Source organism: Aedes albopictus, chromosome 3 (genome assembly GCF_035046485.1).
Source record: "Aedes albopictus strain Foshan chromosome 3, AalbF5, whole genome shotgun sequence".
Taxonomy (NCBI): Eukaryota; Metazoa; Arthropoda; class Insecta; order Diptera; family Culicidae; genus Aedes; species Aedes albopictus.
In genome coordinates this window covers 5,044,965-5,106,347 of record NC_085138.1, presented here as the reverse complement: position 1 = coordinate 5,106,347, position 61,383 = coordinate 5,044,965, and the positions used below count along the sequence as shown (strand labels likewise).

The 61,383-nt window shown below is 37.9% G+C and overlaps 4 protein-coding genes across 6 annotated transcripts; 2 read left to right on the top strand and 2 right to left on the bottom strand.

Annotated features, from left to right (window-relative positions):
• The first annotated feature begins 24,915 nt into the window (after nucleotides 1-24,915).
• On the top strand, nucleotides 24,916-36,786 carry LOC109414164 (succinate--CoA ligase [ADP/GDP-forming] subunit alpha, mitochondrial). 2 transcript variants are annotated; one of them, XM_062860759.1, is made up of 5 exons: nucleotides 24,916-24,940; nucleotides 25,004-25,128; nucleotides 25,416-25,861; nucleotides 35,608-35,892; nucleotides 35,956-36,786. In XM_062860759.1, the coding sequence occupies exons 2-5, from the start codon at nucleotides 25,092-25,094 to the stop codon at nucleotides 36,169-36,171; spliced, it is 984 nt and encodes a 327-aa protein (XP_062716743.1). In that variant the 5' UTR covers nucleotides 24,916-24,940; nucleotides 25,004-25,091; the 3' UTR covers nucleotides 36,172-36,786. The 2 variants fall into 2 exon arrangements, with proteins under 2 accessions (XP_062716743.1, XP_062716744.1); XM_062860760.1 differs by having other exon boundaries at nucleotides 24,922-24,940; nucleotides 25,007-25,128.
• Nucleotides 36,787-37,731: 945 nt separating this feature from the next.
• Nucleotides 37,732-39,087, top strand: LOC115269882 (putative nuclease HARBI1). The gene is made up of 2 exons (XM_029878678.2): nucleotides 37,732-38,219; nucleotides 38,293-39,087. The coding sequence occupies exons 1-2, from the start codon at nucleotides 37,812-37,814 to the stop codon at nucleotides 39,085-39,087; spliced, it is 1,203 nt and encodes a 400-aa protein (XP_029734538.2). The 5' UTR covers nucleotides 37,732-37,811.
• LOC109428673 (uncharacterized) lies at nucleotides 39,076-40,445 on the bottom strand. The gene is made up of 3 exons (XM_019704489.3): nucleotides 39,638-40,445; nucleotides 39,367-39,581; nucleotides 39,076-39,307 (listed from the first exon to the last, which is right to left on the bottom strand). Exons 1-3 carry the CDS (start codon nucleotides 40,209-40,211, stop codon nucleotides 39,140-39,142), a joined length of 957 nt encoding a protein of 318 aa, XP_019560034.3. The 5' UTR covers nucleotides 40,212-40,445; the 3' UTR covers nucleotides 39,076-39,139.
• Nucleotides 40,446-59,122: 18,677 nt separating this feature from the next.
• LOC109414165 (dihydropteridine reductase) lies at nucleotides 59,123-60,512 on the bottom strand. 2 transcript variants are annotated; one of them, XM_019687949.3, is made up of 4 exons: nucleotides 60,289-60,512; nucleotides 59,621-60,141; nucleotides 59,431-59,518; nucleotides 59,123-59,317 (listed from the first exon to the last, which is right to left on the bottom strand). In XM_019687949.3, exons 1-4 carry the CDS (start codon nucleotides 60,370-60,372, stop codon nucleotides 59,306-59,308), a joined length of 705 nt encoding a protein of 234 aa, XP_019543494.2. In that variant the 5' UTR covers nucleotides 60,373-60,512; the 3' UTR covers nucleotides 59,123-59,305. The 2 variants fall into 2 exon arrangements, with proteins under 2 accessions (XP_019543494.2, XP_019543493.2); XM_019687948.3 differs by having other exon boundaries at nucleotides 59,123-59,518.
• Nucleotides 60,513-61,383: the final 871 nt, after the last annotated feature.

The window sequence follows — 61,383 nt, the reverse complement described above, 5'->3', positions numbered from 1 at the left end:
GAGTGGGTATTTGACATTTCCATGCTGCGGGTACCAGGTTCGGTTCACAGTCGATTCAGGAAATTTTCGCAATGAAAATTTCCTTGACTGCTTCGGGTATAGAGAATCTTCATGCATGCCACACGATATGCACATGCAAAATGGTTATTGGTACTATTATTTAATAACTGTGGAAGTGCTCATAGAACACTTAATTGTCCCAGTCGGGAAGTTATGCCAAGAAGAGTTAGAAGAACAAAAAGAATAATGTGTGAATGAATTATACAAATGTAGACAATAAAGATGGATGTGTGGGCGTAATAAAAAAAGCACGCGTAAAGTTGAGAAATCACGCAAAAAAATCCAAAGGATTTTTTTAAGCGGTTTGTAAAAAAAATAGCTTTCATGTTTACGACAATATAATTTTAAAATCAAAAGATATTTCTAGAGCCTGGAAAGAAAGGATCAAACGTTTTGATATATAATGGAAGATCATGTGAACTTAATGTGAAGAAAATTAAAGCGGAAAAACACCTACAGCGTAGCAAGCTTTACGTGTGAACAAATTGTTGATATCAGTTTCTTTATTTTTATGAACAAAAATATCCATAATAAAGAATAGCTTTCGTATATTGATGCATGAATGAAAGTTGTTGAGTTTGGCATCCCAAAAAGATATTGTAATAGTGATTAGTTTCATAAAATGATGGAAATCAAAGTGCTAGTTCTGACGTGTAAAAATTAAACAAAAAAAAAAAATGTGAATACTTAAGAAATAAATGAAATTATATTTAGGCTACAAAGATAGGAATTTCAAACAATACTTTATTTATATTTGATAGTTTTTTTTTCGAATTTATGAAATTCAAAATAATCATATACTTTCGTTTAGCATCTTTATGGGTGCAGTGGTTAATAATTTCTTTTAACTATATTCAAAACTGATAACAATCTCTATTTTGACTAGTTTCCAAGCACAGAATTGATTGGTATAGTAATGAAATTATTTAGTTCAGATTTACATTTAAAGAGGTCCTATGATTGATTTAAAAAGTGCACAAAAAAAGTTCAATTTGATAGTGTACTGATAACTTAGGGTTTATTATTGTGACTTTACTGTGCATACATTCACGTATTGTATTGTTCAAAATTTTGTTGTAGTACATACTTTAGATTGGACTAATTTAATTTAAACAAAAGGTTTCGTAACTGAAGTATTGGTTGGTTAATATTGAAAAGCTAACATAATTAGGGACACAACTTCTGAGGCAAACTGTACACTCCATTGCATTTCTTGGTTTCAAAATTGTACATATTTATTTTCTAATATTTGTTTATTACAAAAAAAGCAATCTTATTCTGTAAATGTACCTTGATTACTGAATTAGAGTAGAGAAGAAGGCGATTGTAGTGATATAGGGTGACAGAAGAAAATCTTAAATTATTAAAGTCAAATGGATTATACTATTTTATTTTTCTGAGTGTACTTCGAAAAAAAGTACAACGCACAGCTCTACCCGTTTCACCTGAGCTTTAGGTTTCGAGCTTGGTTTCGAGTACACGATATCGAGGCGCGTTCGGAAAGCTCTCGCGCTGCTTTAACGGACGACTAGATGTGAAGAAAAGGAAGGCGAGAATGAATGACATGCGACAAACGAATGGATGAGCGGGAAGGCGTGAATGGGTATGCGCAGCACGACGGACGGCTGAACGGGTGAAGCCAGTTTGTGAACGATATTTGAGACCAACGGATGGGAATGAAGATGGCGATTAGTTTAATTGTTAAGTTATCAGTGTTTTTGTGAATAAATGCTTTAAAAATGAAAGTGAAAAGTGGTTTTAATTGTGTGAAGGTTTGAAAATGGTTGGGTTCGGGGTGCGCGACTGTAACCAGGGTAAGTTCAATGAAATTGCCTAATTTGTTAGTGTATTCAGTATTGTTTGGGGTAAGGTGATATTTTTGGTGAAAAGATAGATCCCCGTTCATTCATGTGGGGCTACGCTTGCATCGAATCTCCGTGACTGTTCCGAACGGCGCACGAACACGACAGGGGGGTAACCCTAAAAAAACCCCCGTGGCTACGCCAGTGGTTTACGTCCATGATCTACAATTAACTGCCTTTATTTGTTGTTCTTATAATCAGATCTCATGAGCTATGAACTCAGTTAAATCTTTGAGTACCCTCTCTGAGGGTTTGGCCAAATTACCGAATGCGGTCACTACAAGTTCTTCCCTCTTAATCCTTTGGAGTCGGAGGGGTCATACATATATGACCCCAACATAAAAACGGCTGAATTAATTCCCTCATTCAGTCAGTGGCGTAGCTAGGAATTTGGGGGCCCGGTGCGGAACCTAATTTGTGGGCCCCCATGAAAATTACAGATGTACATATTTTACAATGACAAATCTATCTTTCTAGCTCTCAAATGATCACGCCGTATTTTGTATTTTGTATAGAACGTTGAAAAAAATCTCGGCTTTCGAACTCAGCATTAGCGTGATGCTGGCGGTGGTGACCAACGGACTGACGGAAGGATTTTCTATATTCTTTTATGAATTTCTTCAGGGATTTCTGCAAGGATACATCCCGGAGTTCCATCCATGAGCATAAGATTATTTTCTAAGAATAATGTCGAATTTATTAAGAAATTTCATCAAGTAATCCCTTTGGAAGTCCTTCAAAGATTGCTTTACCATTTTCTTTAAAAAAAACCTTCCTGAATAATAATTTGTCTTCAAGAATCTTTGAAGTGGTTAGCGCAAGTGTGTCATTCAGTATTTCGCTAAATACCCCATCAGGTATTCTTACAGTGTTGTCTCCGAGCATGTTTTCAAAAGTACTTAAGAGTACTTTGAAAGATTCATGCAAAGGCTTTCTCAAGTATTTCTCGAAACATTTGTTCAGGAAGTCCATCAGGGATTCAATAATATCTCTGAGGATTCATCTATAAGAAATCTTAAGAAATTCTAGAAAAACCACTACAAAAGTATTCCAATGATTTTTTTGGAACCAGATATTTTTCCAACAAATTCCATCGGAATTCCGTCAGAGGAAGAGAAGTCCTTCTAGAATTTCTTCAAACATTCCTCCATGGTTTCTTTCAGGAGATCCTCCAAATATCCCTTAAATGATTTTTCCACAGAAGTCAAGCATTTCTCTATAGATATATCCAAGAATTTATCTTGGTATTTCCTCAAGCATGCATTACTCATCTTGGCGTTCCTTTGAAGATTTCAAAAGAAGTTCTTCCAAGGATTCCTTTAGAAATCCCTCCAAGGATTCCTCCAATAATTACTGCAATCCTCTTTTTTCTTAAAAATAAAATCTGCAAGGATTCCTCAAGGAGTTTCTCTGAAGTTTTATTAACAGATTCATCCTAGATATCCTCCAAGAAATTCCCAAAGAACCAATTGGATAATATTTAAAAAAGAAATCCTCCAAGGATCCCTACAGAAGTTCCTCTAAGAAAATTCTTAGAGGAAGTTTGGTAGAAATTCCTTCCAAAAATCCTTCTGGATTTCTTCCAACGAATTCTTTAATATCCATCTACTCTAGGAGTTTCCCCATGGATTTCTTCAGGATTTTTTTTAAACATCTTTTGCGATTTTTGATAAGACTCCTTAAAAATTATTTCGCAAAATCTTTTGAAAAATCATTCTAAGTTTCCATCAAGCATCTCAGTCAGGATTTTTTTCAAGATTTATGATTGATTCCTCCAGAAATTCCTCCGAAAATTCGTTTAAAACAATCTCTAAGGATTCCTAGTAGGGTCAACGTGCCTTAGGGCCGATTTCTTCACCTCGGCTTAACCGGTAAGCCAGGCTTACCCATATAGTTAAACCTGGTTTAACGCTTAAGCCAGAGTGAAGAAATCGCCCCTTAGTAATCATACAATCCCAAATTCATAATATTCGAAAACAAAGCGATTACCGCACCGATTGATTACGTAATTTTTGTACTTCTAACAAAAATAAAAAAGCGCTTCATTCCTTTGTTTTCAGTAGAATGAAAATAGTAAAGGAACAGGTACCTGATTTGATAAGATAAAATCGAATAATTTCTTCAGAAGTTTCTCCAAGGATAACTGTTTTGCCCCTTTTTTCAAGATTTTTTTAAGAATACCTTGAAGCATCTTTTAAGTGATTAATGGAAGTTTAAGGTTTTATTTAGGATTTCCATCGAGAATTCTTCAGGAATCGCTTCGAGAATTCCCACGGGATTTTTCCAAGGATTTCTTAAATATTTCTTCAAAAAAAAAACTTTCGGAATTTAACCTTCCTTTTGCATCACGTTGGCAGCAGCTCGCTGACGTAGTGTACGGTTTTGGTCAAAAATGACCCTAATGCCAAAGGAGGGTTAATCAAAGATATTGTTAGGAGGCGCAGTATCATAACGTCCGAGGGGGCCGGATCACAACGTCCGAGGCCATACAGTCCCGGTCGCTTAGTCGCGTTTTTTTGCGAAATAATGTCCAAAAGTTTGGATGCGTCATAATATCCTATGTGCCTTCTTTCCTTGGACTTCGTGGCGTATCATCACGTTCGGACGTTATGCCCCGGAAAAATGCGCCATAAAGCCCTGGGACATTATGGCCTCGGACGTGGCGCAGTATCATAACGTCCGAGGCCATAATGTCCCAGGGCTTTATGGCGCATTTTTCCGGGGCATAACGTCCGAACGTGATGATACGCCACGAAGTCCAAGGAAAGAAGGCACATAGGATATTATGACGCATCCAAACTTTTGGACATTATTTCGCAAAAAAACGCGACTATCATAACGTCCGCAGTATCATAACGTCCGAGGCCATAATGTCCCAGGGCTTTATGGCGCATTTTTCCGGGGCATAACGTCCGAACGTGATGATACGCCACGAAGTCCAAGGAAAGAAGGCACATAGGATATTATGACGCATCCAAACTTTTGGACATTATTTCGCAAAAAAACGCGACTAAGCGACCGGGACTGTATGGCCTCGGACGTTGTGATCCGGCCCCTTGTTAGGAACCTCAGAGAAGATTTTATCAATTCAATAATTTCTCCAAGTGCTCTACTGAGGATTACTGTTGGGCTTTTTCCAGGGATCGCTTTAGGAATTCTACCAAGGTTTAATTACAAATCCTAAAGGAATTCTTTCAAATTCTTCCCAAACTTCCTCCAGGAGTTTTTGCAAAGGTTTCTTTAATAGTTCATCCAATAAATTCTCTTGCCATTTCTCCAAGGATTCAACAGATTTAAATTTAAAAAATGTAAGAAATCTTTCAATTCTCACAGAAATCCCCCAAAGAAATTCTGCTGGTATTCCTCCATACATTTCTTTTAGATAATTATTTTGAGATTTTCTTCGGCTTTCGGCTCTCGATAATAAAGTTATATGAAACAAAATCTTCAGCCGTTCCATTGTAAATTCTTGTTTTTTTTTAATTCGCAAGAGTGTATCTCATAAAACCTAAAATTTTCTGAGAATTACCGGAGACATATTCTAAAATTACCGCTTCAATTTACAAACGAATTGATTGAAGAATTTTCAGAATACCTGCCGAATGAATTCTGAAAGCAACTATTGAAAGAATTTCAAAAATAATTGTCAGGTATATTAGCAAAGGGACTGCCGGTGAAACTTCCAAAAAAATTGCTGAAGGGAATCCCGCAGCAGGGGTTGCCTGATAAATTTCTGAAGCTATTGCCCAAAGTATTTCGAAAAGTAATGCCGTAGATATTTTATAAAATAAAAACCTACATCAATTTCGAATATTATTGCCCAGAAATTTCCGAATGAGTTACCGAACCAAATTTCGAAGAAATTGCCGAAATAGTTTTCAAAAAACAAATGTGCAAGAAAATCCCAAAAATAATCTTATAGGAATTAAAAAAAAAAGCTAAAAAGATTTCCAAAGGTTTTTCCAAAAAAAACTAAAGGAATTTTCAATGAAACATATAACCGATTTCGTAAAAAAAAAATCTTGAATATTTTTACCAAAGGAATTGCGAACACAATAGCTGAGACATTTTTCAAAAGAATTGCCAAAAAATTTATTTAAAAATAATGAAGAAAGAATTGTGAAAAAAAAATACTTAAGGAATTCCCAAACCAATTTCCGAAGGAAATTTTCAGAATAACTGCCGAAGGAATTTCCAAATAAATTTTCTAAACTATTCTTTAACGAATTGCTGCACGGAGTTCCAAAAGAAATTTCCAAAGGAAAATTCAAATAAAAATTGTAAGAATTATTTCAAGAATTCTCACAGAAATTCCTCCAAGAAATTTTATTGGAAATTTTTCAATGAATTCTTTAGGTTTCCATCTATTGATACCATTAAAAATTTACTTAGCGATAACACCAATTTCGTCCGGATGTCCTTAACGAAGCTTTTAAGAAATTTTCTTAACGCTTGCATTTGTTCCAAACGAGGAACTCCAAGAGATAACTTTTACGATTTACCATTAATATCTTTGAAAAAGAATCTAGGCATTTCATAATTGATTCTTCCAGAACTCCCTTCGCTTTTCTTCAGGAATTCTTTACGTAATTCCTCATAAAACATCTAGTACTTCTTCTACTACTTCATAGTACTGTAGTAATCCGTCAAGAATGTTATCAAAGATATTTCCAAAATAAACTCAATGATTATTTCCGAATACATCTTAGAATTCATCTAGAAGATTCTTCGAGGATTCCTTTAAAATTTTCTCCAAAAATTCCTGCAAGCATTTTTACAAGAATTCTTTCAGGAATTCCTCCGAAATTCCTTTAAAAATCTCACAAGGATCCATTGAAGAGCCATGACTGATCAAGCATGATCTCAGAAATTCATCAAAGATATTTTCCATGAGGAACTCCTGCAACATTCTTTCTTTGAGAAGTCTCTGAAAGGATCCTTGGAGAAATTCCTTAAGGTTCATCTGAAGAATTCGTTAAAGGACTTCATGACATATTCCTTGAAGGACTTTATGAAGGGATCCGAAAAGGTATTCCTGAAGGATACTTGAAAGAATTTGCAAGGTAAAATAATCCTTGAAGGAATTTTTGAAAGATTCCTTGATACATTTTGGAAAAAAATCCTGAAGAAATTCTTGGTGATGTTCCTGAAGGAATCAATTCAAGTATTCCAAAATCAATGCTTGGAAGAATTTCTAAAGCAATCCATGAAAAAAGTTCTGCAGTAAATCTTAGAGGAATTTTCGTAAAAGTCTTTGAAGTAACTGCTAGATAAATCATCGTAATATATATTCCCGAAGGCAAGGTATGTAAGGAATTCTCGTAGAAACCCTTCAAGGAATAATTGGAGCCTCGTAGCCGTGCGGTTAGGGTCACCAAGCTTCTAATCGCACCATGCTGTGGGGTGAGGGTTCGATTCCCGCTCCGGGCGATGAAACTTTTCGTGAGAATAGTTTCTCCTCCGTATCCACTGGTGCATGCTCCATGTGTCCCTTGTCTAGTGTTAAGTTTCATTCAGTCTGTGCAGCCTTTGGCTGAAGACGGTGTCCGCGTCTTTTTTTTTTTTTGAAAGAAATTCTTGATGAAATTGTTTGAGTACGTTGATTGCACTTTTTTTATACGAAAGCAAGAAAAAAGACAAAATACTGTTATTAGGGAACGTTCAAAAATTACGTCCACCATTTGGGGGAGGGGGGGGAGACTATAAAAGTGTGACAGTACGTGTATTAGGTATAGGGGAATAGCGTGACAGAGGGGGGAGGGGGGGTCTAAAAATCCCGAAAAACGATGGACGTAATAAATGAACCTTCCTTTACGGTTTTGACTTGGCATGTGTTTAGATCATAATTTTCATAAATGCGTCCCCTGAATTTTAGCTGCATATCAGGGACGTTTTCACAATGCTCATAAATTTTAGTTCCAAATCGGTAATTAATTTCGTAAAATCCAATTTTAATTTCTTCGGCAAAGTTGTTGCAAATTGAGTCCATTATTGTGGAAAAAATGGAAATATTTGTATTCATGACTTTACTGACAACCTAGAACATCCTGAACACCATGAAGTTTGGAGAAACGAAATAATTTATATACCGGTTGTTCTAAAAGCTGAATTTGGATATGGTTTACGCTCATATGTATTCATATTTAACCTTCGTCAAGAATATCAAAAGGTGTTTTATATTCTGGGATATTCTAGGGGTTCCAAACTGTCCTATAGTAAAGTCCATCAAATCTACAAGAATAATGTTGTGTTCTCGCCATAAATAGTTGCATTGCATAATCTATTTGGATTCGTGAATCTTTTTAAATCTACAATTTTATTTATATACACTATTAGGGATTATTTCAAGTCAGTTTGACTTGGAGTTCAGAAAATCAGGTCTACACTCGTAACAGTAACCATATCTGTTGTAATGGCTAACGGTGCATAATCGATCGGTTACACGACCAATCTAAAGTCTATTCGATATTATTATAAGCCTTTGGGACATTTAAGGTCGTCCAAACTGTCCTGTAATGAAGCTCTACAAATCTATAAGAAAAGGTTTATGTTTTTTTGCCATAAATAAATAGCATTGCATAATCTGCTGAGGTCCGTCAAGCTCTTGAAATGGTATTTAGTGACACTATAGGTATATTCCAGCTTAGTCAAGCAACCTTGGAGTTTCGGACTTCAGATCTACACTCGTAACAGCAGCCATTGCTGTTTTACTGAGTAACGTTGCATAATCAATCGCGGTTACTGTATCAACCTAAAGCCTACTACCTATATATTATTATGAACCTTTGGGACATTTTGGGCCGTCCAAATATCCTGAAGTTAAACTCTTGACAGAAACAGTAGTTATTCTCATAATTAATTGTAACATTACACATCCAACTGTAATCTGTAATCCCCCTAGCATTTCATGATTGATTCCAAGACAGCTATGAGATTTTCCAGATCAACCAAACTACTTCGGAGACTATAGCTTCAGATCTACACTTGTTATAATGGCTTTGCCGCTAAGTTAAGTAATGTTACATAATCCACTGTATTTAGCAAAGTAGTTCGAGGAACAATAAGCATTGTTATATATTTTTTGGATGTTATGGGCTATCCCTACTGTTATAGAGCTTAGTTGATAAAAACAACCACTGTAATATGAGGTGATTTCGTTTCAAATAGTAAGGTTACACAACCGAATAGGATACATGAACCTTTTAACTTTCAAGGGTCTCTTCATGATAGTTTTGTGATAATCAGATGATTGTAATAGTTATTTATGTAACGAGTTGCAAAAAGTTGATTTTTTCAACGAGATCCATACAAAATTTTATGCAATGATTTTTTCATAATGCAACCCATTTGAGTTGCATAATGTTCATAATGCAACTCAAATGAGTTACATTATGAACATTATACAACTATTTTTCATTATGCAACTCATTTCAGTTGCATAATGAGCCAGTTCGGAGAAAATGGCCATTATGATACCAAAATGAGTAATATAAAATGTAAATTATGTTACTGAATTGCATAAAAGAATTTTTCGATGACTTCTTGTAGAATTTTCTTGCTTCAGTATTCCTCTAAAATTATCTTAAAGAATTCCAATACAAATCGATGGAGGAATTTCTCTAGAAATCCTTCTAGTAATTCAGAAAAAAATCAGGTTATCCAATGGGTTATCCTATAAAAAATCTTGGCTGAATCCCTGGAAAAGATAATGGACGAATTTCAGAAATTTCAGACCGAACCCCTAAATAAATTTTTGAAAAAATCCCGAGAGAAGAATCACTAAAGGAATTCCTGGAGCAATTTCTGAAAGAACTCTGGAGCAATCCATAAAGAAAGGCATTCCTGGAGAAATCCCTGGAGGAGTTCTTGCAGATATGCCTGTAGGAATCCCTGGAGGAATTTCTGAAAGGAGGAGTTTTTTTTTTATTCTTAATCACTTAACCTAATTTACAGCTCTATTGTCCACTGGGGCACTACGTGAGCAATTTCAATTGACAACTGCATTTACATTTTGTACAGCGCCTAGATTCTTATTCTACTTTATCGAACTGGTGCCTTTCTGCTGCTTTCACTTTTTCTACTTTATACCTAGTAGAATGATGAGCACAAGGATGATGATGGGTGGCCGTTGTTCCTTTCCAGTCCGATTAGGGGGTCCATTATGAGTAGCAGTTCGCCGATGTCCAGGTATCCGGGTCCGTTTGAGCCATGGGGCTCAGAAGAGGGTCAGTGTCAGTTGCTCTCGGGGGAAAAGCAACTGACGAAAAATTGCAAGTGCCGGGGCTGGGAATCAAACCCATGACCATCCGCATATGAAGCGAACGTGTGACCAACTACGCCACGGGCTCCAACAAAAGGAGGAGTTGTATAGCAATTATGGGAGCAATTACTGGAGAAATTTTTGAAGAAATCGCTTAAGGAATCCCTAAAGGAGTTCCTTGTCAAATTTCTGAACGAATCATTGGAGGAATTCCTTGACGAATTCCAGGAGCTACGAATTCTTAGAGAAACCCCTGGAAGAATTCCTGGAGCAATCCCTGAAGCAAATCCTTAAGGAATCGCTGGAGGAGCTTGTGGACAAATTCTTGACGGAATCCCTTGAGAAATTCATGGAGGATTTTCTGAAAGTAAGTTCCTGGAGAAATCACTAGAGAAATTCTTAGAGGAATCCCTGGAGGAATTTCTGAAACAATATTTTAAGCTTTTAAGGATTTCTTGGAGACATTTTTGAAGAAATTCCTAGACGAATGCCTGGAGCAATCCCTGGATAAATTCCTATATGAATTCCTAGTGGAATCTCTGGAGGAATTCTGGGAGGGACCTCTGGTAGAATTCCGGAGCAATCCCTAGATGAATTACTGGAGGAATTCCCTGATAATGAAGGAATCCCTAGGTGAATTCCTGGAGGATGCCCTAGAGGAAATCTGGGAGGAGTCCCTGGAAAAAAATCTGAAGAAACCTCTTCAGGTATTCCTGGAGGAATCTTTAGAGAAATTACTAAAGAAATTCTTGGCTTGAGGAATTCCTGAAGGAATCCTTAGAGAAATATCAGGAGAAAATCCTAAAAGAATTCCTGGGAGACTTCATTGAAAAATCCCTGGAGAATTTACTGAAGGAATCTCTGAAGCAATTTCTTGAGGAATGCATGGAGGAACTTCTGGACAAATTTCTGGCAGAATCCCAGGAGGAATTCCTGGGGAAATCCCTAGAGAAATTCTTTGAGAAATCCTTGAAGCAACTTCTAGAGAAATCGCTGGATGAACTTCTTAATACATTCTTGGCGGAATCCCTGGAGGAATTTCTGAAAGTATACCTGGAGGAATTTCTAAAGGAATAACTTGGAGAAGGAATAATCCTTGAAGAAATTTCAGGACGAATGCCTGAAGAAATTTCTGAATAAACTCCTGGAGGAAATCCTGAAATAATTTCCGAAGAAATCCCTGAATAAATACCTGAAATAATTTCTGAAGAAATTCATAGAGGATTTCCTGGAGAAATTCCTGGATCAGCTCGTGGATAAATATGTGTAGGGGAACGTCCATAAATTACGTCACGCTTTGTTTCAGCAAAGTGTGACGACTTATATAAAAATTTCAGAGGTCCCAAACAAAAAGTGTGACATAGGGGGGAGGGGGGGTTGAAAATGGCCAATTTTTGCGTGACGTAATTTATGGACGTTCCCTAGGAATTCCTGAAGAAATACCTGGGGTAATTCCTGGCGGAATCCTTGATAGAATTCCTGGAGGAGTTCCTGGAAAAATTTCTGGATGAAATCATGGAGGAATGCTTGGAGGAATACCTGGAATAATTCCTGGATAAGTTACGGGAGAATTTCCTGGGGGTGCTTCTGAAGGAATCCCTGAAGGATTTCGTGGAGAATTCCGTAAAAATCCTTGAAGGAATTCCTAAAAGAATCTCGAGAGGTATGCATGCAGGAATGCATGCAGGAATCCCTGAAGGAATTCTTGGAATAATTCTTGCATAAATTGGTTTCTTTAGGGGCTTCGAGATTATTACATAATCGGAATCTCCGTTCAAAAATTAGTCGAAATCCAAAATTTCATAATTTTTAATGTTCGGGAACTATTTTCAAAATGCATTTAAAGTTTGTAAGGGGATTTTTTTTGTTTGGGTCGAATTGTCATTTTATCGATTGAACTGTCATTCTATCCACGGAAATTAAAAATGTTTTGTTTATTCAACCATCAAAACAATGGAACTGGAACGCAATAAATCACGTTATACTCAGAAAAATGAGCTCTTCCGATAAGGCTATAGAAAATAGAAATATTTTATACACTAAACAACCCGGGAAAAGTTTCTGAAGGAATCCCTACAGGATTTCATGGAGAAATTTCTGGATAAATTGTTGTAGTTATTTCTGAAGGAATTCCTGGGGTAATTCCTGGTGGAATTCTTGAAGATTTTCCTGGAGGAGTCCCTGCATGAAATCCCAGAGGTATCCCTATAGAAATCCTTGGAGTAACTCTTGGAGGAATGCTTGGAGAAATTCCTGGAGGAATCTCTAGACGAATTCCTGGAGGAATCCCTAGAGAGCTCAATGAAGGAATTCCTAGAGAATTTCCTTGAACAACCAATGGAGTACCTGAATGAATATAAACAAAAAAAAATCTCTAGTGGAATACTTGTAGGAATCTCTGGAGGAATTCCTAGAGGAGTATCTGGACGAATTTATAGAAGAACGGATTTTTAGAGGAATCCACGCAAGAATTCCCAGAGGAATTCTGGAAGAATTCCCGGAGAAATATTTGGAAGAATCCCTGGAACAATTCTTTTAGGCATCCCAGGAAGAATTCGTGAAGATATCCAAGGATTAATTTCTGATACAATTTTAGGAGGAGTTTCTGAACAAACCCCACGAGTAATTACTAAAGAAACTGAAAGTCTGAAGAAACCGTTGAAATTCCTGAGGAAATTCTGAAAGAATCCTAAAAAGAGTACGTAGAGGAACTCTATGAAGGAATCCCTGGGAGAGTTTCTGAAAAAAAAACCCAGGAGGAATCTCAGAAGCAATCCCAATTTTTAAGGGAATCTCTAAACAGTTCCTGGAAGAAGTCTTGGATTAATTCTTGAAGAAGTTTCTAAAAGAATTCCAAGAGGAATTCCTGAAGGAATCCCATAAAGAGTTTTTGGAGGCATTTTTAAAATAATCCTGGAAGTTGTTCCTGAAAGAATCACAGATGGAATTCCCGGGTGAATCCCTGGAGGAATTCTTGAAGGAATTTGAATCCCGGAAGCAATCCCAAGAGGAATTCCATAGGGAATCTCAGAAGAGATTTCTTAGCGAATTCCTGGAAGAATTTCAGTAGGAATCCCTGGATAAAAAAAAAATCTGAAGAAATCCATGTCTGCAGTAGTTTCAGGATGAATCATTCTATTCCTTAATGTGGAGCACACGTACGTAGAAATACGTACTGCACATACGTAGAATTATGTAGGGTAGAAGCTTCAGTTTTGACCAGCCCGGAGTTTTGGCCATAGTGCGGTATTCAGCCTGATACGATCTAAATCAGCATAAATTTATTTTTACTAGTAGATTCTAATATAATATGATTGTTACAGCTGTGAAAACCATACATTTTGATTAAAAACTAGAAGAAAAAAATAAGTTTCCTTAAAAAATGAGCTCCCATATATCTATTTTGGCCAGGGTGCTTCTAATTTGGCCACTCCCATACACACTAAACGCTTTCAGCAATATTTTGCTGAATTTTGCCGAGCTGAAGCGTCCAGTAATTTTTTTTGCTGAACTTTCAGCAAAGTTTGCTGAATTTCAGCAAAACGTTACTGGCGATCAGCAGAGTTTACTGAACAAATCAGCAAAATTTTGCTGAATTTCAGCAAAATGTTTGCTGAAACCTTCAGCTCGGCAAAATTCAGCAAAATTTTGCTGAAACCCTCAATCGATTTTTGGTGTGTAAGAAATGCACGTGATTGGCCAAAATAGAAACTAAAGCTGAGAATATGGCCAAAACTGCGGCAATACTTCTATTTTGGCCAGTGCCACTTTTAATACAAAAATCAAGTATTAGCTTGATTTCTGCATTTTTCTAATTAAGTATAGATCGAAACCTTTCATTTAACACATTGGTAGCTTTCATTGGATTTTTGGTTATTTTTATAAAAATGATTTTCCTTAGACTGGCCAAAACCGGTGCCCGCACCCTACTGCACAGAAATTTGAAATTTGAAATTTGAATGAATGAATGAATGAATGAATGAATGAATGAATGAATGAATGAATGAATGAATGAATGAATGAATGAATGAATGAATGAATGAATGAATGAATGAATGAATGAATGAATGAATGAATGAATGAATGAATGAATGAATGAATGAATGAATGAATGAATGAATGAATGAATGAATGAATGAATGAATGAATGAATGAATGAATGAATGAATGAATGAATGAATGAATGAATGAATGAATGAATGAATGAATGAATGAATGAATGAATGAATGAATGAATGAATGAATGAATGAATGAATGAATGAATGAATGAATGAATGAATGAATGAATGAATGAATGAATGAATGAATGAATGAATGAATGAATGAATGAATGAATGAATGAATGAATGAATGAATGAATGAATGAATGAATGAATGAATGAATGAATGAATGAATGAATGAATGAATGAATGAATGAATGAATGAATGAATGAATGAATGAATGAATGAATGAATGAATGAATGAATGAATGAATGAATGAATGAATGAATGAATGAATGAATGAATGAATGAATGAATGAATGAATGAATGAATGAATGAATGAATGAATGAATGAATGAATGAATGAATGAATGAATGAATGAATGAATGAATGAATGAATGAATGAATGAATGAATGAATGAATGAATGAATGAATGAATGAATGAATGAATGAATGAATGAATGAATGAATGAATGAATGAATGAATGAATGAATGAATGAATGAATGAATGAATGAATGAATGAATGAATGAATGAATGAATGAATGAATGAATGAATGAATGAATGAATGAATGAATGAATGAATGAATGAATGAATGAATGAATGAATGAATGAATGAATGAATGAATGAATGAATGAATGAATGAATGAATGAATGAATGAATGAATGAATGAATGAATGAATGAATGAATGAATGAATGAATGAATGAATGAATGAATGAATGAATGAATGAATGAATGAATGAATGAATGAATGAATGAATGAATGAATGAATGAATGAATGAATGAATGAATGAATGAATGAATGAATGAATGAATGAATGAATGAATGAATGAATGAATGAATGAATGAATGAATGAATGAATGAATGAATGAATGAATGAATGAATGAATGAATGAATGAATGAATGAATGAATGAATGAATGAATGAATGAATGAATGAATGAATGAATGAATGAATGAATGAATGAATGAATGAATGAATGAATGAATGAATGAATGAATGAATGAATGAATGAATGAATGAATGAATGAATGAATGAATGAATGAATGAATGAATGAATGAATGAATGAATGAATGAATGAATGAATGAATGAATGAATGAATGAATGAATGAATGAATGAATGAATGAATGAATGAATGAATGAATGAATGAATGAATGAATGAATGAATGAATGAATGAATGAATGAATGAATGAATGAATGAATGAATGAATGAATGAATGAATGAATGAATGAATGAATGAATGAATGAATGAATGAATGAATGAATGAATGAATGAATGAATGAATGAATGAATGAATGAATGAATGAATGAATGAATGAATGAATGAATGAATGAATGAATGAATGAATGAATGAATGAATGAATGAATGAATGAATGAATGAATGAATGAATGAATGAATGAATGAATGAATGAATGAATGAATGAATGAATGAATGAATGAATGAATGAATGAATGAATGAATGAATGAATGAATGAATGAATGAATGAATGAATGAATGAATGAATGAATGAATGAATGAATGAATGAATGAATGAATGAATGAATGAATGAATGAATGAATGAATGAATGAATGAATGAATGAATGAATGAATGAATGAATGAATGAATGAATGAATGAATGAATGAATGAATGAATGAATGAATGAATGAATGAATGAATGAATGAATGAATGAATGAATGAATGAATGAATGAATGAATGAATGAATGAATGAATGAATGAATGAATGAATGAATGAATGAATGAATGAATGAATGTTTATAACTTTAAGCATGCGTCAATAGGGGAGCGCCCTTGGATGAACCAAATGTCAAAAACACTTTTTTTTTTCATAGAGCCTCTATGAAAAGAAAAAGTGGATTTGACGTTTGGTTCATCCTAGGTGAACCACTTCCCCTGGCCTATAACAACTAGGTTTTTCTTTTGCCCTGCTGAAAGGTCGGTGCCCATAGGGGAGCGCCCTTGGATGAACCAAATGTCAAAAACACTTTTTTTTTTCATAGAGCCTCTATGAAAAGAAAAAGTGGATTTGACGTTTGGTTCATTCTAGGTGAACCACTTCCCCTGGCCTATTAGAGGTGGTCTGGTTTCGGGTTTTCAAACTCGAACCCGGTATCAGAAGGCCGGCTCCAGAGGCACGTTATCCTCCATTTGGGACATTTGTGCCATCGCCATACATATGAGCCTATTTCATCATTTACCTGAGGGAGAATGGGACAAGGAATGGGAATTGGGAAAGGGAAAGGTGATGAAATAGGAAGGGGTGCCCTAGAAGAGGGAATGAACGCATAAGCGCAACGAGAGCTCATAGCTCATACCACAACGGAGTTAATCAGTGCCCTGAAATGGACACTGTAAAACGCATAACCGTAAAAAGAGCCTATAGCTCATTGGAGGTAGCTTGCGACGTCATGCGACTTTCAATATGACATAGAAAGGCACGTCATCAAAAGCATCCTCAATATTCAAGAAATCACCCAAGCAAAAACTACGTTTGAGCGAGTGCTTTCTTGAAAACGTATACAACTTTGTGTAAAAGAGTCACTGTGGACATCCCAAATTGGGAGACATGTGAGTTCACATGAACAGGCATGTTAGCCAGACGAACATCACAGATGTGATAATCGACAATGCGTTTCGAGCATTTCAGAAAGAACGACGTAACCAGATAAATCTGAAACTTATTCCTTCTTTTTACAACACACGCACCCTTACGGGATAAAACTACAGAGTAATTTCACGTCATGAAAATACCCAATAGAAAACTACAAGAGTGCAAAGCATGTTTGAAAAACTCAAATCCCTCTGGAGAAAAATAGGACAAAGCCCCATTTGCTCCAGGAGATTTGAAGTAAGCAGAGCTTTTTAGTGCCCACTAAATCGATTCTATAGCTACAATCCTCGGGGTAGAAGCTAAAGATTCGTAGCTATACAAAAGACTGGTTTATCCGAAGACATTTAGAACTTGAACAGGTCCGAGTGCCATTCAGGAATACCTCTTTTGGTCCGCACAGACCACAGAGGACAAGCTTCTTTCAAAGCAGTAGCTATGGAATACCACAATAAAGGGCGTTGTAATAACAAAACCATAATGAAACTCTCTTGGAGTAGCAATGGAAGCGAGTTATCCATAAAATGTGATCGCAACCAATTATTACAGGTTCCCTAGCTTGTTGAGCCGGAACGCCTGAATACGCAAAGTTTGCGAAGGAACACTCAAAAGTGCAAAAAGATCAAATGGAGAGTTCTCATCTGACACATGCCAATCAGTCAACCAACTGACAAATTCTGCTCATGCAGAGTTGGGTTAGGTGCAATTCTATGTTAAGTTATCCATGAACTGTACTACCTAAGTATTCCATCAAAGTGAAGCATCTCAAATCAATGTTTAGGCTACTTCAGATGCCAAATATCAGAGAAAAGATGCTGAAAACAAGAGCTTGCTTGAAGGCATCCATAAGGAAAGGTAGAAACATACTGTTAACGTTTTTCTAAAATATAGCATGCTCGAGGCACGACAGTTCATCTATAATGAAAAAAAGCATAGCTGGGTTCATAAGGTAACCTATACAGAAGATACCCTACGAAATTGAACTTTTTGAAGTAGATCCACTTGGACTACATACGCTTTTTACGCTGAAAATTGATCTGAGGTTTCCTTGTCGTAGCCACTACCCAAACTAGACAGGATTACACTCTTCACAATCACAGCACAAAAAGGAAACATCAACGACGAACCAAATCGGTGTCAATTGAAAAACGCCAATGGCGAAAACGCATTAAGCGAATCCATATAGGTAGTAATGTAAGCTAATTAACAACATTTGAATAACCCCGCCCTTATTTAGCCTCAAATTTGAGACTTAAGAAGGGCAACTGATTATCTCGGAGAAACGCAAGGTCCACTGCACCATTGCTCCGGTTAGCGCAGTAAGGGCGTAATACTGTGGAGGACGCCCTAATTCTCCACAGGCTCCGTTTGTGGTTAGGTTTTTATTAGACCCCCCTAACCATTCATTCTTTGGCACGGTAAGCATAAAGCCGCATAACACCATGAATTAGGGGTCACCTGTTTAGTGGACTCTTACCACTGGATCAGGCGGTCCGTAGTGTTATTCTTAGCCAATTGAGACAACCGCTACCGACACTACACAGCTATCTAGGCTGATCGGGAAAAGAAGTTAACATTGATGGTCAACTTCCAAACGAACCCGAACAGCCGGAATGAATGAATGAATGAATGAATGAATGAATGAATGAATGAATGTTTATAACTTTAAGCATGCGTCAATAGGGTACTGCAAGCACTTGATCTAACCTCACTTTGTCTGACAGTTCAGCGAGCTTGTTTACAAGGTGTTAGAAATTTTAACGAGCGGCGAAAATTGGATTTACGTTTTCCGTCCCGAATCCATTATGATACGGAAATATCGATCATTTTCATCTCTACTAGTACAAAACCAATCGTCTAATTACCGTTTTACTGAAATTGTATCGAAAAACAGTTTTGCCGGATCTCCGCCAGAGACTAAGTCCATGTAAACAAGCTCGCTGAACTGTCAGTGCACGGCTTCGTGACGTCATCTTGCAGTATCCTATAGGGGAGCGCCCTTGGATGAACCAAATGTCAAAAACACTTTTTTTTTCATAGAGCCTCTATGAAAAGAAAAAGTGGATTTGACGTTTGGTTCATCCTAGGTGAACCACTTCCCCTGGCCTATAACAACTAGGTTTTTCTTTTGCCCTGCTGAAAGGTCGGTGCCCATTAGAGGTGGTCTGGTTTCGGGTTTTCAAACTCGAACCCGAACCCGACGGGTACGGGTCGGGTTCGGGCTTGAAAATTTTAAAAAATTCAGGTTCGGGTCGGGTCCGGGTTTGAAAAATTTCAAAACTTTCGGGTACGGGTCAGGTCAGGTCGGGTTCGAACAAAGTCGGGTTAAAGTCGGGTTATGTTATTTGTCATACACGATACATTTAACAATAATTTTTGGACTCGGATTTTGGTCGGGTTCATTGAGAAATATTTTTTCGGGTTCGGGTTTGATCAACGAAAATTTCTCGGGTTCGGGTCGGGTCCGGGTTTGACGAAATCAAAATTTCTCGGGTTCGGGTCGGGTCCGGGTTTAAAAATTGAAAATTTTTCGGGTGCGGGTCGGGTTCGGGTCTGAAAAATCTGAAACCCGACCATCTCTACTCAACAGTGTCAGAAAAAATACATTCTTTAATTATATAATTACACTTTCTTCAGATCTCAGCATTTTTTTTTTTCGGATCGCTCCATCACCATGCGGCACTATTTTGTTGTATTTTTTTCTTCTGAGGTGGCGGCTGCGTAGTCACGCATACCAGGAACTTAAATATTATCGAACTTGCATGAACCTAAAATCTTTTTCCATAGGGTTTCAGCTTATGGTCTTACCTTTCAGAAAAGCCTTTGTTCAAAATATTCTATCGGTAAAAATGGAAATAAATCAAGTTTGAAGATTTTCTATCAATTTAGGTATATTCAGAGCATAATTTTGTTGATCATCCCGAACTGCAAACAACAAGGCATCGTGCGTGACCTGCCACATACCCGATGGTCTCTTCTTAGTTTTCTAAACATTATATTCACTTGTCATTTCTCCGGTATCTGTGTTATATGGTCAGCCCAAGGGGGTCTGCCGTGGTTAATTAGCTATTTTTTTTTATTTTGTGGGCTTCGTGGTCATGCGGTTAGTGGTGGTAAACGTGTAGGTGTATATGTAGTAAGTCATGGAGTGAGACTCGGAAAAAAACTTTTCGTGAAACGAAAAATTCCTCACTAGCTTCTGTGTGTTGTCGGTTATATGATGATAATAATATTCAGTCTGTTCAGCGTCTGGCAGAAGACGGTGTGAAATGCCAATAAAAAACTTGCATGAGTTTGATAATATTTAGGTTCCTGGTATGCGTTTCTTTACGTTTCTGCAATGTTTTTTTCATCTTCAAAGGAAAAATTTTTGTTCGTTCTGTGTCTGTTGAACTAACCAAATGATTTGTTGAAAGTGTTTGTTGACTGCTTAGCCGAAAAATTCAACATTGAGTGCATCCAAAGAATCGAACACTCAAACTGCCAGTTATACGATACGTTTATCAAAGCCGCCCCCAGAATCCCAATGTTAAGTACTTGGCGATTCACAATTTCGGATTACGGCTTAGGCAGTCTTTGGTTTAAGCGTTGATTGTTTCTTATCTTTGCCGACGTTTCGGTCCTCGGATCGGACCTTCTTCAGGGCTCGATAATAATCAACTGGTCAATTTATAAGAACTTTAAAAAAAATTGGCGATGTTAGCACCACAGCATGCAGAAACCCCATATAGGGAATTCATATTGTGTGTAACACCTTGATTCTATTTCGCACCATGATCATATATTACACCATCAGTGTAGTGACCTAACCCCCCCCCCTTCCCCTCCCCTCCCCTAGGCAGGAACTTCCTCCGCCAAAAATGTGTAGATAAAGCGCTTTCGCTCGGCATCCTTCACTAGTACGAGTACGTCTGATGCAGCCCGCGCCAGCTCTCAGATACATAATAATTACAATAAAGTTTTTACAGTAGCCAACATTTAAAATTCATACACAAAACTTAAGTTGACAATTATAGACAATTGTCTATTCATTGATATATGTTTGTAACGGATTACGCGTAACACACTATGTGTTACGAGTGGGATGTCATATCATAAATAACTAATATACGCAAATTTAAGTAAACGCGTCATACAATATTAATTGTTTATTAAAAACTTAGAACTAAACATGGAATGGAACAAATTGACATCGGCTTTTCTGCTGCACCGGTGCTTCATTATGGTCAATACGGAGTGAAAATGTGGGCATCCAAATAAATACTTCAACTTTGACGATGGTTGTGGCCCAAATCACTGGATTACAATTATTCAAATTTCGACCACATCATTTCCTATATTTTCTGACGTTGCTGTGAAATTTTCATAAAGCAACTTCAATTTTTCACTAAAATACGGGTTTTTGAAAATAATATGTTCAAAATTGACTTTTTGAACGATCGATTGCTCCTCATCATTTCATCCTAGAAAAAGGACGATAAGGATGACGTCACAAGTTGACGTCCAAAATTGAAGTTTACATTGCTAAATAGCGTGCCTCGTCTTCTGGTATACTGTGTGCCTCACCACACACACATTGCTGCCGTCGTTGATGCTTCTTAGTTGTATTCAACCCAATTGTTAGCAGGACGATGGCATAACTTAAGCTAACTACGTAAATAAAGTCTGATGGAAAAAGCTGCGATATTGCGGTAGGGGTAAAGAAGATGGCTGGTGTGAAAATCGTACCGGCGAATGTTCATATTACTTAAAATATTATTATGCGTTGCGCGAAAATTTGTAAGCGCAAACGCCCATACATCTCCGCCTGTAAGAAAAATCATTTCGGTGTTTTCGGCGCAGTATTCCTTGGCCAATTCGCGCACTTATTGTAGAAGACACCATAACGACTAAACATACCAGCGGAGGTCTATTAGCGATTTGGCACCTTTTTCGCTCTCTATTTTCTTGCAACGGGTAATAAACAAATATGGCAATTCACACCGTCTTCAGCCAGACGCTGAACAGACTGAATATTATTATCATCCTATAACCGACAACACACAGAAGCTAGTTAGGAATTTTTCGTTTCACGAAAAGTTTTTTTCCGAATCTCACTCCATGACTTACTACATAAACGTATACCACCACTAACCGCATGACCATGAAGCCCACAAAATAAAAAAAATGAGCTCATTAACCACGGCAGACCCCCCTTGGGCTGACCATATAGCACAGATACCGGAGAAATGACAAGTGAATATAATGTTTAGAAAACTAAGAAGAGACCATCGGGTATGTGACAGGTCACGCACTATGCCTTGTTGTTTGCAGTTCGGGATGATCAACAAAATTATGCTCTGAATATACCTCATTTGATAGAAAATCTTCAAACTTGATTTATTTCAATTTTTACCGATAGAATATTTTGAACAAAGGCTTTTCTGAAAGGTAAGACCATAAGCTGAAACCCGATGGAAAAAGATTTTAGGTTCATGCAAGTTTGATAATATTAAGGTTCCTGGTATGCGTGATAGTACCAAAATTCGGCAATGAATGAAAAAATTGCCGAAATCTCGGGTATCTTGTTTGCTGATTTCAGTAAAATAGGGTCTGGGACCATTTGGGCAGGAGCTCCTATTTTGGGCTCTTGCTGCTAATAGCTCATTCAATTTTGAACCGATTCACTTGATTTTTGAGACACGATCAGATACGCACAGTATCTAACCATGTGCAACAATTCAAGTCAATCGGTTTCAAATTGACAGAGTTATAGCAGCAAGCAGGGATGGCATGCTCCTCAGTGTGAGTGCAAGTGTGCGCGGTTTTAATATGAAAATGAGCTGCACTGTGCACATTTTCAGTGCGGAATGCCATCCCTGGCAGCAAGTGCCCAAAATAAGTGCTCCTGCCCAAATGGTCCCAGGCCCTATATGTTTGCCGGTGGACTCAGCAAAAAATGCTGTCAGTTTTCGTAGTTTTCAATCCACTTGCTGATATTTCAGTAAAATATTTTGGACAATCTCGGCAAACATGTTCTGTTTGCTAAACATCAGCAAAATGTTAGTTTGCCGATTGAAATCGGCTTATTATTCTGCCGAGCTCGAGAATCAGTTTTAAGTGTGTAGTCCTGATTGGAGAAGAGCAGATGCAGGCAGCAGTGAAGCAGTAGGTCCCGAGTTCGAATCTTGTCATTGACGTGAGTTCTATCATATAAATGTGATTGAATTGCGTTAATATAAATAATATGGGTATAATGAGTTGTTTCAAATCATTCACATATGAGAAATATGCAAAAAGAAAAATATTTTTTGCTTTCATTCATACAGCTATATTAAAGAAACGTTTAAGAAAGTTTTTGACAAAATTTTTTCAACTAAATATAAACATTTAAATGATTGCCATATTTTGATTGCATTGTGCTGGAGTAATTGTCGTAGAAAATTTGTTATTTTGAATCTAGAAGCGTATGTGCTATAATTGTTTCTACGATCTTTGTTAGACAATTATATAAAAAGATCTTATACACAAAACGTTTCTGATATATTTGTAAATAATTATAGCAGGTTTGATCGTTGAACAACAGCTGCAAAATGATGGCACGATCATTGAATAAACATAACATTCACAATGTTTACAGAACGGCTGTTGTTGAACAAGTTCTCCTTTTCGGGGCTAACAAGAGATGAACAACAGTTTTCTCTCAACTAAACCAAAAATAGTTCAACATGTGCCTTAACAACGCTGCTTTGAGAAACATTTTTTAAACTAATTGTTTCTTGGGACCCTCTCATCATGCAAAAATTCAGCTCATTACTACAAATCTAGTACTTCACTGATTGTCTCCTATTCGTAATGCATTCCTGTGAATTTTTCAATTGATTGATGCACCAAGCGAAAAGAAGAAGAAGTTTTGACATCCGAGCGGTGTGCCATTTTCCATCGACCAAACAGTGACGAAGATCTCATCGGCGGCACACCGCTCGGATGCCAAATTTCTTCTTTTTTTTGCTTGGTGTATCAATCAATGCATTTAATATTTTGCCGCATTTTTCAACGCATTGGAGCATTTTGTATTTACCTACACTCAGAAATAAAAGTATACACGGAATTACTATTATTTATGCATTTTGTATCCGCATCTCTCTCATTCTCTTTCTGTTTTCATGCTATCTGCCGTTTACCCTGGGTTGAAGCGAAGTGATTTGTCAACCCAGACGAAGCAGCGGATAGTATGAAAACAGAAAGAGAGTGATAGAGATGTGGATACAAAATGCATAAATAATAGTAATTCCGTGCATACTTTTATTTCTGAGTGTACACTCAGCCAAATAACCTTAAAATTTCCATAAGGCCCAACTTATGAAACGGCCTTTAAATAATTCATAATGATTCGGATGAATTTCATAAGGTCACTCTATGACGTAAAATCGTCTCACAGCTTGGCTTTTATTGATGTTTAGCAACATGGTATTCTCAAGCGTCGGTAGCCGTGTGGATAAAACACGGGCTCGGTGATCCCGACGTTCATGGATCGAATCCAATCTGCATCATTTTAAGATTTTTTTGTTCTTTTCATAAGTCTATCTTATGAAATTTGTCATAGCAAGCACGATCAATTTTCATAAGGTATTCTTATGTCATCCATAAGAATTAGTTATAGCAAATTTTCATAAGGTTTTTCGATGAATTTCGCTAGTTTTTTTCGCTGAGTGTATATAAACGCATTTTCGATTCAGTAACTGTTGTTTTGGAAGTCCCGAGGGAAGTCCCTCGCCCAGTTCAACCAAAGTTTTCAGTGTCGCGCCCTCACGCGAACACGTTTCTGAAGGGAAATCGAAACACCTCGTTTTCAAGCGACCTTGCCTCGAATGCACCCCCAGTTTGACAGTTCAACCGAGAGACGTCTTCACTTCACTTCTTCCAAGAACAAGAGAAGGTGCGGTAGAGTTTTTTGCTTCGTAAAAATTCCAATAAAATTTCAATATTCGTATATTTCTAGTAGTAGTATCGACGACAGTGGTTCATTCACTGTTTCCTGAAAAGCGATCCGATTTCCAGCAGCGCCAGTTTCTGCGTAGTAATCAGCCATGGCCGCGACCGCAAGACTGTTTTCCCGTGTTAAAGGTAAGCGCACAAACTCCATTACTTGAGCTGGCTCGCACCATTCGGTTGCGGGATTTGCCGACATATGCAGGGAAATTATGTAATCTAGACTTCTAAAATTAGGCTTAATCAATCGAAACATCTGTTAGTTCAACCGTTCAGTTTGTGTGACACAAAACAAACAAAACGGCGGACTTGAGGAATGGGGATTTGCATACCGGTGCGCTGGGATTAGTTTGCATCTAATCTGGATGAATATACATAGCTATGGTGATTCACACAATGTATCTTTCCTGTCGCCGTTTTAGATGGTTTCACAACCAGCGTTCGGTTTGCGAGTTACGAAAGCACTCGGAAGAACCTGAAGCTGAACTCGAACTCGAAGGTCATCTGCCAGGGATTCACGGGCAAGCAGGGTACCTTCCACTCGCAACAGGCCCTGGAGTACGGAACGAAGCTGGTCGGAGGAGTTTCGCCCGGAAAGGGAGGTCGTCAGCATTTGAACCTGCCGGTGTTCAACTCGGTGAAGGAGGCCAAGGCGGCCACCGGTGCCGATGCGACCGTCATCTACGTTCCGCCACCCGGCGCGGCCAATGCCATTATGGAAGCCATCGAGGCGGAGATTCCGCTGGTCGTGTGCATTACCGAGGGTGTTCCCCAGCACGACATGGTCAAGGTCAAGCACGCCCTGCTGGCTCAGGACAAGTCCCGGCTGGTTGGCCCCAACTGCCCTGGAATTATTGCTCCCGAACAAGTGAGTTATAAATATGCATGCAATTGTTGTATTTCGTCGTGCGACCGTTTCTCGTTTCTTTCTCTTCTCTTATCAACGGGCAAAAGTCAATGCGAGTTCAAATATCAATCGAGCTGACTCGCTGGTCGTGACGTTTTAATGTTTTGATTTTGATAAACGCCGCACTGCTGTTGGCGCTCACAAACATATTCACAGATAATGGTTCTTGTAGGGGAAGTTAATCGAGTTTTAAATTCAACGTGCATTCAATTACGTTATTCTGTATCATGCTTTTCAGCTTTTGGTGTACCTACTCTTCAGAATGACAGGCTTTAATTTCTTAGGTTAAACTCAAATGTCTATCGTGAGCTGGTTAGTACCTAACTGGCAAATGCAGTAATAAATTTGTCTTTATTCGTTTGTTTTGTAAATTTTTAGTCTAAATTTATCTAGTTGAGATCTTGAAAGACTTAAGTCAACAAGAAATTTCTTGTTGAATTAAAGATGTTACTTATGGCATAACTGCTGGTCAAACTCATCATAGATTCATTATATAAATTGTAGGAGAGATTTGAAAATAAAATCTTTAAACATCTTGTTAAAATTTCCTATAAGTTTGTTTCAAAATTTTCCAGAAGTTTCGCAGATAATTCTGTAAAAAATGCAGTCAGGATTTCCATGAAGAACTTATCATGGATTAACGCAACAATATCCATTTGTATTTCTGCTAAGCAAAGCGTTATATTAATTTTCATTTTCCTTATTAACTTTGGCCTGAAGTTGATTTATAAATGTGGTCAAACATTTTTTGGGAGGTCACCAGAAACTAAAGTTTACTACTTAAGCGCCTAATCGCGGTGGATTACCCTGCTGGAATTATTGCCAGGATTCTTCTAATGTCGTTTTCGTTTTTGCGGTGGAGCTACACCGGTGCAGCACTTTTGCACCGAAAGTGTTCGTTTTTGATTTTCGTGCTGCACCGGTGTAGCACTTTTTCTGCACCGCTCAAGATAGTGCAACACTCAAAAATTCGAGAGTGTAGCAGGTGTACACCGTGTCCACCAATCAACGTTTCCAAAGTTGTAAATATTTTGGTTTTTATTCACGCACACCAATGCAACTGCACCGAAAATGTTCGGTTTTGCAGTGAAAAGTGTAGCACGAAGCGGTGTAGCACCGCCACAAAAACGAAAACGACATAAGAAATTCTGCAAAACTTCCGCCTGGGATTTCTCCTTTTTTTCAGAGATTCCACCAGAACTTCTTATTGGGATTTCTCCAGGAATTCGTGCTGCGATTTTTTCAAGAATTTCTACTGGTGTTTTCCCGGGATCACTCACAGAGTCCCTTCGTGAAAATGTTTCCCGGAACTCTTCCTGTGTTTTCGAAAAGAAATTTTCGTGGGATTTCTTCTAGGATTTATCCCGAGATTTTCACAAGATTTTTTTCTGTCAGGAACAAGGATATATCTCAGATGTTGTCGCGGAATTTCTTCTAGAGTTTCTCTCGGGATTTCTGTTGAGAAGTTTCCGCGATTCCTTTTTCTTGGGATTTATGCAGGAGATCTTCCAGGAGTGATTTCTGCGATTTCTTCTAGAATCCATTTCGAGTTTTCTGTGATTTTTCTGCAAAACTTCTTTCCGGGTGTTCTTCCGAAGTTTCTCCAGGTATTTCTTAATTAAATTTCCGTTAGCTTTCTTCTAGAGTTTCTCCCTAGATTTCAATAGCATTACAACCGGGATATTTCCTAAAGGTTGTCGTGGGATTTCTTTTGAAGTTTCATGTAAGATTTCTTCCGGAATTTTGCCCATAAGATTCCTGCCCGTGTTGATCCTGAGTTGTCTCTAATCGGTTTTCTGTAAGTATCCTTCAAGACATTCCACGCGTTACATTTGTTGCGCGAGAATCATATTTTTGCTTCCAAAAGCTGTTAGTGGGTCAATTCATGCCAACCAGCATCTCAAAAGATCAGATTTCAATAGAAGATTCGTTCTTGCTTTATAATTGCAAGTTGTACCTTAACTTCAAGAAAATCAGACAAACAGAGCGTAAGAATGGGATACCATCGCAAAAAATGACGAATTTTGACTTATCGCCAAGTAGAAGTACGTGGAATGTTTCCTTTTTTCTCCTAAGATTTTTCCATTGTCCTTTTGAGGATTTCTGTAGGAGCTATTACTAATATTTGGCTTATGGAGTTATTTTAGTAATTCTCCTAAGATTATTTTTGTCACAGATTTTTTTTTTGGTATTATTTGTAGAGCTCAGAGTTCTTACCAGAAATTGTCCCGAGATACTTGGTACTCTTTTTGGATTGTTTTTTTTAAATAATTGCTCTCGGAGCTCGAGGAGGTTTCTCTGAATGTCGCCCAGGACAACTTGCGAAATTCCTTGTAAGAAATTGCCAGAGAAATTTTGGAAAACGTGAGTAGGGGACCACGTCGGCCATTGTGGCAGCCATTTTTGTATTATCTTGGATACCATATCTGAGCGTAATCTCACGAGCAAATACATTACTGGTCAATATTATAGGCAATGCTCATGATACGATGTTTAGGTTGATAAATCTCCCTTAAGGATAGCTTTATTCAAATGCAATAATTTTAGTATTATTCAGAATGTCTACTACCTGGAAAAACCTGGAAAACCGGGAAACCTCAAGGAATTTTATTTAACAGGGAAAAACCTGGAATACTCAGGGAATATATTGAGTACTCAAGGAAATTTACTCAGATAAAAAAAAAAACCTTGGGTCGTATGAATAAAAACCTGGTAGTAAAAATCCCTATATAAATTTCGTAATGTGGTAGGTGGCAGCCATATTTATTAACAGTTCTTCTCTATCTCCCTCCGACTACCAGGCCTACTACAAGTCGTCTAGACTACCACATCTCCTTTTGTTGCAAGTTGGAAACCCTTTGTTGTTTCAATATATGTAGCGGAGCTAAACCAAAAACTTGATGGCTTCAGTGATATTCATCCAGGTTCTCCATAAGTGGATCGCATCGGAAACATTGATTGTAAACTCCTTCATTACGATCGGCAGAGTATTGGCAGAATACCATTACTTTCTGGTTCTTTCCTCATCATCACGCAAACGAATCCTCCAAAAAAACAGGTATCGAAGCATTATTACTCATTGAACAAAGAGAACTTGCTAGGCTGACTTATTTGTAGATTGATTGATTTGTCTTTATTATAGAGACTTTCAGCCCTTGGCTGGTTCGTCTCTATTTGTAGATGCCATACGGATCTTTTCTGGAATTCTGAATGTTTTGAGGCTCCTCAAAATTTAAGTTACGCTGCTTTGTACTGCCTTCTCAGGAAACTTCCAAATCTTTTGTTAAATGTTTTTCTCGTTATAGCATAATTCCTCGAATTTGTTTTTTTTCGTCATATCACATTTAGCATTAATCAAAATCTCCATCAACTTGTTCGAAATTTATGATTCCCAACTCGTTCTCGATCACTGAGAACTGTTTGAAACAACATTATTCTGCCTTCTCCGGGCCAATGCGTTCCTAGCGCGTTAAAGGACTTTAATACTTTCTGCCTTTTCCGAGCCAACACGTCGCCAGCGAGTTGCTCGTTAAGGACTTTGAGACCTCTTTGCCTCCTCCGGACCAACGCTTCTCTGCGTTGTCCGTTAAGGATTTTGTTATTGCCTCTTCCGGACCAACGTGTTGGTAGCACGTTGTCCGTTAAGGACTTTGATAGTGTTACCAGCGGCGTCATGGTCGCAATTTTTTCCGCAGTCAAGTTCGCAGATTGTGAACAATCCTCGGTACTCACTTTACGTAATTTATGTTTAGTCCCTTACTGTCAGAGCTGTCAGATCAGTGTAACACGCTAATTAAAATTTACACAAAAGGCAATTTACACGGAAAAAAATACACGGTTATGAATATTTATTGGGTACCGGACTGGTCACCGAAAATTTGATCGTTTTCTATGGTACATCGAGGTCTTGAAATTAGTCTATGGTGTTACCTTCTCCGAGCCAACACGTCGGTAACGTGTTGCTCGTTAAGGATTTTGATACTTTTTCGTGCCTTCTCCGAACCAATGTGCTGGCAGCACGTTGTCCGTTAAGGACTTTGATATTTTAATTCATATTTATCTATCACCGAGCTACAAACCGTGACCACAGGCAGTTCGAAGTGCGCAATCCATGGCGCAAACACATGAGCAAAGTTTCCAAGCTTTGGCAAAAATACTCGATAAGATTTTGTCTTGTACAATGCTGGTATCATACCAGCATTGTACAAGACCGTATGATGCTGGTATTGTTACTCTTGGCTTGATATTGCACAGCATATTCTAGGAATAGTAATCCCGAGAAGAAATATTAAGGACATTCAAGGAGGAATTCGGAAAACTTCGTGGAATCCTGAAGGCAGCTACGGACGAAATTCTGCGAGGAAAACAAGAGAAATATAGGAAAACTATCGGTAAAAATCCCGACAAACTATTGGACAGCCACTAAAAAAGACACGGACACTGTCTTCAACCAGCGCCTGTACCGACTGAACGAAACTTAACACGGAGTGGCTACGTATAAGAAGCCATTCCCGCGAAAAATTCCATCGCTCGAAGCGGGAATCGAACCCTTACCCATCCGGACACTAACCGCATGGCTACGAGGCTCGACCAATAACATTCTTGAAGAAACTTTGAATAGTTTTGGATGGATCTTTAGGAGGAGCGAGGAGGAGCGAGAATCTCTGAAAGTAGGGTGGGGCGGAGCAAGATGGGTCGCGGGGCAAGATGGGCCAGTGCCATTTTCAAGTGCATTACTCATGTTTTGATTTTGTTAATAATTTTGTTAGATGACTAGCATGAATATACAAAAGTTTGGGGCATTGATTGAAAAATTATTCACTCTCATTGGAAATAAAAAATAAAATGTTTTTTGGCCATTTTTCTTATGCGATACATTCCATATAATCTCCATATAAACGGCCGCGGGGCAAGATGGGTCACCTTCAATTTTGAACGTATTTTTGGAGCATTCAAAAGTTATTTATTTTTTATTACAAGACTATCTCATAATTGACTTCAATCAAGCGGAATGAATGCTCAAAATTATAACATAAAATTATGATAATATTTTAGTGAAAACATCGATTCGCAAGTCGCCTTAGGGCCACTCAAATCGTAAAGTTTTATATATTCCAAATACATTTATAAAATGTTTACTAGTAGCTCGTGTTTACTCAGTATGGATATGGAGCATATGTGAATGCGGAACAAATCTTATATTTTGACGTTTTTCGTTGAGAATATGTGAATTACTTAAAAGGTGACCCATCTTGCCCCGCACTTTTTGCACGGCGCAAAATTGATCACCTTTTAAAACTGCTTGTTTAACATCATATTTTGTATTTATTGAACTTTTATCGACTTTTAGCATAGGTAACTAGTGTATTAAAGAGTAACGGACGAATACAAACCAAAACGATTTGTATTTACAAAGTTATGGTGGTCCATCCTTAGGTGACCCATCTTGCCCCGCCCCACCCTATATCGGAAAACCTCTGCAAGAAATATCGGGATGTACTCGAAACAGATATCTCGTGAAAGAATCCTGCAGAAATCCAGGAATAAACTCTGGAAGAAATTCCAGGAACCTCAGGGCTCAGAAATCTTGGAAGAATTTTTGAAGAGTACGGGAACTTACGTATTTTCGGTAGTTTTGTTCTCATCGTCTTGGTTTTTTTTTTTTGAAACCTGTTGAACTTAGAGTTGACATCAAATTCTTCCCAACCAAGCTGAATATGACCAAGTTTCAGGCAATTTGGCCGACATACATCCCTTATGACGAAGAGACCAAACCTGCCGATGATATCCTTTATCCCTAGTTCTCATCCTATTACCACCGATTCCAAACATTTGCAAACGATGAGCTATTGTAATTTTAATTGTAATTGCTCAGTCCACACCCATGCCGACAACTGTCAGCCCATCTGCTTGTAGGCAGATGTGGACCTACTAAGCCTCCCCCGTTAACATGTCCTACACCGAATTAGCACACCGGGATCTTCCACAGGCAGGCGCTGGCGTTACCAGTCCCAAGAAGTGTCAGATACATTAAATAGATGGGGTAGAGGATGTAAGAAGATGTGGGAATAGGATGGGAAGAGGCAGAAAATTAAGAGAAGAGATAGTAGAGAGGTTTTGATTTTGTTGCTGAAACGAGAAAAAAAAAGAATGATAAAGAACATTAGCGATATGTTCATAGATTATGATTTGGTCGATAATTTCTCATCTATTTTGTTTCCATATCGTTGCATCGGTGACAATTTTCATCGCCTTTCTAGTTTTTGTTAGGGCCGTCTCGCGTTTTTTCGTCATGTCCTCTTTGCCGGTTGGCGACGTTCGGGATGTAAGTAGAAAAGCATGCATGATTAGTACGACAGTAATTGTGATTGCTCAGTACTTCCAGCCCATTTGTCCGCAGTACATATGAGGCATCCGATTTTAACAAGTCTTACACAGAATTACAAACCCGGATCTTTCACAGACAGTCCTAACTAGTGTCAGATAAGTTCAATTGAGGATATGAAGCGGTAAAATGAGAAGACAGTAGAGAAGGTTTGGTTCATTGGTAGCTGTGTTTACTGCCGGTGGACGCATAATTGTCCCGCCATGCGCAAAAACAGACAATCGAGAAAATCGCGTCCAAAGTTCAAAAAAGTAAGTTGGCTCAACTTTGAAGCATAAGTGCTCGTCGTGTTCTAACATCGACTAATTTTGAATTTGAGCACTATTTTTTTTTGTTTTAGAGCGATTTTAATGTTCCATAGGATTTGCAATAAAACGTGATGCTTATGCGTCCACTTTTTAGAATGTGACAAATCGGCGTTGCATTTTTTCGACAATTTTCGGAACAAACTACCTGTTTTTATTTCCCTACTAGCTGCCCCGGCAAACTTTGTCTTGCCAAGCTGTGGTTGTTTGACAACTGTTGAGGTCATTGCAGCAACGCACTCTAGATTGATTTGATTTTGATCACGCTGAATTTGTTCCCGGCTCATAAAAAATCAGTTCTTTATCAGGTTTCTCACTTTTCTAGATGATTTTCATAACTTTTTGTACATATAAATACAGCCACCACGATTACGAACCGAACCGTGCAAGAGACATGTTGTTCGGTTCATCTGTTCTTGAGTTTTGTTGCCTCAAAGGGACTACAAACTCATTTTTATATATATAGATAGATATGGTAGTACACTATGATTCATGTTCATAAGCTGCAAAACCTCAATATTGCCAAAAATGCACATGGGACAAATATGCTTCCACCGGCAGTTTATGTGATGTTTGTCTGACATTGAAAAACTATTTTCCGTAAGTGTTTAACTCTCCATCCCAAATTTAATACCGGAAAAATATCTGATCAGATGTATAGTTTGGCAATTCTATGTCCACATTGAAATGCTTTTGTTAATACATCTTTTATCAAGAAGGAATAATGTTGTTTACTATTATAAAATAATTCAGCTAATGTATTGTAATCAGAGCTGCCACAATACAGGGTTGTACACGATAAAATTTTTGACACTCCCTCTTTTATTTTTAAACCGCAAGGCAATGGAACAAGTTTGGTAACTCAAAAAATAATATATTTTTGAAACTATTTTATAAGCTAAAGGGGCCATTAGACTGTTTGTCATAATGACAAATATTTGCCATGGTAGTCCGACATTTATCCGAGGTTGCCATGATTTACGTTGTGTTGGTCATTTGTTGGGCTTGTTTGGCCAAATATTTGTCATGTCTAATGGGACCTTTACATCCCTAGTGAAAAACTTCGACATAGTAGAATAAACGAGGGGGTGCCAACTTTTTTCTTATACGGAATACAGATAATGTGGCAGCTCTGATTGTAATCCAGAATAAACCTACAGAAAATGTCTCAATAAAAAGTAAACTCTAGTTCAACTAACTACACAAATTAAAAAGTGTTATTATATTTTAACAATGATTTCATCCTAATCTTGACCCTAACATAGTTATGCGCTTAGTGTAAGTGGACGCCGCTTATGATTTTGGTTGGACAATGACCAAAAATAGTGTTGTTTCGACAATAGCCACATACTATGCCCTACGACATTGACGATTCTATTGTCTATGGCTCACCTGTTTCGCGCCACCCAGCAGGGACCCAATTCAGTATATCCGCTCCACGCAATGTACCGTACCTCTTTTGATTTGTGATATATTACGCGGAACATTACCCTCTTCATTCGGATAGTGGCTACCCGAGCAAAGCCTGACAGCAAATTGAAAACAAATTTTGATGTTGTGATATTGCAAATTATGATAACTCAGGTTGTTGTCGTTTTGGTCGTTTTAACGGTTAAAACATCAAAAATGATAGCAGAAAAATGTTCCCGTAACATCAAGTTGAAAATAAGTCCTGCTATCAGTGATAGCAAATTGATAACTGTTTTTGCTATCAGTACAAAAAAATTGAAAAATCGTTAAATATAGGGATTTTTCGAATAATATGAAATCCTGAATGCCATAAGATAATTACACTAATGATATAATCTTAGAGTTATTATACAAGGTTGCCTAGAAATTTTAAAATAACTTAAAAACTTAATTTTTATAATAGTTTGAAATGGCAGCAAAACGAAATCTAAATTTGAAATCAAATTTAGTCAAGACAGACTGATATCAAAATATGATATCAATTTGCTGCTGAATACAAATCGAGTTTTCGATTTGCTATCATTTTGTTGTTAGACTCTGCTCGGGTATGTAACCCATTGGATTGAAAACCTCCATCAAACATGAAGCGATTAATCGGAGACTGAAGACTCTATACCAAATTTGGCTCAGAGACAGGTAATCGGTGAGGTCAGTTTTTCTCGTTTGTCAGAGACGATTGATACGTATTAAGACAAACTTTCCACTGCATCCGCCAGCAATAATCGGTGATCGATCAACATTCCGAGTACCCCAATTTACACAAGAATGCCTAGGATCACCGCTCATGCTTTACAATACAGTTGGAAAAACTAGAACAACACCTGGCCACAATGATGCATAAAGCACTAAAGCGGACCGGAAGTGTCGGTGAGCCAGCCCCACCCCAAACATTTCCAAACGATGAGCTAATGCTTATATACTCCAAAAATATCCTAAATGTTGTTTGCGCATAGCCTTATAGACGGGAGGTGGCGGCAGCATATAGTTTTAGAGCTTAGTTTACCCAAACTCCGCTATAAACTTATGGCCGGCAATTATGAGCAGAGCAGCTATTTACGAATAAAAAAAGAACGATTTAACAGTCATATGACCTGTGGAATTACTGATTGGATTCCTGATGTTTTTTCACGATATTTTAGAGAGGAAATATCAAAGCAATTTCTTAAAATCGATCAAAAAAAAAATCTGCGAAAAGTTTTAAAAACCTAGTTTTTTGTTTTATTTTCGAAGGAATTTTCTTGGAAGAATTCAACGATTTGGAGGGATTCTTGGACAATAAATCTTGCTTGTAAATTTTTTACTGAATTTTGAAGGATATGTCTGTACAGTTTTTGAAAAGTATGTATATAAATTTCATAAAATTAAGCCTTCCAAATTTTTGCTGGAAAACTCAGGAAGTAATATGTTTGTCTAAGATACTATAAAAAGCTAGTTTATTCAAAGTGGATGTCACGCCAATTAGCATATAAGCAAATCATATGATAAAACCTATATGACAACGTAGCTAGTTGCTAATTGATACTAATTGATGATTCTCTTTCTTGTAGTGCAAAATCGGCATCATGCCGGGCCACATCCACAAGCGTGGCAAGATCGGCGTGGTGTCCCGTTCTGGTACGCTAACCTACGAAGCCGTGCACCAAACGACCGAGGTGGGTCTCGGCCAAACCCTATGCGTCGGAATCGGTGGTGATCCTTTCAACGGAACCGATTTCATTGACTGCCTCGAGGTCTTCCTCAAGGATCCGGACACCAAGGGTATCATCTTGATCGGTGAGATCGGTGGTGTGGCGGAGGAAAAAGCTGCCGACTATCTGATGCAATATAATCAGGTAAGCGTGTAGATCGTCACTTAGATTGAAATTGGTGTTATCCGATATGTTCCCATCCCACAGGGTATCAAGGCCAAGCCAGTGGTGTCGTTCATTGCCGGTCTGTCGGCCCCGCCCGGTCGTCGGATGGGTCACGCCGGTGCCATCATCTCCGGTGGCAAGGGAGGCGCCCAGGACAAGATCAACGCGCTGGAGAAGGCCGGTGTCATCGTGACAAGAAGCCCGGCCCAAATGGGCAAAGAATTGTTCAAAGAAATGAAGAGATTGGAACTCGCCTAAGTAAAATACCGAGCGTGTAGACGCTCACCACAACAACTCCCATCATAAACCGTCAACAAAACCGGAAAAAAGTGTGTAGTAAATCTAGGAGTATTTTCTTCAATGTTACCCTCAGTCGAAGGACGTTTTATGTTTTTCCTTTTTTTATACAAACAGAATTGAGCAATAAACGATTAGCTCAGAAATATACACGAAGAACTAAGTACGAAAATGCATTATTTGAATCCGACATGGGAATAGAGCAATGGAGTGAAGGAACGTGCAAAAACACCGAATGAAGCCTTTAGGTGGGAATGTATTGCAAATCGATATACATATGATACGAGAAGACTAAACTGCAGTAAGCTGCACAATGGTGCCGATGTTGAAATGCTGGCGGAATGTTTATTCCGTTCGATTTTAGCTTTTTGTGTATTCACACTCGAAATTATAATATTGAATTCTGCACAACATGATAGAGACAAGTCATACATGAATGTTCGAATCTAATGCCCGATATCTTCACTTTTCATCCTAGAACGATCTAGTGCGATGGTTAGAACAAAGTGAACTTTTAATCGATAAAATACCAAACCACATGAAATATAAAACTATTGAATAATCGTTAAATTAGAATCGTTATTGTTATCTTGTTTCGAAAGCCCTTGAAGGTCTGGGTTGCTGATGATTGGTTCCAACGAATGAATGGCATTGGCAACAACACCAATTAGAAATTTCAAAGCCACGGTTGACTTGTGGAATCTAATTGCTGAGCGATAACGAATAATGATTAGTTAGATTCTACAAGAAAAATATAATTTTATGGATCATTGAAGAGGGGTTAAAAATTTGGTTTAATCACTGCTTGTGACAGCTTCTGAGAATTTTGGTCAACTCATAAGCAACTTTTGAATTAAACTCGGTCTTAGCTAAGATGCCTTATATTCGCTGATCCAGATTGCTTCACTGTTGCTTGAAGTCGCTGTGGAAGTGCTCATAGAACACTAAACTGGTAAAACTGTGTTATTAGGGGGGAATGGGGGAAAATGGGCGCTTCCAGTCTATGACACAAAACTAATTGAACCCCGTAAATTGTATCTATCATTTTTACATTAGGAAAAACTGTTTGATTAGCCGCAATTAGTTGAAACTATTTTTAAACCAGAAAAAAACGAGGTTGGGGAGTTGAAGCTGCGCCGCCATGATCCTCTGAGTCTGCCTCTGCTACGATGTCCTGCACTTTCGCTCCCGAATTTCTGTTACTATCGGCTTTTGGTGACAAAGACGATGGAGCTCCACGTTGTAGATTCAATTGTGAAACCACCATGCACGAATGATATACCGCACGCATCTATTGATGAAGACTTGCAGCCGTTGAGCGTTCTCCGCTGATACACACCAGGTTTCATTGGCGTACAACAGCACTTATTCGTTCACGTTTGAGTTGAAAATTCTGGTTTTGATACGACGATTGTTTTTCCATACATTTTTTAAACTAGCAAAAGCTGCCCTCGCCATCTTTATCCGTGCATCTATGTCACTCTTGGTACCGCTCTCGGCCGCCGCTTGACTACCAAGATATTGGCCCGTATGAATAAAAAGTAGTAATCCACATTTTACTACAATTTTAGTAGTATTTACTACAATTGTAGTAAAATGGTATGAATAAAAGATTGTTTACTACACTACAATTTTCGAACAACTACTTTTGTGGAACATGTTCATCGTGTGGTATGAATAAAAGTAGTAAATACTACAATTTATTTGTAGTCTGCTCTGGAGCATGCTACAAAGTTGTTTTCAGCGAGTGGTTTTGCAGTCAATTCAGAAAAAAAAAACAAGATATGGCTATGTTTATGAATTTGAGTGAACGTCGTCAGAAAATTTACGTAAATAGACGCAACACCAACAGTGACAACTACAGAAATTTGTATCGATTTACGGAAGAGAACGTTGAATGGTTGACCGAAGAGTTTTTGGCTAGCTGTTCCGAAACCCGAGGAGGAGCACTGAATCGCGATAGAAAGATGCGTACATTTCTTCGCTATATTGGCGACCCCGGTTTTCAGGTAATAAATTTCAAATTATATGGTGAAATTGAAACGATTGAAGCCTTATTCTATCAATAATATTCTATTCCAGGTTGGCGTTGGAGAGGTTATTGGTATTCATCAAACCACAGCATGCAAGACTATATGGGATGTGTGTCAGAAAATTACCGAAAAGGTAGACCGTTGGATTCAATTTCCTAACTCAATTGAGGACATGAAGCGTGCACAGGTTCTTTGGTCAAAAAATCACAAGTTCCCACAGGCAATTGGCGCAATTGATTGTACTCATGTTCTAATAATGAAGCCGCATGACCATGGTGACGAATTTGTGAACAGGAAGGGGTCTGCCTCTTTTAATATCCAGGCAACTTGTGATGGTAAAGAAGCATTTACTTCCATTGACTGTTCCTGGCCAGGTTCTGTACATGATTCAAGAATTTGGAAAAATTCGGCTATTCATAACATCATGAATGAAAACTCTTCTGGCGCAATTCTTTTGGGAGACGAAGGATATGGAATCGCACCGTGGTTGATGACCCCTTACCGCAATCCGGATATGCCACAGCAAATGAATTACAATAAAATTCACAGTCGTGAGCGGGTGGTGATTGAGCGTGTGTTTGGTCAAGTTAAAAGACGTTTCCCTATTTTAAAGTCCAAGATACGGATAAGGACCGACAGAATTCCAACAATAATCTTAGCCTGCTTTATCTTACATAATGTGGCGAAATATCTCGGAGAAGAGGAATTTGAAGACGATTCGGCGGATCTACGATTGCATGTTGCACCAGCAAATGAGAATAGAAACGACACCATCAAAATGAGAGGCGATTCACGTCGAGATTTGATTTCACAGTTTTTATTCGATAGAACAAATGTATTATAACATTTTTTTTTCTTTTTGAATTCTATTCTGAATAAAATCGTTTAAAAAAACATTAATCTGTGGTATTCATGCGCATTTCAATGTACTGGTCCACTTTAGTTAAGGTCTCTCCCATTCGCTGGTATACAAGCCGTTGTTCTTCAAACACTTCCAACTGCTTCAATAGTACGTGGCGTTGCAGCTCTACTAGGGTCAGTGTTGATGTTGTTGGAGTTTCATGCTGCAATTAAACAAGCGTTAAACATACCAATAAGTACAAAGATTATAAATGAACAATACCTGTTGTTTAGAGCGCTTCTGATGTCTTTTTGGTAGTACTGGAGTTGCATTTAAAGAGGGAGAAGCAATCTCTCCTTCGAAATCTTCCGGATCCGATGAAGCTGGTGGAGCATATTCTGTGTCTTCCACATTTGGGTCTTGTGGCGCGGATGGAGGGCCGGCTGAAGTAGATGAACCAGTGTGCACGCCACCTGATGCACCGGCGGAAGTACCATCTATAATAAAGTTTTGTCATTTTTACTGTTATTTAAGCGTGAAAATTGGTACTTACATGACAATTTGACAACTGTCGGGTTTTCTTCTGCACCCATCAGCTTGAAAAAGATCTTTTCTCCCTCGTTGAGTACAATCTTTTTGTTTCCAGTCGCCTTCAAATCTGTTTTGGATTTGATACGGCTCTTCATGTTATTAATTTTCTTCAGAATCTGCTGCTCTGTGGCTTTGACACCCTTCCGAAGAAGGATGTAGTCAATAACTTCCTGCATTGCCTTCTTCTTCTTAATCTTCATCGCCGGTGTAGCAGCCTTCTTCAAAAGCGCGGATCCACAGTCTGCCAATGCTGTGCTGAAAAGGACATCGCTGATTCGGTTCGGGGCAAACTGTTCCTCACCTTCAGCCTCAGGTACATTTGCATCCACCGGTGCATACACCGTCTCGTTGTCTTCCATCAATTCCACTGGATCATAATCGATCGGGATGGGTGGCTCCTCGATTGGCTGCACATTCACTTCGTCCACAACGCGTGATGAAACGGGTGCACTGATGAATCGTTCATCGTTTGAATCATTCACGAATCCGGGGAAAAAATCCTCCGAATTCATATCGCGGAAATATTTGCTAGCCATTTTTCAGAGTCCAAAAGATGCACCAAACAACGCGTGTAAACAAATATTTGACATAACCAAATATGTTGACATCTTGTTGTTGTAGTAAGTACTACATTTTTGTTTTCGAATATAGTATTTACTACTATGTTCGAAAAACTTTTTATTCATACCAAACCAAATTTACTACATGTGGATCATACTACAAAGTAGTAACTACAAAGCCTCGTTTTTGCTACTTTTTATTCATACGGGCCATTGGAAGCTTTCAACATTCTCTATTGCTTGCCCAGCTACCGTGAAGCTTGAAGAGTTGGCCGCTTAATACAACCAAGATATTTTTGTCTTGTTATCATCATGTAATGAATTTGTTACCGTCCATGGGATTTTCGTGGATTTGCTGTTGTTGATATTCTTCTTTGCGGCATCGCACACGCGCACTCCCACTCTCACGCGTAACTATAACGGCGCCCTAAGAGCACCGCCACGGGAGTCCCTATCTGGGTCCCTATCCCTATTTCCGGGCCCTGAATAGGGACCCATGTTCACACCGGCGGTATCTAAACGGGAATGAAAAAAAAGGACACGACATGGGATTAGCGATGGGTTTCCACATTTGGGGACCCACTCAAATCTTGCACTGAGTTGCTATTCCGATGGTTTGTGTGACGTCACTTTCTTTATTTATATTTTGCGGTGAAGTGAGCTGAGCAGTGGTGTGGAAAATAAACAGCAGTGGATCAATAAACCAAGAGATGAATATCAGCCATTTTACGAAGTGACAACAATGTTGATGATGATATTGGTTTTCACGGGTTATTGGACGCTACCTTCTGTCAAAATTCATTCATAAAATCGGCTCGTAAAATGGACTATTGATGCACTTTGTCTTACGTGACTAGATGTTTTCCAGAACCCTATCACAAACAAACAGACGCAACACTAATAATTCCCACGTACATCGATTCAACGGTTTTATTTAAGAAATTAATAGTTGGTCAACTGCCCATCTGTGGCACTCGCAGTGTTTTTGTTCAAGTTTTACATTCGCTCACTATTGTCACCTAGTTTATGATTGGCCACTCTATTGGCCAAACTCAGTCCTTTTATACCCCGGACAGACATGTGATACGAGTGTGATTCCTGTACAACGGTACGCAGTGTCCAGAAAATTCTAACAAGACTGACTTGAACTGAGAGTATTGTAGTATTTAAATATTATTTAAAAAATAAAACGACAAGAAATGGCTAGAGGGAGACCGGAGACTTCTTGTCTGTGATGAAATGTTAGAAGTGTTACGTGTGCTTGTCTGTGACCCTTTATGTCTTTGTGATTTTATGCAGGATTCATCAAAAGTCATAAGGACATATTTAATTTGTTTCAGTTTGTACTACGTCCAATAAAAACTGAGGACTCATTTCAGAGCTCATTTCTTGCACTGAGTTGCTATTCTGATTGTGTGACGTCACTTTCTTTATTTACAGTTTGCGATTTTTTATTTATTGTTTGCATTTTGAAGTGAAAAGCGGTGTGTAAAATGAACAGCAGTGGAATCAAAGCGAGACGGACGCAGCGCTGCGAAACCACAATGCACTTAGGGGGTTGTGGGGCAAGATGGCCATATGGGGCAAGATGGCCACCCTGTGTTTTAAGCATAAATTCGCAACACAAAAATATTTTCTACATGGGTTGTGATTATAAACAATGCTTCATGTTTATAATGTGCGAAAAAGTTACTATTTGTTTGAAAAATCTACTATAAAATAGTGTATGAAGTTTGAGTGTTCAAAAACAGTGTTTTCTTATAGTATCAGGTCATCTGATTTTAAGGATTAGTAATGAAATAACATCGTTTTAAAAATTATTTTTAATTTTTAATGGTGTCTATATGTGACTGTTGTTGATCCTGAACAATAAAATTTCAAAGTTTTGAATTGATTATGCCATATAAGAAATGATAAACGTATTGTAATCATTCGGGGCAAGATGGCCACCTATGGTAAGGCCTATGCCGCCATCCAAAAATCAATCTAAAGCAGCCTCAAAACTGTTATTGATGTTTAAAGATACTGCAAAACCACAGAAAATTGCTTTTTCATATTAGTTGGGGCTGTTAAAATTAACTACGATGTAGATGATACCTCAGAAAAACTTTGAAGTTATTTGCTCTTGAACGGTGATTGGTTTCATTGAATATTTTGGTACAGAGATGGAAAATCGTAGCTAAAACCGCCATAAGAGGGTTCGTTACAAGACGTTGAATTACAGTATAATGCGTGAAAAGAGTAGTAATGTATCTGCAGATAAATCGTTTCGAGAGAAACAAGTTTGCTGAAAAAAATATACCAAATCATAGAACATTTCCAAAGAAATTTCTATCAATTTTATTTCAAACATTATCATAAAGAAAATGTTGGCAAATACCACACCATCTGTAGGCAAAGCGTTGCGGATGATTCGACCTTGGTTTATTGAACGTTGATTAGGGATTAAAGCACACTAATTGTGAAAATTTAGCTCTGTGGCCGTCTTGCCCCATATGGCAAAAATTCTATGTCGAAAGTAACATTTTTCAAATGAATTTATTTTGCATTCGTAGTGCAAAATAAAATCAGGGTGTCGACTCAATTTTGAAAATCAAATTCCCTGACTTTCCCTGACTTTCCAGTCACTTTCACTGAAAATTCCAGGTCATGCTAATCAAAGCTTAAGGGTGTCTGCTCATGAGATAAAATAAAATTCTCTGAATTTTCCTGGTTTTTCTAGGAGTGGAAAAATATAAAAAAAAAACAAGTAAGCTAAACCAGATTTTTTTCCAATAGATTTAAGGCATATTTGCAGTATTTCTTCAGAATTCTTCTATCTGATGTGTGTTACGTGTGTTGGAAATAACTTTTGACACGTCTATCAAAAACTCCCTAATTTAGATAAAAATCCTTTCAGAAGACCAGCAAACGCCAAAAACGCCAAAATTACAACTAGGATATTCGAAAGACATATCCCCAGAACATCATTAGGATGACATCTTGATTTTATTTTATTAGTTAGAACTACTCTATGAGCTACTCCAGATGGCTGCAATTTTGTCGCAAATTTTGCATGTACCTATATTTAAATTTCATAATGAAAGAAATCCTTAAAATAAAATCCGCCGAGCACTCTACAAAAATCCTTCAGCAAGAGATTCATCAAAAGTTCTGCAATAAATAAGAAAATATATTGGCAATATCTGAATGCAGTTTATAAACTTTCTTAATTTGTCAAAAAGACTTTCATGAATCGTGCAACTTTTCATGGAAAATTCTCTAAGAGGTTTGCCACAATGCTGACAAACTCATTTAGAACTCATTTAGATTTTTTTTCTCGAAAATTCTTCACACTTATTTTGTAAATATTATGTACCAAAAATACTCTAAAATGCTCCATCAAGCGCTTTCGAAAAGTCCTCTATGCATTGATGGAAAATCTGTTGAATCTTAAAATAAGATTACAGGATATCTAGCAGGTTATGTTTTGAAATTCTTCCAAAACTAGGAATTGCAACATGAATTTCACTTGAAGACTTTTTAGAAGATTGATAATCTAGTCTTCGTTACATAGTTATCATCTTGAAATAGCTGAAACTTTTCAAATGCTTTTCAGGAATGGAAAAACTAGCATAATAGAGAATGTCTTTTCTGTTTTATTGTGCTTTTATCTTCTTAAATCTCAATAAATTTACAATTTTATTGGAATCTTTGGTAAACTCGTTACTTGATGCTTTCCATATTCTCATAGAAATTCTTGATGGTTTCTTTACTGTAGACTTAGATCTTTGTAGAAATTCTTGCAGAACGGCAAGATTCTGTTTTTTTTTCAGAGTTTAACCCACATACAGTGTCGGACAAAACAATAAGACCATCAGGCATTTTTCATACAAAATGGCCGAGTTTGACGATGTGATGCTCGGAGTTACGTGAATTTTGATTTGTATTTAATTGAGTTCTGCTCACTTCATCAAACGTTACAGATACGACGACGACGACGAAACGACAAAATAATGGGACCACTTTTAGATTGCCATTACCCAAGGATATATACAAGTATCTGCTACTTGATGATTGATAAACAAGTACTAAAATTAAGGATATAAACTTGGCGACATTTTTATTAGATTGACCTCAAATAATAATTATCATGAAAATCTGGTGTTAGACTTTTGTCGCACCGTATATCTGTAGCTTTGGAATTAGTGAACAGAACTCTATCAATTTAATACATATCAAAATTTCCGTAATTCCATGTCGGCTGTCAAAATTTCTGCTAAATCGGTTTAATAAAAACCAAGCACCAAATCGTCAAACTTGGCCATTTTATATTAAATTGGACCGGTGGTCTTATTGTTTTGTCCGACACTGTAGGTATTTTTATCAAACAATTAAACCAACATATAATACTATCTGGTACGCATCATTGTTGATGATATCGGATGTATTTTTGAGTTATCAACACAGATATTTTGTCGTATTAATAAACACTTCATAAGTTCATCCATATTGTAAATTTACATAAATTTTCCATAGTGTTCTGTTCTAGAACATGACAGAAAACTATTAAGAATGGTGTTTTACGATGTTACCAAATCATGTTACGAGTGATCTGCGAATGCAAGGATTGCTAATTAATATTAGAAAATTCATCGAAAATATCTTGTAAAATATTCCTTTTAGACTTCACATAAAACCATCAAGAAACTGAATCATAGTTTTCCACAAGGCAATTATTATACCTACACCAAGGGTCGAAGAAATTGCATTTTTTTTTCAAAAGAAGACTATTTCAAGGATCTGTGTAAAATATTATAGACTTTTTTAGGGTTTAGATATCACCATGAAATTGCATTGAAAAGCTGTACAGTAACTTGGGTATCCAGTTCTCTAGTGCATAAGGCTCTGATTGCCTTTAGAATTGCTTAAAGAACACTAAGTTTAAGAGGCAGACCAAGCACTACTGAGAGCGTAGATCTACAGGGGATGGCCAAAATGTTTGGGATAGGCAACTTTTTTTTCTCTCACAAAAAGTTCAACATGCTATAACTTTTCATAGAGCGCATCAAAAAATCTCAAATTTTGACTGTTTGTCAACCTATTATATGTACATCATTGGTACAGATTTGGGCTCGATTGATAAATATTTCGCAAAGTTAGAACCGTTCGGGTAAAACACCTTGTTTTAGACAACTCATTTTTGAGCTGTCATATCTCGGAAACCAGTGAACCGAATTGAATGAAAGTTTGAACGTACACTAACAATATGTAAATGCTTCACAAGCTATTAAAACATAGGTACTTTTTAAACGTTGAAAAAAGTTGTCATGGATTGACACTTTTTGGATTTTTCTCGAAAAAATGTATTTTTTTTACATCAATGTCAATAAATTTTTATGTTGATATCCAAAGATTTTCCACTTCTGTTCTCAAATTATCTCTAATCAGATATATTAGAGCCTATTTAGATTGAAGGAAGAACACATTTAATAACTTTTGTGTGGTATTGTAAATTTGACTTATTTTCCTCTATATGGGTAAAAATTTCAACCCGGTATAACTTAATTCGCCGTGAGAAAATATTACATTTTATAACGTCGTATTAAGTATCAATATATTGTTGATAAACGTTAAAAAATTCATTCAATTCGGTTCACTGGTTTCCGAGATATGACAGTTCAAAAAATACCCAAGTAACCAAGGTGCTGAAGCCTTATTGCATGCAGATATACGGTGTACTTAGAACAATCATTACTTTACATGCAAACTTAAAGTTGATTTAAAGTGGAAATGGGCAATTATGCGACTGCTTCAAGATTATACCAGTGTAATCCTAATTTGATTCTATAATTGCCCACTTCCACTTTAAATCAACCTTAAGTTTGCATGTAAAGTGATGATTGCACTAAATACACCGTATATCTGCATGCAATAAGGCTTCAGCACTGTGGTTACTTGGGTAGTTGTCTAAAAAATAGTGTTCGCGTAGGTTCTAACTTCGCGAAAAATTCATCAATCGAGCCCAAATTTGTACCAATGATGCACATATAATAGGTTGACAAACAGTCGAAATTTGAGATTTTTTGATGCACTCCATGAAAAGTTACAGCATGTTGAATTTTTTTGTGGAAGAAAAAAAGTTGCCTATCCCAAACATTTTGGCCATCCCCTGTAGAATGAATCAAATGAAGTACTGCGCAATCATCATTTTCCCGAGATTATTACTGAAGAATAAAAATCATCATTGGTCTGTACAACACATTTCTGGGAATCTCAAGACTGAACTCGCCAAAAAAATTATTAGAAACCCATCAAGATGCCGGAAGGAGGCATTTCAAAACGATACCTCCAAAGAATCGGTCGAAAATTCCCTAAACATTACATTGAGTGCAGTGTGATGTACTTTTAATATATTCGCCTCCAAACGTCATTACCCCACCGCACAATCGCTAGCGTAGAACGATCGACGCGCCACCATTTTTCGAATGTTGGAAAGCACAGGTACCTTTTTCGCGGTGTTGCTCCACCGTAAACAACACCGCGAAAAAGGTACCTACACCCTCCACTATTCGAAAGATGGTGGCGCGTCGATCGTTGCAGTTTATCGTTTGACAGTCAATAGCTTATTTGCTGGATTTAAATATGTATTACAAATTTACATGAAATAAGTCTTCATGATAAAATTCAAAACAGGAAAATCAGGATTAAGTTCATACATTGGTTTGATCGTAAATCAGAATCATGGATGTAACAGTTTAAAAAAGAAACAATTTAGCTAGTTTTTCAAATTCTATAACTGTAGCAATATGCATAACTCAAATACACCGTTTACTGATTATCATTAAAAAATTTCCCTGACCATCAACAAAATCCCTGACTTTCCCTGATTTTCCAGGTCCAAAAATAAATTCCCTGACTTTCCCTGACTTTCCAGGTTTTTCCAGGTAGTCGACACCCTGAAAATGCTTTTTTGTGTTAATAAGATAGAAAAGACATGAAACAAAGGGGGTCAATGTTAAACAGCCATATTCTAATGAAAGTATATGCTCCCAAGGCGCCTAAGCTTAGGGTGGCCATCTTGCCCCTGAACCCCCTACTTTTAAGTAAGGACCACTTTTAGCAACGCACGGTGGAAAATCAATATGTTTTTGAGTCCCTAAACTCAAAATAGAAACCACCGGTGGAAAAGTGGGGTGTTAACCTAAAATAGCACCCGAAAAGGAGCGGTATAATAGGGATAGCGATGAGGACTCCCGTGGCGGTGCTCTAAGACGTTAATAGTAAACTGTTTGTTTTACTAAAGAATTATTGATGAAGATAACGGTTGGCGACGAGATTCAAGCCTGAAGATCCTCACGAATGCCCCGGAAAGAACAACCATCAAACCAAATCCGAAACAGGAGAATGGGGAGAAGAATTTTCGATGCCGGAAATGATGCGTCAAGTCGATCAGCATGCTTTTGTAGCAAATCATCGGTAACCTTGAGCAACACATCCAACCAGTTTATCAACCAAAGCGGCCTGTTCCGTTTCACGTTATCCAATAGGTGGACGAAGAGCTAGATCAACTCCAATGGTCTGACATCATCTCACCTGTGGATTTTTCCGACTTCGTCGAATAGCACTACGGACCGCCTGTTCCAGAGGAAGGAGTCCACTAATCAAGTGACCCCTAATTCAATGTGTATGCGGCTTTTTGCTTACCGTGCCTAGAAATAAATGGTTAGGGGAAAAAACAGCAACGATCAACATTTGCAGACTTATGCAAAATGGTACAGCCCAAGTGGCTTTAGTCCAAGAACCTTACTTTCGTAAGGGGAACTTCTATCTAGGAAACCTTGTGAATCCGGTGTTTGCGAGTGTCAGTAAAAATGAAATGGCAAACTCGCGTGTCATGCCTCGACCATGTGTGCTTGTCATCGACGTAATCGTTGCTTCATTCATCTCTGAATTAACCACTAATCACCATTAACCAGCTCAGACATTAATTTGAGAGGCTCCAGTTTGATGGAATACTTAAGTAGTACAGATCCTTGATTATTTAACATAGGCAACCGCCCAACCTTCATAGTCTCTGCTAGAGAGGAAGTGTTAGACATAACGCTTTGCTCTTGCAGAATTAGTCACGAGCTGACCAATTGGCATGTGTCAGATGAAGAATCTTTATCTGCCCATCGCTTATTTTGAACATGTGAACGTTACTTCGCAAACTTTGCGTTTTAGGATCCCACGGTCAACCAACTGGGATCTCTTTACCGATTTGGCTGCAGATTAGATGATGCCGTTGATACTACTACGGCCTAGACTACGGCCTTCATCATGGATGCTTTTGGAGAAGCTTGCCCTCTACGGTCCGTGAAGACCACAAGAGAAACCCCTTGGTGGAACTCTGATCTGACGAAGCTCAGGAAACAATGTAGAAAATGTTGGAACAGACGACGTTCGGCTGGTTTGGAGGCTTTCAGGTTGGCTCGCAAGAGCCTACAGGAAAGCTCTCCTGTCTGCTGAACGATCCGGCTGGAAAAACCTTTGTACAAATGTTTCCAGTTTGATCTTAGGATTTCCGAGTGAACGAACTTCGTTTGCAAAATAGCGATCTGACTTCCTCTGATGAGGAAGTTTTGGAATGTTTATTACACTTCCCCGGATGTGTGGATATTACATCTTCGGATGAACCTGATGTCTTTTCTTGTAGTTATGATTCCCTGGCCCTGGCCAGTATTGTAACTATAGAATCAATTGAGTGGGCACTTAATAGCTTTGCTCCTTTCAAATCCCCTGGGGCAGATGGGATTTACCCTATTTTGCTTCAGAAGAGATTTAATTATTTCAAACATGTTTTGAAAAAAACTACTTGTTTGCAGTTTTTCTACAGGGTATATTCCCAAATCTTAGCGGGATATTACTGTGAAGTTTATTCCAAAAGTGGGTCGTGCGTCGTATGAAGAAGCAAAGAGTTTCAGACCTATAAGTTTGACCTCTTTTCTTCTGGAATGCTTAGAATGCATTGTGGATCATCACATCCGTGATGTTCATCTGGCCAACGTGCCTCTTCATGTGAACCAACATGCCTACCAATCTGGTAAGTCCACTGTGACTCTTTTACAAAAGGTTGTTTACGATATCGAGAAAGCATTCGCTCAAAAGCAATCTTGTTTGGATGTTTTCTTAGATATCGAGGGTGCCTTTGACAATGTGCCTTTCGATGCCATATTGGAAGCCGCACGGAGTCATGGTATATCTCCAATGATTTTCAATTGGATTCATCAAATGTTCAACATTGCGTCTAGCAGGGATTAGGAAATTGAGTGTTTGTGGATGCCCCCAAGGGGGAGTCTTATCACCGCTTTTGTGGAATCTCGTAGCAGATACGCTATTGAGGCAACTCAATAATAGCGGTTTTCCTACTTATGGTTTTGCCGACGACTACCTAGCATTGTTAGCTGGTTTGTGTATCACCACCCTTTTCGACATGATTCAAAGCGCCCTTCAGGTAGTTGAGGGTTGGTGTCGCCAATATGGCCTTTCGGTTAATCCGAGTAAAACATCTATTGTTCTTTTTACGGAAAGGCGAAACCGTAATGGCGTTCGACCTTTGCGTCTCTTTGATTCTGAAATCGATGTGACTGAACAGGTAAAGTACGTTGGAGTCATTCTTGAATCCAAGCTTTCCTGGACACCTCACATTGAGTTCAGAATCAAGAAAGCTTGCATGGCCTTCAGGTAATGCCGGCGAACCTTTGGTACAACTTGGGGTCTAAAACCCAGGTATATCAAATGGATCTACACAACTGTTGTTCGGCCAATATTGGCTTATGGATGTCTTGTGTGGTGGCAAAAGGGCGAAATGAGAACGGTCCAATCAAAGTGAGGCCATCTCCAAAGGATGTGCTTAATGGTGATGTCTGCAGCGTTTTCTTCAACTCCCACGGAAGCGCGCGAAGTTCTCTTTGACGTTGCTCCACTACACATTCATCTCAAACAAGAAGCACTTTCTTGCACTTACCATCTACGGGTACTCGGTCTACTAGAGGAAACTCTTGTGAACCGCACATCAACACACACCTCGTTGTTTCCACTTCTGGTGAATTGGGACAAAATTGTCCTTGCTCCAAGTGATCTTACAATTGCTTGTAATTTTCCATATAGGACATTTTCCACGAAAAGTAATATACTTCTACTCAGATAGCTAGGCTGCTATTGAAGCACTTGCATCGGCCAACTCTAGGTCGAAGATATAGTTATCGCTTGTCGAACTCAAATCGAGCAGCTGAATTCAGCAAACGCTGTTCACCTTGTATTGGCTGATGAGTTAGCTCGCACTGGAACATCACATGACTACATTCGCCCTGAACCAGCTATTCCGATATCGAAGTGTTGGATAAAGCTTCAGATGCATACCTGGGCTGCCACTCAACACAGACAATACTGGAATAGTTTGGAGTCATGTCGTCAAACCAAATTGTATTGTACTGAGCCATCTCCAAGGGTGGCGAAGTAAATATCTTACAAATCTGTCAAAGCAGAATTGCAGCATTCTGGTCAAAGCATTGACTGGCCACTGCCGACTCAGCTATCACATGACGAATATTCAGCAAGCTGATTCATTTGCATGTGATAGCTGTGAATCCGATTATGGAACTTCGTATCATTTGATATGTAACTGTCCAGTTTTTGCGCAACTGCGTTTCCGAGTATTCGGTAAACACTTATTAAGTGAAACTGATTTCAGAGACCAGAAAATTCAGGATTTTCTTTTGTTCTTAACCCGCTGTGGTAAAGAGCTATATAGTCTATAGTCCACCAGAGCTATATAGACTATAGTCCACCATGGCCATCCAGGCCATAGCGAGGCTAGCTCCGTCGATGCCTGTTTCTAAATTACAATTAAAATAGAACGCAAGACAACTTCCATCAAACTAGACGGCTGCCGACTGATACCTCAATCAGCAACCGCTACACTCTTTATTCATTCCAGGTATATACAATTTGACTATCTTCTTTAATAACAACATACCTACGCCAACAAATCTACCTCGCTCCAATACTCCAAACTCGTACCTGAAGGTTCGATGCTACCCGAGCGTTCAACGCTACCTAACTTCCAACACTCCTCCTTAGCGTCGCAACCTTCGAACCACGATCACCTCCTCCTGGCTCGAAGCTCCTCCTCACTCCAACGCTTGGCAAGTGTCCCAACTCCGACGCTTGCACCAGCTCTACACCAGTTTCGAGCTCCGACCAGGTCCATCTCCGAGCTCCACCTTCATGTTGTCTTCCGGATCACTCCTCCTGTCGCCAACCTCTTCGTCCAGGTGCGACCACCAAGCTGCATCCGATCCAACTCACAACAATCCTCGAGCTCCGTCCGGTGACCAGCCAGCAGTCATTCAGTTGACCCGTATCGCCAACATTCCCATGGATCCTGTCCTCCGTTGCAGCCAATCCATCCGCCCAAGGATCCCGTGCTGCGACTCCGCGACTTATGCGGCCGATCCTTCTCCCGGTCGATAGGGGAGACTGAGGAGACTTGATCCCTGGGGAGACTTGTTCCCCCCATATTTGCTCGGAATCAAAAACATTTTTCTTCTAGCATAATTTTTCCAAAACTACTCCTGGACATACGACTATGTTTTGGCTACTAGTGATTTCGATTGTACATTGCATTATTTTTTAACGGCTGATGGTTTGTTTTCAGTCCTTCAGAAATCTTTTAGGCGATTCCAAAAAATCTCAATAACTTTGTGAAAATTGAACCAAATCCTATCAAAATTTTACAGCACATAGTTTAAATAAAATACTTTCAAACTTATTTATCCAAATAAGGCTGTTGTTAAGATATTTTAAATTATTCAGCTTAGTATGCACAACAGTGACATGGGGAGACTTGATCCCTCGAGGATTACACACACATTATACATGTGAAAAATAAAATTCTATTCGGAAGCATCTATTTACTTGGAATTATAGTCTGTTCAACGATAAAATGTGTCGGATAATTATAACTTTAGTACAAACCAAGAAAAGGGGGATCAAGTCTCCCCATTTTGAAAATACGGCATATCCTTAAAAATTTAAGGAAATATTACAATTTCAAACACTCCATATTCATCGAAAATACAAGATAACTCGAAAAGAAAATGAATAGGAAGACTCTGGAATTAATGTCCTTAAAATAAACCATGTGCTCGAAGGGGGATCAAGTGTCACCCATTTTTGAAAAATATATCATAAGACATGCCTCCATAAAAACACAGTTTTGAAAACTTTAACAATAATTTAAAGGCCTTCTGTTGTGTATTAACTTGCAATAGTTGTTTACCTGCCATTTTGTACGGAAATCGGATCTAGTTTTGTGTTTTTTCTTAAAGTTTCAGGTAAATTAAGAAAAAGGGATCAAGTCTCCCCAGTCTCCCCTACGTGCTGTGGAACACGCTCCTGGGCCCATAACCTGTTGGAGGCTAGTCCACCATGGCCATCCAGTGATGCATCATGTTTGAGAACTTTTTCGATTGTTTTGTAAATGTTTGTGTAAATTTTTATAGAATATATTTTGGTAATTTATTTCGAGATTGGATTTGCCCAATTTCTTAAGGACAAGGTATTTGGAGTACATTGCTCAAAATTTCTAGAGCACCGTTTTTTAGAACCGTTGAACGGATTTGGAATAAAATGCATCACGCTATTGACAACCACTGAACACTTAGCGTGATGCATTTTCATCCAAATCCGTTCAACGGTTCTAAAAAACGGTGCTCTAGAAATTTTGAGCTATGTACTCCAAATACCTTGTCCTTAAAAATGCCTTAATATTTTCTTCAGGAATTCCTCTGGTAATTCATATATGAATTCTTTTGGCAACTACTTTGAAAGTTCTAAGGTAATTTTGAAGGAAATTTTTCTGCTAATTTCTTTAGAAATTTGGCAGGAAGATTTTCGTGAACTTCATAAGATTTTCTTTGAGCAAGCCCAGTTGAGAATTTCATGGATTTCCATTTCAGCAATTTTCCGAAGCAATAAAGCAATAAATAACTGAAAAAAATACTAAAATAATTTCAAAAGAATAGCCAATAGCCATTGAAATTACAAAAAAAAAATCACAAGAAATTGCTGATTAAATTACAATGAACCTACCGCAGAAATAAAAAAAAAACAATCATGCCGAAAAACCCTCTATGAAATGGCCATACTGTGGTTTAGTGATTGGCCGTGGGTTCGAATCCCACCAAAACTCAATATCATCCCTCAATTTGTCATTTATCAACATGCTGTGCCTTCTAAATAATTACAAGTTTTTTCCGTGCATTCTTGTAGGATTTCACTAAAGATTTTTCTAGTAATACATCCTAGGATTTCTCTGCAAATTCCATCTATTCTCGAAATTCGTTCAGGGATTCCTCTAGAGATTTCTATTGGATTTCCTTCAGCTGGAATTTCTTGAAGAAGACTAAGAAGAGTTCCAGGAGTAATACCATGATTAATTTCTAGAGTAACCCATGAATAAAAACTCTCCCTGGAAGAATCAAAGGCATTTCTGGAATATCCTAGGAAAGCTGCCTAGAAGTTTCCCAGCAAGAATACCAGCAGAAATCTCTAGAGGAATTCCGGCAGGTATCACAGTAAGAATTTCTGGAGGAGACATAGGGGGGGGCATTTCTGAAACATTAGAAGCAGCAGGAATCACTTATGGAATCCCAGGAGGAGCTCCTGGATGAAAGTCTAGAAGAGTTCCAGGAGGAACCCAATAGGAAATATAGGAAGAAATCCCAGGAAGAATATTCTTTAGGGTTTCCAGGATGAAACACCGAAGGTACTTCTAAAAGGCTTCTAGGAAGATTGCCTACATTCCTGAAACATTATGAGCAGCAGAATCGCTTATATAATCCAAGGTGGAGTTCCTGGATGAAAATCAAAAGGAGTTCCTGGAGGAATCCATTGGGAAATATTTGGAGAAATTCCAGGAAAAAAATCTTTTAGGATTCCCAAGAGATACTTTTGCAAGGTTCCTAGGAAGATTGCCTTGAATAACCCCAGACAGTTTTTGAAGGAATCGCTGGAGAAATTCTTGGAAGAATACCTAGAAGAATTCCGGGAGGTATTACAGTAAGAATTTCTGGAGACGTCCTAGGAGGAATTACTGGAAGAACCACAGCAGGAATAGCTTGCGAAGTTCACCCTAAATTGCTGGAGGAAGGCCAAGAGGAGTTTCTGGAGGAATCCCGTGAAAAATTAATGCATGCATCCTTGGGTAAAATATCTTGGATAAATATTCCTGGAGAAATCACCGAAGAGCTTCTGAAAAAAATCACAGGAAAATCTCAGGAGGTATTTTTAGAAGGATTCTGGGATGCATCATTGTAGAAATTTCAGCAGAAATTGTAGGAGGAATTGCTGAAAAAAAAAACTATATAGGAATTTCTAGAGAAACCCCATCAGGAATGCCTGGGGGAATTTAAAGAAAAAAAACCTTGGAATACCTGAAGAAGTCCTTGCAAGAACCGGTAGAGGTATTCTGGAAGAATCTATAGAAAAGGCCTTGAATGAAATGCAAGAGGAATTTCTGAAGAAACCTCAGAAACATTTCTTGGGAGAATTCCAGCCATAATGCTAGGATAAATTCGTATACTTGAAGAACTTCTGGACGTATCATAGTAACAATTTCTGGAGGAATTGCTGGAAGAACCGCAGGAAGAGTTGTTGGAAGTATTCTTGGAGGAAGGCTAAAAAGAGTTTCTGCAGGAATTCCATGAGGAATTTCTGGAGGAATCTTTGAATAAAATCTCTGGAGGAATTCCTGGATGAGTCCTTGGAGAAATCCTTGGCAGAATAACCAAAGCAATTTCTGCAAGAACTCCAGGAAGATTGGTTGGAAATATCCAAGAAAAAAGCCAGGAGGAAGCTCTAGAAGAATCCGTAGTATAATTTCTGATGTACCACAGTTGAAATTTCTGGAGGAAAAATAGCTGGAGTAACCGCGAGAATTGCTTGAAAATTCCCAACTGGAATATCTGAAGGAATTCCTATAATTCCGGGAGTTATCATAAAAGTAATTTCTTAGAGAAATCCTAGAATCAGGAATGCCAGAAGTATCCCAAGAGAAGTTCCTCTAATTCCTGGAGGAATACCTCAAATGGAGGATAGCATGCCTCTGGAGTCAGTCTTCTGTCACCTGATGCCAGGAGAAATCCCTAGAAGTACCTCTGAAGGAGTCCTTATGGGAACTGCTTGAAGAATTCCAGCTGGAATTCATGGATAAAGGTCAACAGAAGCTCTTGGAGAAATCCCTGTGGAATTTCTGGAAGAACCTCTGGAGAAAGTCCTGGATAAATCCTCGAAAAAATCTCTGGAAGAATCAACGAAGGGATTTTTAGAAAAATCCCACAGAGATTTTCCGGAAGAATCCTAGTTATAATTACCGGAGGAAGGCCAATATAAGCTCCTGGAGGAATTCCAAAAAAAAATCTGGAAGAATCTCTGATGTACCATAGTAAGATTTTTCAAAGAAATTGTAAGAGAAATTGCTGGATCAACCTCTGCAGAAATTTGCAGTATGTACAAACCCATCATGGAGAATCCTAAGGGAAGTTTATTGAAAAAATATCGGGAGGAATCCGTAAAGGAAGCCTTGAGAAATCACTGTACGATTGTAGGTCTGTTAGTCTGTTGATTGTTGATGTGTCAATAATAAATATTGTAATTACTGTGTGAAGTTTTAAATTTTGGGTGACTGTCAAGGAAAAATTCTAGGGGGTGCCAAATTTGTTCTAGGGGGTGCCAGGCACCCCTGGAACCCTCTCTAGCTACGCCAATGCTCGAGATTACTGGAATTCGTATAATTTGTTGAGTCTGTACATCGTGCCTAAACGTTGACCTTCCTTCCTGATATTAAGATGAGAAAAAAAATATGATGATTTTTTGATAAGAAAAGTTATGTTTGTAATTTTTCCATTATTCTGTGCCCTCAGACATGCGTTGAAAAGCTCTGAGATATTGGAGCTTCTTCCAGGGATTTCTTCAGAAAACCCTCTAAATATAATAATGAATTTGTTTAAAAATTCCCCCATAAGTTCCTTCAGATTTTTTTCTACGGACTCTTTCGAATGGGTCTTAAAAGGGGTTTCTTTAGATTCTGGATGGGTTCTTTCAGATATTTCACTAGTTATTGCTGAAATTTCTCAAAACATTATTTAAGAAAGTCCTTTATTATTTATCCTTTGATTCTTGGAGAGATTCTTCCAGAAATTTATCGAAGGATTCATTTATAAAACTACTCATGGAAATTTACATAAACTACACAAGCGATTTGTCTAGAAAATCCGCTCCACCCAAGAATTCCTCCAGAGAAGCTTCCATGAGTATTTTCAATTTCTCTATAGATTCTCTCCAAAGTGTTCCTCAAAAATATGTCCAGATAATCCATTAGAAATTGTCCCAGAAATCCTGTCTAGAAACCTATCAAAGTATCATCCAGCGATTGCTTAAGAAATTATTCCAGGAATTTACTGAACACCTTAACATATTAGGTCGAAAATTTCTTCAGAAATTTTTCCAAGAGTTCTCTTTAGGGCAGATTTCCATTCTGATTTATTCTGAAACTTCACCATAAGTTACTTTGGAAATTCTTCTAGCGATTCGTTTAGAAAATCTTTTGAAAATTTCTCCAGGAATTCCTTCATAATTTCTTACAAGGATTCCTTCACAGAAACTTTCAAATGTTTTTCAATAAATTCTTCCAGTGTTTTTCCTGTTAATCTACCGGAAATTCGTACACGTATTTTATCAATAAGTCGAGGTGGAAAGTGTAGAAATTTCTTCAAGGATTTCATTGAAAATTTCAATAGCAATGTGTCCATGATTTTTTTTTTCATTTGTTTAGAAGCCCTCCCAAGGAACAATCACTCATTTAACCAACATTGCAATGACATTTTTATTCCACATTTAACTGTGGATCATAAGCTTTTTAACACGTAAAAAAAAAGTTCTTCAGCTTATATTAAAGCTAGTAAGAGCAAATCGAACAAACAAAAATTGGTGACGTTTGTTAAGCTTATAATTGAATTGCTGTTCACATACACTGAAAAAAGGAACATGGTAATCGGTACCATTTCATAGGGTTAAAATAAAACATCTTTACTACTTGATTTTGGTAGACCATGTTTTATTTTTGATATTACAATACCATTGTGCGAATTACTATGTTTTTGACAGCAAAATGTAATATGGTATTGGTTACTATTTTTATGGTTATGGGGAAAACGTGGATGCATGGTAACAATAACTATGTAATGGTAATATAGTAAATCTGTTTGGTTTTGTTTATGTTGCAAAAAAATAAAATCAAATTAGAAATATCTGGAGATTTGTGTCTTTTTAGGAATTTTATTTAAATGAACAAACAAATTCTAATTAAAGTAACACATTAGATAATGCGAGACACAGAGTTTTCATTTCATGCTGCATCCTCGCCCATAAAAATGCAGCTAGTGTTGAAAAATGTGGTTCTGGTGACTGCAACGTTACCCACTGGCAACCTTCGATTAACCGGGAACGCCAACGTCGTACTGTCGCTAATTCTCACGGATTTCATCTCCTCCAGAACTCCGTTGAAGCTGGCCGGAATGCCGTGGGCTCCCTATAGCTGAAGATCTTGATCCCATACTTCCGTTGCCCAGATTTTCTGCGGCTTGTAATCTGCATATTTTTCCGCCTGTTGAGTGAATTTGTAAATGTATCTTTCTCAATGAAAGAATCGACGATTATCTTACCCACGAACAAAACGATGGATCATTGGATGCGGACAATTTTACTTCGTTCAGTTTCAGGATGCTGGCATTGCAATTTATCGCGCGTTCCTCCGGCTCCGGACATCCAGATATGTTTTCCGTTTACCTATGGTGGATCAGGCAACAATAAGAAAATTTACTTATTTTGTAAAATAAACGATTAACTTACCAATAATTCGTAATTTTGTTTCAACTGAAACGGGTTGGACAGATTATATTGAGACAAACACGATTGACCGTGATCTCGACCGTGTGAACATCGGACATATTTTAATTATCAAGAATGTTGCCTGTTCATGTTAACTATGAAAAAGGCATAGTATACAATGATATAGTAGAATTTGCAACACAAACATGTGCAAACATAGTAGAATTGAACGGTTTGAATAGTAACGATGACAATTGAGCTGGCTGATAAAAACATAGTAGTCATTCCCAGATGCTGGTGCTTGGTACAATATTCATAGTCATGGTAACTAAAATGTGGCATGGTAAAAACAAAAATGGTTGGATAGTTCCGAGTACTATGTTATTTTTTTCAGTGTACGTGCCAAATGTTGCATTTTGGCTTATTAACAATGTAAATAGCATCATTTCAGCTTATTATTCAGCATTTGGTTTTGTTCAGCTGCGAATGTTATAAAACAGCAATAGTTCGACATGCTTGCTTATTTATGACTTTCAATTGTTCCTTGGGCTTTCAAAAATTTCTTAGGAATTTCTTCAAGCATTTCTTTAGATATATCTGCAGGGATTTCTTCAGAAATTCGTCCAATAACTTCTGTAGGAAATCATGGATCAAAGACGCAGGTGGATTAGTTACCGATATTTAATATTCATAATGCTGGAAATGCATAACAACGTCTTCAAGAACAACTCATAATTTTTTCTCGATTTTCATAATTTGCTCTACTAAAACATTAAATTTTCTGTAAAATTCAACGATTGCATGAATATGTAGGAAACACGTGTCTTGCAGGTGATGGAGTAATTTATGGAACTTCTCTCAATGTATCGGCTACACTTACAAGCAGGTCAGTGCTTATGCTTAGCCAACTGAGTCACTACAAGCCTCACGATCAGTCAAGGTCTTATTTCTCTCTATAGGTAAACCACGGTAGATTATGTCTATAGACTGTTGTATTCAGTACGAACATTGATTATTGTATATTTCGGTCAACATCACTGGTATACATATATATATATGTTATTCTTTTTTCCTTTTTTTTCAAACGATGATAAGCAACAAATATCGCCGCACAAAATATTCGATGTGTCAAACACGAATCTTCTTACTCGCTATCGCTAAACGCGGTTCTATCATTTTGAGAATGTTTGTAGAAGAGAGAGCATCATCATCATCATGGAATGTTTTAAGAGAAGTGTTAAATCAACATTTTAGTGTCATGTCTGACTTATTCGGCCATTACCAGCTCTGTTTTGGAATCCTTGGTGATCAGCTTGACGAGGCTGCCACTGGCCGGACGTTCCTCGTTTTTGGTCCACTTGTGGAAGAGCCTATGATATGGGAGAGATAGTAGAAAGATGTGATTAATGTCATTAATAGTCCAGTTATCAACAACGTTTACTGAATATGACAAAAAGAAAAGATCTACATACTCGGCAACAAACTCCAATGGCGTCCATGTTCCAAAGTCGGCAGTTGGCATCCATTTACGGTTCATAGGTGTATCCAGGGTAACCGGCAGGATCGATACAACTAGGGCTTGATCCGGCAGTCCGGAGTCATTTCCAGCCAAGCTCTTTGTCAGTTGGTGTACTGCGGCTTTGGCCATGCCATACCCAATCATACCGGGTGTACCAGCAAGAGCCGGATTGGCACCGGTCAAAGCCAACAAACCTCCAGTCTTAAGATGATTAGCACCAACCGTAGCCGAAATGGCCGAAGACCAAACCGATTGCTTCCACATCAGATCCGAGTTCTTGGCCAGGTCCTTGGTAGCGTTACCACCGGCCCAGCCTCCGGCAACGCAGATCACCGCATCCAGCTTGTCTCCTTTCAGAGATGATTCGACCTGCGACAGCACACTCTGCTCTTGGGCAACCCAGTCGGCATCCCGGTCGACCACAATGTTCAAATCGGCAGACTCATTCTCGGCAAGGTCGATACAACCTACCCACTGGACACAGCAAACAAGTTAAAAGAGGAAATCAATGAGACAAATCGAATATTGTATCACAATCGTGACGCAAAACGTGGCCAAAAAGTGAAAGGCCATTCTCTATCATATCAAAAATTCACCTCCCAAAAAATCAATCAAACTTACAAAGTTGTTGGTCTTGAAGTATTGGACGCACGTCGCTCCGAGGGCACCTCGTCCTCCGTAGATTAGAACCTTTCCGCTGGCCATCTTAGATAGAGAACTCTACAGACAAATAACTCGGCAGGAGACTAAAAGATGGAGTAAGTACGTGCAGTAGGCTGGTTGGTTACGTATGAAGTGATATAGCAACCGAACCAGTAACTGGTTGCTGTTGTTGCTGAACGCACCAGAGAAGTCAGTGCTTGCTACAAGTGTAGGTTACAAGAGAAAATCATTGCATGCAGCCGCAGTCGCAGAGCAGAGTCGCTCTCACGCGAAATCGCAGACAGAGATTTGGTCAAGGTCTAACTACCGGCGAACGTGGGAGCGAATGAAAGGGAAAACAATCCAACAAACTTGGCATTGAAGATTGAGGCGTTTGAACTAGCAGAGAAGATGAAATTGAGATTCAGAATATATTATGAAATATAAAACAAATCTGTATTATCTGTAAATTTTATAAATAATTTATTAGAATGATTATAATTTCCAAGTTCCATCAATGCAGTTGCAGTTGTGTAAATGCTAGGAATATGAGAACAAATTTGTTCACCCTAATGTAATTTCACACAAACATTAGTCAGTTTGGAGCAACATTTTCAATCTAATTTATTGTACATTTTATATTTCTAAACCGCATCAAGAATATCCGTCGCAAAATACTAAAAAATTATTCTTTTTAATGAATTAAGGGAAACACTTCACGTACATTAGTAAAAAATATGTTAAGTTTTTTTACATCGAAGGCTGATCGCATGATTTTTTTTTCAAAATATCACACATTAGTCAGTGCGTCACATGGACGGGAGAGACTCTCTTTGCAATCTAAATCACTTGTTGCATGTGCCCTTACGTTTTGTAAGGGTTTTCACGACGGTTCTCACGCATACCAAAGGATGCCATGTTTTTTCTAAACAGACACATTAAATAATTTTGATTGTGCCTGAACAGTAGATAGTAGGCATATGTGTTCAACCACGACTCTTTTTAGTGTTGATGCGTAGAATTCATTCCGAAAGAAAGCCTTATAAAGTGTTATAAAATCAATACAGGGTGACG

What these genes read in the sequence shown, in the direction of transcription:
- LOC109414164 (XM_062860759.1), top strand. Translation starts at nt 25,092, where the DNA reads ATGGCCGCGACCGCAAGACTGTTTTCCCGTGTTAAAG. An exon ending in GAATTATTGCTCCCGAACAA is followed by an intron (nt 25,862 to 35,607) that starts GTGAGTTATAAA and finishes TCTTTCTTGTAG; the next exon opens with TGCAAAATCGGCATCATGCC. An exon ending in ATCTGATGCAATATAATCAG is followed by an intron (nt 35,893 to 35,955) that starts GTAAGCGTGTAG and finishes CCCATCCCACAG; the next exon opens with GGTATCAAGGCCAAGCCAGT.
- LOC115269882 (XM_029878678.2), top strand. Translation starts at nt 37,812, where the DNA reads ATGAATAAAAGATTGTTTACTACACTACAATTTTCGAACAACTACTTT. An exon ending in TTGGCGACCCCGGTTTTCAG is followed by an intron (nt 38,220 to 38,292) that starts GTAATAAATTTC and finishes ATTCTATTCCAG; the next exon opens with GTTGGCGTTGGAGAGGTTAT.
- LOC109428673 (XM_019704489.3), bottom strand. Translation starts at nt 40,211, where the DNA reads ATGGCTAGCAAATATTTCCGCGATATGAATTCGGAGGATTTTTTCCCC. An exon ending in GACAGTTGTCAAATTGTCAT is followed by an intron (nt 39,582 to 39,637) that starts GTAAGTACCAAT and finishes ACTTTATTATAG; the next exon opens with ATGGTACTTCCGCCGGTGCA. An exon ending in AGAAGCGCTCTAAACAACAG is followed by an intron (nt 39,308 to 39,366) that starts GTATTGTTCATT and finishes GTTTAATTGCAG; the next exon opens with CATGAAACTCCAACAACATC.
- LOC109414165 (XM_019687948.3), bottom strand. Translation starts at nt 60,372, where the DNA reads ATGGCCAGCGGAAAGGTTCTAATCTACGGAGGACGAGGTGCCCTCGGA. An exon ending in ACTTCAAGACCAACAACTTT is followed by an intron (nt 60,142 to 60,288) that starts GTAAGTTTGATT and finishes TGCTGTGTCCAG; the next exon opens with TGGGTAGGTTGTATCGACCT. An exon ending in CCATTGGAGTTTGTTGCCGA is followed by an intron (nt 59,519 to 59,620) that starts GTATGTAGATCT and finishes CCCATATCATAG; the next exon opens with GCTCTTCCACAAGTGGACCA.